The sequence below is a fragment of the Emydura macquarii genome, unplaced genomic scaffold (assembly GCF_026122565.2).
Source record: "Emydura macquarii macquarii isolate MOO-44397 ecotype Brisbane River unplaced genomic scaffold, CSIRO-AGI_Emac_v2 contig_2205, whole genome shotgun sequence".
In the NCBI taxonomy this organism is placed as follows: domain Eukaryota; kingdom Metazoa; phylum Chordata; order Testudines; family Chelidae; genus Emydura; species Emydura macquarii.
The window spans coordinates 16,780,694-16,851,903 of NW_027132342.1; the positions used below are offsets into that span (position 1 = coordinate 16,780,694).

The following is a 71,210-nucleotide window of genomic DNA, read 5'->3' on the forward strand; positions in this document are numbered from 1 at the left end:
GTAAAAGATACTGGCAAAAATGAAATAATGTCTGCTTTAAAAATAATATGTGAATTCTTCAACTAGGAGTTGGCACTGAGTGATTGAAGTGTGAATGGCTGAGCAATTGAGGTGGGTGTAGATAGGGAGAGTGATTGAACAGTTGGTCTGAGTAAGGGATATCGAAACAGACAAGAAGAAAGGAGCAAAGATAATAAATTTTATCATTCAAAAGGCCAAAGAGGAGTCCACCCTGATAACTTTGGAGCCAGTTCACTTCAAAGAACAGAATCTGATCAGGCTTGCAAGAATGTGGGTGATTAAGGATCACACCAAAAATGCAGTTGCAGCATGACAGTGCAAAATCCATAGACTTACATGGGGTCCTTTCCCTATAAAATGGGACAGAAAGATGAAGGCTGGAGGTTCGGGTCTACAACATCACCCCAGCCAGGAGTACCGATGTGCATCGGCAGAACCTTGCTCCTCATCCACATGCTATGGTCACCTGGCCAGTGACTATCATGAGCACCAAGAGGCTGGTAACTATAACATCTGTGAGACCCCTATGTATGTTTGTCTGTCTCCCTGTCTGTGTATGCCTGTCAGCATGTGTGAGTGTGAATGAAAGTACCAATTGAAACATGTCTCTCTGTAACTGTAGTATTGATACAATGTTGATACTGTTTTCCTAGTGTTTACATTATTGATACTATTTCACTAAGTAAAGAACAATATTGATGTTATTACAGTGTTGATACTTTTCTTTTCTTTGATACTATTTACTAAGTTTCTGTGTTCACAATAAACGTGACTTGTTGCCTTCTCCCCTGAAAAGATCCTGTGATGTTTGTTATTTGGGTAACATAAGCTCCAGGGGTAGGGCCTTGGGTTGAGTCTCAGCCCTTCTGTTGGGGTGGGGTGAAAACAGCAAGAGACATACTCTGTTTAGAAGGGAAGGCGCGGTGACAAGCAGGATTGGTGACAGAAGCCTGTTTTAACAGCTGGTTTTAGAATCAATCTAGAGGGGGAGATTAAGGGATTTCTTTCTGAAGTCCATCTGTAATTAACGGCCAATCAGTGTCTCCGAGTGGCAGCTCTTTTGGAGGAGCTGAATCTGACAGGGCAAAGCTGTCGAGTGTGCCAGCTCCGCCATGGCCTTTGTCTGAGGAGATGCAGATGAAGGAAATTGGGCTCAGGACCATTGGCACAAGGGGAAAGAAACCAGCAAAGCTGCCCCTTGTGCCAGGCAGACCCGCTGGCAGCGTGCAATGAAATGACCCCTGTAGGGGACCAGACAGCGTGTGGGCTGGCAGACAGAAGGGAGGGGGATTTGGGGGAGCTATGGAGATGGGAGGAAAAATTAAAGTGGGGGAGGAGGAATAGTTGATGATCAGTTTGTGATGCCCTGAAGCCTGAGGGATAGTAGCCTGAGGGGTTCTGTCCTCCCCCCGTATATAAATTGTGAAACACGGGGTGCAATTTCCCACATTTAGGATTCTGAAACTTTTCAAAACAAACATGTATGTATTGAAGCACGTCTACCCAATGCTTAGAAAGAATGTTTTACTACTGTAATGGGTCAGGGCCAAATCATGCTGCGAAATTGCCGGCAAACATTGCACACCTAAACCACAGGGACTGAAGTATCCTTGCATCTGGGTAACACTAACAAATATTCCCTCAGCTCTCCTCTTCCATCCCCACTACTTCACTTTCCTTGAGGAAATTCCACTCTCCCTCTCCTCATCCTCCTTAGAGGCAGTTCAGACAAATGCTGCCAAAACCTGCAGCCACAGAGAGCTCATGGGGTGGCTCCTTCTCATCAAGGCCAGGCTACAATACTAGTGTGATGTGCTTGTGCTGCGTGGTGAGGGGAATGGACTGCTATGCGCTAACTGAAAGAGCTCCAGCATGAGCCCCTGGGGAAGATGAATGTTTTCCCATTATTGCAGCCCTGGCTGGGGCCACAGAGCAGCCTGCCCCAGTTTGACAGGAAACCTCCATCTGCTTTTCCAGTAACACCCTCCACAAACAGCCCTCCTCCTCCAGTTCCAGACACATTTCCTATTCTCTCTGCCCCTCTGAGGTTGGATCCCTCTGCCAGCTGGCAGCACATAGGAGCTTGCTGTAGCACACAGGACTGCACAGTAAGTCTTGGGCCTTGCAGCTGGAGACCCAATTATGGGATTCCATAGAGGCTCCCCAGACTGGCTTGAATAGGCCCTGCCCCCACACACCTGCTCTCCCTCCCTCCCCATTCTCCTGAAATCCACTCACCATTTCCCCCAATTGCACTCTTCCTCCCCTTTTCCAGCTCTATCTGTTCTTTTGTCCTCATTTCCTCTCTTCACATCCTAAACTGTTCCCCACCAAAAATCCCCTCACCCTCTCCCATCAATTCTGTGCCCTTCCTCAATCTATTCAGTAGACACCCCCCGCCCTCCCACGCACATCCCTTCTTCTATAGTACTCAAGCCTCTCAAAATAAATTAGTTGTGGCCTCTCCTTACCTCTGACCTGTCTCCTCCTCCCCCTCACCACTGCTGGCTACAACCTCTGCTCCTTCTCACCCAAGTGGCTTCTCTTCAGAGTCTGTGCTGCCCCATTAAAGGTTATGTACCACAGCAACAAGGAAGCTGTGATTGCTGTCCCCTTCCTAAACTCACGGAGGTGTCTCTGCTTTCCACCCTCTCTGGGAGGCCATAGGGGGAGGGAAGGAAAAGTGGGAGAAGGAGCCCAGGGAGGAAAGCAGGTGGGCTGTCTTGTTGATGGCTCACATTAAGGAAAGGCGGTGGAGATGGAGGCCAGGAGAAGGGAACAGTTGAGTTCCAGGCACAGGTGTGAGGAGGGGCTGATGGTTGTAGGGGCAGCAGTGTGGTCCAAGTGCAGTGATAACAGGCAGCTGGGGAGGTACCTACTGTTCACCTCCTCTCCCTACCGATAGGCCTGCTTGTCTGGAACTGGTAACAGGAGTCAGAGCCTTTCTGCTCTAGATCACTAATTCCAGTACAGTCCTGTATCATGGGGCCTGGGTGGCTCAAGGGACCAGGGATCCTATTCAAAGCCCTTCTGTTTAGCCACTGGTTCCAATCCAGCCCACAGTCAGGGAACCTGGGGGATGAGATACGGAGCACATCACCACTGGATCACTCACTGCCGGCTGATGACAATGAAATCTATAAAAGGAGCATCTAGCGGTGAGAGAAGCTAGTATTTGAGCTGCCCTGGGGCAAGAAGGCTAGTTTTGCTTCCCCTGTCTGTGGCATGCTGACCAGAGACAATACAAGGAGGTATGCAGGTCACGTCTGCAGCTCAAGTCATGGCATCATGTAGCAAAGGCTGTATCAGAGGGGAAGGTTACAAGGGCTTTGGTGCCCCCTATGGGAAGGAGCTTACCAGTGTCTAAATATTACACAGAGCAGGGGCACTGCCAGAACCAGATAGAGGAGGACAAAGAATGAGAGAAGGGAGAAGTGGAAACTTCAGTACTTCTCTCCAAAGCCTCCAACCTATTTAGCTATACAAAACAGAGGCAGCTGGAGCTCCAGTTCTGAGCCAAGCTTAGACTCATATGCTGCCAAGACCTACAATCTGGCTGTAGAATATTTCACAGAACTACCAGCTTCAGCCATCTTCAGAATTAGACCGTTACTGAAGACACCAAGAAAAAGACACCCCAACATACCTCCTATCAGAGCACCGGTCTCCCTTTGCCTCCCCAGAGCTCCTATGAGTCCAGAACATGGTGGCCCAAGAGGGTCTAACTTCCTGCACTCCTGCTCAGTTCAGTACCTCCTTGGTTTTGAGTGAAAAACAGCAAAGGGGTGCAGGGGGGTGGGAAGTAAACAACCATCTAAAGTTTATTACATTGATATTTTCCAGCACATTGTAGTAGTGATGTAGTTTTGGGCTTGTGATATGGGGGGGGTCTAACTGTGCTTGAATTCTCCAGCCATTTGCTGTGGATGACTCATTCCTAGGCAGTTCACCTTTGATGGGGGGGGGGGGGGGGATGTTTCTTGTTACTGACCCCATGACCTCTCCAATCTCACGGTCTGGGGAAGTATCCTAACCTGTTTCCCAACAAAAATCCCCTCTCATCAATTCTGTGTCCCTCTTTACACTTTCATGGACAAAAGGGTGATGCTTCTTTACCAGTGAAGCCACTTTGCTTCTTTCCTGTCTTTAGAGCAAAAGCTGATAGTCATCATTTCTACATGCTTCTATACACTAGAAACCCATGCACTGAGCCTGGAACTTTGGTTGTTTGGACTGACTCAATCATGTATAATCCCTTCTATTGCACTTGTTGGATTAACATTGGTCATAAAACGCATTTTGCTTTTCCTGAGCCTGTGAAAGCTGCACCTTCAAATATCCTATTTCACCCATGGGAGATTAGGCTGTAGATGGGTATAATATGAAAATGGGTGAAGGTATATGTGGAAAAATCAGGCATCCCATCCCAGTATTGCCAATACTCAAAATCTAATATTTAGACCCAGCTCCTGGAGGCAAGCAATTACAGGAGAATCTCAGCTTTCATTTTAAGAAGTTTGTATCCATGATGATTACAGAGAAAAGCCTGAAAATATGAATTGACTGCAACCCAAATGCTTAGAAATCAGGCAAACAAAAAGAACTCACTTTTTAAAAAAGCAATTAGTTTTAAGCCAATCTCATGATTTTTTTTTGGGGGGGGGGGGAGAGGGGAGGGGCCCTGACATGATTTTTAACACTTGGAGGGGATAGCAGCACTGCAACCATCCGCAGCCTTAAAAAGAGATAAGCCAAAGGAGGTATAGACCCTGCTCTGATATAGTAGCAGGATCAATGGGAGCCATATATCCCAGTCATGTTGAAATGGGACAGTATTTAAATAAATTGATACGGCTGTGGGTTGTATGGAATAGTACATGCTTTACATATTCCCTATGCACTTTTTCCATCAGCACTGATTTTAAATTGGTATGATGGTATGTTAAAGTGATACTTCCAGTGTAGGTTCCACAGCTACTTGGATAGCTGAAGGAAGGCCAGCTTTAAAGCTTTGGTACCTCTGACCACCACAACTAACAAAAGCACCTTCCCAAATAGATTACCTGGTTTGGAAAGGAAGGGGAGGGGGAGTTTCTGCAAGATGAGAGGACAAACAGCAATGATGGTGGAATTGTGGGGTGGAACTTCCATCTATCAAGGAAGAGGTTAAATAAAGCAACTCAAGTTATTCAACTTTGGCCTCAGCTCTATGATGGTGTTAGGGGTAGGGAAAGAGCCGTCACAAATTAAACCCAGCTGTGCTTGGCCAGCACTTGAATGGGAAAACAATGGAACAGCACCAACTTTCAGCTAAGACTTAAATCCAAAGTCCTGAGTGCTTATAGCAAATAGGATGTGTCTACTCTCCAGGATTCTTCCAGCGGTGTGGAGCATAGATACACGTATAGGCCCCCAGCACAGATATAGACAATGAGGCATGGATTAAGCCAGTAAAGACATGCCTGAAGGGCATGGGTACATACTTTACACTTTCTCTACTGGGCAAACAGTGCCTCCCATCTACACTATTTTTACCAGCGTAGTGTCTCGCTGCCTTTTGCTGCTGGAGCCTTTCACCTCCCCAGGACGAGACTCCTGCAGCAGGGAAAGGCTCTAGCAAGGGGGCAGCAGTAAAGGAAAAGGCTCAGCTTTTCCCTGCTACCTCCCCTGTGCCAGAGCCTTTCCTTGCTGCAGTGAAAGGCTCTGACAGCAGGGAGCAGCTGAAGTCTTTCCATGCTGCAAGCGCCTTTCACTGACACACGTAACTACACACTGCAGCATGCTTTTCATTGTGCTCTGTAGCTACCTGTACACTACACACTGCCAAAAGTGGGGTGTAGTGTAGATGTAGTCTTACATAGTACTTTTAATTCCCAAAGTGTGTTTACTGGCCAGAGTCTGATTTGAACAGCTCCATCCTTCCTAAAATGAGCTCTGCTGTTTCAAATGGGGAGGGTATTCTTCTGGGTAGGATTGCTGGTGCAGGAAGGCTGCTATGTTTCCCCATGCGTTGACTTTTGTTCATAGCTGAATGCCACCTCTGTCTTTACAGACTAAAGTGGATTCAGGACCTTTGGCAATGTAAAGTTAATGTCCCAGGTGGCATAGTCTAATGAACCCTCAAGTTCTCTTCCCACCCAAACTTCACTCACTAAAAATCACATTTTCTGTTTTAAAATGTTCCTTACTGAGCCTTCCCTCACACACCACAAGAAACAAGTATAAAAGTCTATTTAGCCCTTGCACAAGGGAAGCAACCACTACTTAAATACCACCAAGGCACAGAGACCCCAGCCACCGGGACACAGGCCATGAATACACCAATTCAAATACCACTCTAGGTGATGGTGCAAGTTCACTTTGAAGAGGATTGGCTGAGCTGTGGGCTAGGGCACCAGGCAATGGCCATGTGTATGGGTGTTATTCTCTCTGGAGTCCCTCTTGTGCTTTGTTTTGTTTTTGTAACCATAGGGCTGATACCTACATCCTAAAATAGCAAGGAGGAAGCCTGGGACATGGATCAAACTCTGCCTCCACAACTGGGAAACTGAAGGAGACAATGACATTATGATCAGTACCACCGAAGCCACCTCCTGCAATGAAAGCTGACATCTCCCAGCATTACCTCGCTATTGAATGGTGCTCCAAAATCTAGGTGGCTGGAAAGCAGCCCTATGACATAAATCTTGCATCTAATTATCCAGGATTATTTGTCCAACCATGACCTATCCTCCTACACCTGGTTGTGCAAACTAATGCCTGAAAAGAAACAGACTAATGGCATGTGTATGCTACAAAATTATGTCTACCTAACTTATGTGGGCATACAGCTGCTGCAGTTATTACATCACTTGTGCGTGTGCACACCATGCTTATTGTATTGATGCAGAATGCAGTGCACTGTGGGTAGGTATTCCACTCTGCAACTCGCCCCCATTCAGCAAAGGGTTTTTTGGGAAGTTTTTGCACTGCCTCATAGGGCCAAAACAAGTCATGCATAGGGAGGACTGGGAGCATGGGGTCAACTTTTCATAATGCAGTGTTCTCCATCCTATAATTTCATCTGCCTCCCGTACTTACTTCATGCCTCTTCAAAATCTCTGCAAGCCTGTGCATTCTTCCTTGCTGGCTGCCATCTCTGACAGAAGCATGGAGCCTGCACAATTGTCATGGATGTTGTGAGCAAGAGGTGCTTGATCCTGCAGTATCTGCAGAGCTGCAACAGGAGCCACGAGGAACATGACGATTCCTTGGAGGTTAGAATTCTGTGGGACAAATAAAGAAACCAGTCAAGGTTGTTGGTAACATTCATGGAGCAGCTGTAGGCAGTGGGGTGCTGGTTCTTGGCCTGAGAAACAAGTACTGACTGATGGGAATTGCATTGTCAAGCAGGTTTGGGATGACAAGCAGCAGCTGTGGACCTTTCAGATGCGCAAGGGCCACATTCCTGGATCTGTGCCCCAAACTTGCCCCAGCCCTCCAGCATAGGGACTGGAACACCAAAATGAGAGCTCTGCTGACGGTTGAGAAGCAAACGGCCATCACTTTGTGGAAACTTGCAATGTCAGATTGCTACCCGTCAGTCAGGAAATCCACCGCAGAGGCAGTTGCCATGCAAGTGTGCAGGGCCATTAATTGCCTCCTGCTATGCAGAACTGTGACTCTGGACGACATGGAGGACATAGTGGAGGGTTTTGCAAAAATAGGCTTCCTGAACTGCAGTGAGGTGATGGTTGGCATGCATATCCCTATTTTAGTACCAGACCACCTTGTGACAGAGTACATCAACAGAGAGCTATTTTTCTATGGTAATGTAAGCACTGGTGGATCACGGAGGACGTTTTACTGACATCATTGTGGGCTGGTCAGGGAAGCTACATGCCACGCACATCTTTAAGAACACAGGCCTGTTCAGCAAGCTGCAGTCAGAGACTCTCTTTCCCAACTGGCAAATTACCATTGGGAATATTGAAATGCCAGCAGTGATCCTGGGAAACCCAGATTGCCCCTTGCTCCCATGGCTCAAGAAGCCCTACACCAGTCACCTCAACAGCACCAAGGAGCACTTCAGCTACAGACTCAGCAGATGCAGAACAGTTGAATGTGACTTTGGTCATTTGAAGGGTTGCTGGAGTTGTTCACTTACAAGATTGGACCCCAGTGGGGAAAAAAATCCCGAAAATTATAGCTGCCAGTTGTTTCCTGCATAATATCTGTGAAGCAAAGGGGGAAAGTTTCCACCAGGTTGGAGGTGGAGCAGCTGTCTGCTCAATCTGAACAGCCAAAGACAAGGCCTATAAGAGGAGTTCAAAGCTGATCTATATGGCTCAGGGACCATTTTAATAGTAGAGTAGTGGATGTTGCTGTAGTGTGCTCTACCTGGCCTTGCTCTTTTGCAGCCCGGTATGAATCCTGTAGTTAGTGTTGTATGTGTAGAAATAACACTGCAAGTGCACCTATTAATATCTGTGAATGATGTTATGGGTTCTGTGACAAAATGAAGTAACAAAAAACTGATGGGTGTCAGACATGCTTAGCACCAGCCAGCATATGCTGTAAAGCAATAAAGATGAATTATGTTCCAGAAAATAGAATTTTATTCTGTAACATGAACCAGGCAAATAAAAAAATGTATAACATTACAAAACTTGATAAATTAAGGGAACACAACTTATGAAAGGAAAAGAACAGTCACTTCCATTTCAGGTACACATACACCAACCGTGTCTGTCGCAGGTCAGTGTATGTGCAGCTGTGATTGTCTTTCATGTCAATAGTAGAGTCATAGGGATAGTGCATCAGCCCGACGCCATGAGGAACGTTGAGGCGGAGGTCCTGACATTGAGTTGTCTATGGGCTGCAGAGGGAGGCAAGCATGGAATTCTTGGACCTGTAGGTCCAACAGAGTCTGCAGCATCTTTTGTTTGCTGCCTGAGAAACCGCATTATGTCCAGCATCTCCGTTTTCTTGCTTGGACTCCTGGGCCTTTCTCCATGCTGTCTGCCAGGGTCATCCTTCAGGCCCTGGTCTCATTCTCTCATGCAGCACAGGCTTGCAGCATCTGCTGGAACATGTCATCCCAAGTCCTCTTCTTTCTCCTCCTTATCTAGCTCAGGCATTCTGTGAGTGGGGAGAGGGAGACTCTGAAGGCCACAATAGCAGCAGCTGTAGATACAAAACACAGAGGTACCATTATCGGCATATTCATGACAGAAATCTAAACTTAGGATATTGAACTCACCCCACTTGATCTGCAAAAGTTGTAAGTACTATCTCCTCACTTCTCCTTGGGATTGACATAACACAGTGCTAGTCATAGTACCAGCCATGTTACGGCACTCAGAGGCAGGGAGTGGGGGGTAGGTGGTTAGGGAAATGAAGGGGGATAACTCACAGGCATGAGTACATTTGTATAGAGCAATGGAACTGAACATTGGCACTGTTTTCCAAAGGTGGTGGTGATTTAAACTCTCTCACTCCTGAGGGTGGCAGAGGCAGAAACAGCGTTGCTGGCATCCCAATGCCGCCTGAGCTTGTATGAGGCTAGCCTATGCACTGCAATGGTGCCTGCTGAGATAGAATCGTAGGACTGGAAGGGACCTTGAGAGGTCATCTAGTCCACTCCCCTCCATCAAGGCAGGACCAAGAATTATCTAGACCATCACTGACAGATGTCTGATCACTGAGTGGCGTAGGAAAGTGTTTACCGTGGTGAAAGAAATAACGCTGCCGTCCCCATAAACCTTTGAGTGAGGATTGCAGAATACCTACAGGAAAGTTTCATTGAGATCCCTACGGAGGATTCACGAGGCATCCCAGAACATATAAACAAACTGTTCCACATGGACCCCTCTGCCTAACTGTAGAGGGGGATGACAAGCAGATACTAACTTCATCTCTCTCAACTGTTTCACCACCTCTTCTAGCACACGTAATAAAAAGAGTAAATCAGCAGATGTGTCCTGCTACTTTGGGAGTTCCATCTCTGTAATTTCAAAGCAAACTGCATACTTACCAGAGGTTCCTTCCCCTGCCTCAGTCAAGCATAGGGGAACCTGTCAGGACTGGCTGGACTGTGCTGAAGTCAAAAACATGTCCTGGCTCGCTGCGCAGATGGATCCCCTGGTCACGTGTCCCCCACACGTCTCCTCGCTGTTCATGGCAGGAACCTGCTACTCGATCTCCTCCAAAGTATCCATGGGACTCTTGTGGGTGAGCGTGGGGTCTCCACCAAGGAAGGCATACAGCTCTTTGTAAAAGCAGCAAATATGCAGCTCTACACCAGTTGGCCTCCCTTGCCTTCTGGTACGCCTGCCACAGCTCCTTGGCTTTCACATGGCACTGCTTCTGGTCCCTCTTGTAGCTCTTCACCTGCATGCCCTGAGCAATCTGCTCATAGATTTCCACATTTCTAAGGCTGGATCAGAGCTGTGCCTGCACTGCCTCCAACACCTCCTCCGTACTCCAGGCAAGAGCACATCTACAGCATGTAGCCAGCATGGTTGGCTGGGCAGCTGCATACAATGGAGACCTGTTGATGTGATCACCAAGCCAGGAAACCAGAAAAAGGAATTTCAAAAAGGTGCAGGGCTTTAAAGGGGTGGGGCAACTTCCTGTCCAACTGGCCCCTGGGAAGTGGAGTTCATAATGGTGACCAGAACAGTCACTGTGGGGCATTGTGGGACAGCTCCTGGAGGCCAGTAACAGTTGATGTAAGTAATGCAGTGTCTACACTGACATTGTATCAGCCTAACTACATTGATCTTAACACTACACTGCTCAAGGAAGCGGTGGTGTTAAATTGGTGTAGAGGAGCAATTAAATTGGCAGGAACGAAATTTAAGTGTAGACACGTGCACAGCTAGGTCGACATAAGTTACCTTGTGTCAACCTAACTATGTAGTGTAGACCAGGCCTTCATGGCCAGTTGTCATTGGTGCCCATTGGCTCTTCTGGTCCAAATTATAACAAGCACTGAAGATAAAGGGAGGGAAAATACTTGTCTTGCCCTACATTTAGGTGGGTTTTCAATATGCCTCATGAAGCGTTTTAAATAGAAGGCAGGAGTCGGACATTTCCATATAAGAGCCCCGGGATTGTTGTTTTGCTTTTAGTAGAAAAAAAGGGTGCCAGACTTCCAGCTCCTCTTCTATTTACAATAGATTTTGAAGTCCAGAGCTGCTTGTGAGCCAGTGTCAAGAACAAACAGCCATCAGGTTTGTCTAGGCCAGGGGTGGGGAACCTTTTTTATGTCAAGGGCCTGATGGTGGCCCTGGCGGCGGGGGAGAATTCAGCGGCGGGGCGGTTTCACGGTGGTGGCGGGGTTCTGTGTGGGGCGGGAGCAGTGCCCGCCGCCGAAAAGGGACAAACGGCGGCAGGGTTTTCGGCGGCAGGGTTTCGGCGGTGGGCACTCCCCCCCCGGAACCCCGCTGTGGAACTGCGCCGCCGCCGAATTCCCCCCTGCTGCCAGGTCCAGAAAAAAAGATTTTGCGGGCCTTATACGGCCTGCCGTGGGCCGGACGTTCCCCACCCCTGGTCTAGGCAGTTAGCAAGTCACTTGTTAGCAAGTAACAGTCACATTGGGATCCCAGGTGAAAGGATGGCTCGAAAAGAAAACATCTGTGTGTCTGTCTGTGTTTCCTGTCTCTCAGAGTAGCCGCCCAGTTCCTTGTGATTTCTTTTTCTTTTTGGGCCGAGGCATGTCTCTACCTTTATTCTTCATTTGTATTTGCTGCTGGTTTTTTTGTTTTGTTTTGAATATGGAAACTATCTAACTAAAGAGCCAAGTTAACAGCTCTGCTAGTCTGTCCCCAATTACTTAAAAACTAAAGGGCAAAAGACCTGTTAAGACATCTAGTCCATCCTCCAAGACTCCTCCTTAGACAGGACTGTTACCCATTGTTGCTAGTTGTAAGTAACTGAGGTGATGGTGCTAATGCTGCTTCCCTTCGCAGGTTAAAAAAAATCACCATTCACATTTGAAAGTCACATACACACAAGACAGGCAACAGACTTCGGAATGTAACAATTTATTGGGGTTAATATTTTTCTTTAACTCCCCATTTCTGGCATTGATACAATACTCAAGAGCAGCAGAAAGAACAAAATGTACAAGAATACAAGAGTAATTAGCACAAACCACCCCCAAACCCAGAGCAAACCATTTTTCCGCAGGGAACGCCAGTGGGAAGGGGGATCCTATCGCCCCGCCCCGCGTCCCATCCATCCACTCTAGACAGAGTTTAGCCAGCTGGGAACTGGATTAAAATAAACAAATGCAAATACTATATTTAAAAATGAAAATTACAAGACAAAATATATATAGCTATACAATTCATTCATGCATGATTCTTTAATTAAATGCATTTTTCCAAAATAAAAAAATTACAAGATATTTAGGTTTATTTTAAATTAAAAAAAAAGTCACCGCCTCCACTTTGTGAGTATGTCTACAGTTTGCTCTGGGTGTGTGATTCCCAGCTTGAGGGAGACGCACTTGTGCTAGTTCTCACTGAGCTAGCACAATAAAAATAGAGTGTAGCTATGGTGGCATGAGCTGCAGGACAGGCTAGTGGCCCCAAATACATGTCCATCTGAGACCTTAGGCATGTGCTCAGGGTGACTACGCTGTCCTGCAACTCACACTGCCATAGTTACAGTTTTTAGCGCAGTAGCTCAATAAAAACTAGTGCGAATCTCTCCTCAAGCTGGGAATCACACAACCAGTTTCAAGGGTAGATACACCCTGTATGTCAAGTGGGGGTGGGAGGGTACATGGGTTGCATCAGGACCATCACCATTACAAAAATTACATTGAAATCTCTCTCTGGGATAAAGAGTAAGGCCCTGATCCTGCAAAGCCTTATGCGCATGCTTAACTTGAAGCATCCAGGTACCTTCAGACCTCAGTGAAACTACTTGCCTACTTGAAGTTAAGCACTTGTATAAGTCTGCAGGATCTGGGTCTCAGCTTGGCACCTGGGGAGGTAGAGGGAAGAGGCAGTTAGGCAGGCCCTGTTTCCTCTCACCACTTTGTAATTTTCCACCCAAAATTAAAAAAAATAAAATAAAGAAAAAAGAGGAGAGAATCCTGTACTGTTAAGAGGGGAAGGGGATATAGCAAGTAGTTTAGCTCAAAAATTTAGATTTTAAAAAAATATAATGGTAGATTTATTTATTTATAAGAACTTCAGTGAAGTTTCCTCTCCCATAAGGAAACACACCTGCCCCTGCCGCATGGGAAGAGTCAGGGCTACTCCAGGGGAACCAGGAAGTGATACTGACCAAGCTACTTTCACTGACACAGCTGAAGTGCAAAGACAGCAATAATGGGGAAAATGTATTTGGATTTAAAAAGATATGTTTCCCATATGAGGCCCCAATTCAGCAAAGCACTTAGACACGTAACCACACGCTTAGAAGTTTTGTGCATGCTTTAAGTGCTTTGTTGAACAGATATGGATTTAAGCATGTGCTTCCAGCTTTGCTGAATCAGGGCATCATGAGGTTTTAGGGGATTTAACATCAGGGGGTTTAACACAGGGATTAATGTTTAAAACTACTTAACCTGCCACTGCCCCCAATAAAACAATCTCTCTTGAATCACCCACCACTGCCAATATTTAAGATTGCATTTGATTTCTCTTACTGACGCTCTCCTTTAGGATATCACCATCTCTTTCCCTCTGCCTTTTTCACACTATTTCCCCAGTTTCTGCTATATCTCAAAACCCTCTTCCCCATGCCAGTCTTACATTGCCCAGAGAGTGCAAAAGTGGGGAAGTCCACTCCCCAGACAGAACATGCTGTCTCTGCAGAAGACCCCAGACAGCCTCTCCCTTGATGGACGTGAGAGTGGAACATCCCTAAGGGATGGATACGTCCTGTAAGGATGGAAAGCATGTCTTGGATGCAGTTCTGCATCAAGGACAGCACTTTGGACGGCCCTGTAGGGTTTCAGCTTGTGCTAGGCAGTAGAAGGTGGGCAGGACAGAAGAACTGCTAGGGGTACAACCCTGGAAAAACTGGTATCTTCCTTTGTTCCTTGACTCAGATGTTTGGGTGGGAGGGAAAGAAGGGATCAGGAAGTCCCCCTTCTTGCAAACCAGTGTGGGCTATCTCAACCCTGAAGTGTATAGCATGTTTTAATTAACAGTCTACCCTGCTATGTGGGATGTACGTCAGCATTACTGCTTCACTGTGGAGGAGGCGGCGACTAGGAGCAGTAGGGACGCCCACCTCTGATGTTGGATAACTGATGTGGGGAGGTTAAGTAGAAAATGAAAACTAAGGGTGGGGAAGAGGAGACGAGAGATTCTGCTCCTCAGAAATGTACACATTGCACTTGAGGGGGACAGAGGGGAAACACTCCCTGGCTCAAAGCCAGAGTGACAAAATGAATTTATAAAATACCTGGGAAGAAATGAGTGGGTCCTGAAGCAATACTCCGCCCTTCTATAGCTCTGTACACGTTACTACGTTTAGCCTCCCAGCATCCTCTGCGGGGCATTGTCCCCATTGTAAAGACAGGGAAATGGAGGCACAGGGCAGTGAAGCAGCTTACACAAAGTTACAGGAAATCAAAAGAACCCAGGAATGCCTAGCTCCCAGCCCCAAGATCAACCCACTGAACTATGCTGCCTTTGATACAAGGATTGGGATGGGTTACATGAGGGATTCTTTTTTATATATATATATATATCTCTATATCTATATTTCATATAAAAAGTAAATAAGATCCCAGCTCTTGCGTGATTATTGGGCAATCCAAAAAGCAGCAAAGCAAGCAACACTGGAGCAAAGGGTACGTCAAGCCAAATAGTGCAAGATCTCAGAGTTAGCGGGGGGTGGGGGAAGAGAGAGACAAGCACTCCTCCAGGAGGGATACTGACCACTTGGCTAGACGCCCATTCTCTTTTGTTACGCCTCCCTGACCAAGCCCTGTCTATGTAACTGGAATCCCACCCCCGCTGGGGAAAAAGGACCACCCCCTTTTGGTTTCACTATCTTCTCCCCCCATGCCACAGCCACATAAAGAGCAGCACAATGACTCCCTACCAGCACTGTTGCTCCCCACCCCAACCTGTGCTTTAGGTTGGTTCTCCAGAGGGAATCCTCATGCTCCACCCCCAGTACTGTCAGGTCCATGAAGGAAGTCAGACTGACTGTGGGGAATATTGCAAAGCAGCTGAAACATCCATCAACCACAGAGGCGAGGAAAGGGATTTAACTCCGCAGGAAGACTCAGCTCAGACAGCACCCATTTGGTAAAGGAGGGAGAGTGCCTTCCCCTCCATCCCAGCTGGGGTGGGAGGAGAGGAGTGACGCAAGTACGGATGTGGAGACACTTCCCCACCCCTGAAAATACACAGCAAGTTAGTGGCTCACCCAAGATTAGGACCCAGGACTCCCCACCAGAGTCTACTGGACCAATGTACATCCTCCTATCTCTGCAAAGGTAGCTCCATGCCCATATGCTAGCTTCATTCAGTAAGACCAGAATGAATGGCTGGGCAAAGGTGGGAGATTATATACAGATGCTCAGGAGTGAAGCTGTAGGTCAGGACAGAGGAACACTGGCAGATCTCAGGGGTGAAGAGTGGAGAAAATGAGTTCCCAAGAACAGCCCAGAGAAGGGGAGCTTTGTTCTGCATACCCAGAATGCACAGAGGAGACCCTGACAAGGCGGACATCTTAGAGACCCATATCTAGTAACTTCTATTACATTCAGATGCCAATGTCCAGTTCCTCTTTCCTACAGTCTCTTTCACATAGCAGATGAATAATATGTTGCAAAGACACAAAGTGCGGCCTTGGCTGGGAAAGCTCGCTATGAAAGCTACCTCCACCACCTCGAGACATTCACACACGCCACAGAACAGAAGAAGCCAACCCTGCTCTAGTAAAAACCCACCAACGCCACTCTGGCTCTCACCCTGAGACACACTCAATGCACCCCAGCATCCCCCAGGAGAGGGTGCTCCCACTTGTCTGAAACTTCAGGTACCCATGGGGATTTCTGCCTTCCTATGAAGAGGTGGGACACTAGACTTGACTACGTCAGGTTCTGCTGTGGCAAATTCTGCATTTAAAATGCCATTTCCATTAAGCACTGAAGTCAGTGAGCTGATAATGAGACAAGGAAGGGAGCTTTGCTGGTTCTGAGTGGGTGTTTATTCTGCGCTTGGGGTGCTTCTCTGGCAAGAAAGGTGCAAGCCAAGCTGAGATCTCAGCTGCTCCATTCACATGCCATTTCCATTTTACCAGCCTGGCCAAAACCCCATCAGGTCAGGATTTACCATTCTGCAACAACTTTGGCGCCACCGTACCAGGGAAGGAGAGAAAAATACAGTCTTCATCTAATTTCTGGAGGGGGGTGGGGCAGGGGAACTGTCATGCTGTTGGATGGAATTCACTCCAACATTTGGGAAGAGAAGGATAAAAATATGGGTTTTCTCCAAAACAGGACTTGTCTCTTCGAATCAGAAATTGCTAGTTACCCCGAGGACACTCGCCTTCAGTTCAAAGTGAGCCAAATACCACCCAGACACATACTACAAAATACTCTCTTGTCTAAGGACCATCTAATACCGCTACAGTTTGTGCAATCACTGCATTTTATTATTCATTTTTAAAACTCTCTCTCCCCCAATAGAAATATCTTTTTTTTTTTTTACTTTTATTTTTTCTTTTCTTTTTTTTTGCAAAACTATTCATTTCACTTTTCCCACTTTCCATCATAAAATCTCCTCTAAAAACACAACAAGAGAATAAACATGGCACAGACACAGACTATTTCCCTGGTTTAGGGGGAATGCTTCTGAATACTCCCCACAACCTTATGCCCTCTCTGAAAGGCATGGATAGAACCTCCCTTCTATATTCCAGTAGGGAGGCGGGGGAGGAGGGAAAATCAGAAGTGGAAGGTGAGTGTAACTCACATTCATACTAGTGTGGGTTTTTGTCAGCCCCTAGTGGCTGGATCACATGAAGAGGTTTATGAGGCTGCTACCGCCTGATCTTTAAGCTCAGGCAATAGATTCATGCTTTTAGATTCAGAGGTTCAGTCCCTCAGGTGACCCACTCAGGTGGGTTGTGACACAAGCAGTCAAGCTACTTTCACTGACTGGATTGCACTTCTTTCCTACAGAGAGATGATCTATGATACGAGTTCCTTCAAAGCCCAGTGTCTCCCTCCCCTCTTTGTAATTGCAGGAAGATGGGTCACCAGCCACATGCAATCCTCTTGCTCAATGCTCCAGAGAAAGGCGAAAACCCCTCATCATGAAAAAAATCCAGGAACACCAAACAACATACACCAGAGGGGAAGAAAAAAAACCTCTGCCAAGTGAATGTTTCTTGGCTAAAACATGTCAAGAGTTTCCTATTAAAGTTCCCTTTTATCTCCAACTTACAACTTTTCAAATATTTCTGAACTTTATTACCACGAAACAAGAACGCCATCACATACACGCCAAGAGTAACCAAGCAACCTAAAAAAAGTGACTGTCCAGCATGCATCTACTCTGTAAAATAGTTCCTCTTATCTCACAGCCTCATAAAATAGTTCCTTTTTAAAATCTTCTCTTTTTAACACAAATCTCCTTGTTATTCCCCCAATATAGATCTCCCATCTCTCCCCAGCCTGCTTGTCTTTGAAGCTGCAGCCATTAGAATAAGCTACCAAGAAATAAGAGAACCCTGCATGCGCAAGGTGAAGAAAGGATGCAAAACAAAGCAAAGACGACAGGCAGGTATTAATTCACATACACACGTACATGTCCAACAAATTACAGGAAGCCTTGGATTGGTGAATGAATGGGGAAGTCTCCCCCACCCCAGTCAATGTAACTGATTTTGAAATATTCTGCTGGATTTTAGAAGTTTTGTTTAAAAAACCCACAAAAGATGGGAAGGTTTGTGGGGAGAAGCGGGGGAGGATTGTGGGTGTGTAGGAACACACTAACCACATCTGGGATCACCTCTCAGATTGGCTACACACAAACTGGAACTAAACTAGCTTGAATTCACACCTTTTCATTTCTATACAAGTCTCTGTGTAGACGCTTATTTTGCATTAGGTGAGTTTTAAGGCTGGTCTACACCTAAAAATTAGATCAAACTAGCGACATTGCTCAGGGCTGTGAAAAAGTTTGCACCCTGTGCAATGTAGTTAGGACAACACAACCTCCACTGTATATGAAGCTAGGTCAGTGGAAGAATCCTTCTGTCGACCCAGTCCTGCCCTTTGAAGGGGTGGTTTTACTGCAGTTAAAGAAAAACACCCTCCGTCACTGTAGCAAGTGTCTACACTACAGTGGCAAAGCAGCAACTGTACCGTTTGCAGTGTAGACATACCCTTCAAATCCAGAGTGCCTGCAGGCAAAACTACAAAAAGGTGTGAATTCCACCCAATTTAGTTATTTTATTGGCAGTGTGTGTGAAGATGAGTCCTTAGAGGTGACAGTTCCTCTCTCCTCCCCCCAGTACACACACAGGTAGGCATATAAAGACTTATGGATCCCACAATAGGCGACACCTCACATACATACAGACACACCTGTCCCATGGTAATGGAATCAAGGCAGACACTCACAGCAACACTAATTTAGACCAACTTTATCAGCGCCTGTTCTCCAAACCCCCGTGTTTCACAGATTCAGCAACAGAGGTGTGGGGAAGTGAAGGAGAGTATCTAGCCACAAAGCTCAGCACTGACAGAGTCAAACAAGCCATGAATGGCTAAGAAGAGCGCGTTTGCACCTTAGACATTAAGAGCATGTCTGAGGGAAGTGGAGGAAGCCACATTATTGACTGCTTCCAAATCACAGAGTCTGGAGGGTGATTCCAGACCCAATTTCATGCTGAACATGTAAAAAAACAAGGAGTTTGGGGGGGTAGGGTGAGGCAGGCACGCGCACATACACACACACACAAAATGTAAGACACAGTAATTCTTACAACAGGTTCTTAGCACCTTTGGTTGACAATTGTAGAGGCAATTTCAGATCCTGGAAATGGTTGAGGTGAACCCCTTCCAACCCACCCACCAGAAAGAGGTGAAACTGAGCAGGAAGGGTAGCAGATCTTCCTTTGCACACACAAGGCTTATGAGGTGATTCAGTGGAGCCAATTACCTTGTGAGGTAAGACCTACTGGGGCAATATCAGGACAAGCCACTGCTCCTCCTGAACTGACGGACGAACGTGTGGCTTTCCCACTTCCACTAGGAAAAGGCTTAGAAAAGGCATGGCATGCCTCAGGCCCAAGCCAAGTGCAAGAGACAAACACAAGGAGGAAGATCCAGGCTGGAAGTGACAGGCCCAACAAAGCTGAGCAGACTGGAAGATCTGGTAGGGAAGGAGCAGAAGGGCCCAGGTGGTCTTAAGGTGCCCATACAACTGCCAAGTTAGCACCGATAGTAAAAGCAAGAAGGAAGTGAGCCTGGGGCACATTATAGGGGTGCAACCCTCCTATTCTGGCTCTGTTGCAGTTGCGTTCTAGCTCTGATGCTTTACCTTCTGATCTCCCCTCCCTCTCCCAAAGATACAGCCAGGGCTACTGAAGCTGGATCTTAAAAGATGGCCATTCCATGCCAAAGAGAGAAGAGGATCAGAGCTGCCCTGGGGGGAGGTGGGTGAAGAACTGGAGAAGTAGAAGGGAGTGTGTGCATACTGCAAGGCAGATGGGGGAGTACAGCTGCTTTCAAATGCCTTATCCATCTCTACAGTAGCAAGAGCACCCCCATTCTTTCAGAAAAAATGGGGGGGAATCCTTCCGCACCAGCCCCAACACACCACTCCACACCAACTCCAGTTTGACATGTTTCTTGAAGACAAATGATCATGCCCCAGCCCAACCCCTAGCAGCTGTGACATCTGGGAACTTCAGACACCTCTGCCCTCCAACTCTCACCCCAGTCTCCGAGCAGAAAAAAAAAAGAACCAGGGAGGGGGAGAGCAGGAGAAAACTAACAACAGCCATTCACACCATGACTTCTTGCAGCAGAGCCTCCCCCCACCTCCGAAGCAGGGATCCAACTTCTCACTTGTTGCCTCCTCCACTCGCCGCCACCTTCTCGAAATCCTCGGCGTTGCAGAACTCCTTGATGGTGACGGTCAGGAGGTTACTGGTGACATCCGTGACCACCACGTTAGAGCAGGGGGACATCTCAGGACGCCAGTCGCCAGCCTCCTGCTCCGGGTCAGAAGAGGAGAGGGACGATGAGGGTGTCTGGCCCCCAGCACATCCCCCGGGAGGAGAGCGCTTGCTGGTGGCCGCTGATTCTGGTGGGATCGACAGGTCAAGGACCTCTGACTCACGCCAGTCAGGGATGGCGGGGCTCAAGGTCTCAGGGAGCAGCTTTGGGGGAGAATCGTCTGGGTCGGAGGAGGAGTGAGGGGTAGGGGAGGGGCACCCAGAGGAGCTGGAGCTGTGGGCATCGTAGGGGGTGGAGCCCATGATCAGCCCGCAGGAGGCACCTTGTGAGCCCCCTGCCTCCATCTTGCCCTCCAGAGATGTGGCTGGAGCAGTGGATGGCTTGTTGTACAGCGAGAAGGTGCCGAACTTCATGTGGCGGATCTGGGTGCGGAGGATGCTCTCGCTGAACTTCTTACTCTTGCCGATGACACGGTTTCGTGAGGGGATCTTCGGCCGGGCCAAGCCCCCTCCCCCATTCGCAGCCTTCCCGCCCTTGTCCATGACCTTGAGGTTGAGGATGATGCGGCTGCGTTTGGGCTCACGAGGCTTCACCTTGCGGTTGATGATGCGGACGGTCTCTGAGAAGGGTGAGACAGGCGGACGTATGCCAGCTCCCCCCCCAGCGTTCTGGGGGTCTGGGCGGGGCAGGGGGCGCCGGGACATGCGATGGCAGCGCCGGATGTCTTTCTTGAGCCGGTGCACTGCGGCGCTGGAGTGCAGCTTAGGTGACGAGGTGCTAGAGCCAGGCTTGACAGAGAAGTGTACGTCCCCGATGTGTAGGGCCTCCGCCTGGGCCCGAGCCTGCGGTGTGGGAGAAGAAGAGTGGAGTCAGACACGACCTGACAGATACCAGGCCTTGAAACTGGGGACAGCTCAGCTTGTGGTGAGAAGACCACTTTAGGAGCACCCTGTTAAGAGCCAGAAGGCTACACCTCATTTGTATACAAGTTAATATTTAAATGAAGAAATAAATGCACAGAACCCCAGTGCTTCAGTAATGCAGTGGTGACTAAGTGCTAGAAGTCCCCCTCTGTGCCTGTTACAGCCCCTTGCTTTGGAGCTGTGGCTCTTTAGTTCAAGCTGTAGCAGCTCCTGCTTTAGCTCTGGAGGCCCCCTGTTCATTCTCCAGTGCATCAGTGAAGCTGGCAGCCATCACACTTGCATCATCTATGACAGAGGAGAGAAATAACCTGCTGGTTTGTGTTCAGCTCCTCCTGGCATAGGTAGCATCCTCACTAAGCACTACAGCAGTGCAGTTGTGCTGCTGCAGTACTCTATGTGTAGACAAACCCCGAGCATTTCCTTAACATCCCCCTTCTTACATGTTCTCCTGAAAGAAAAGCACAGAGGAAAGGGCTCAGGGACCCTGGTGCCAGAGATTCTAAAGCCACACTTAGAGCTTGTCTATACATGCCACTGCAGCATGTCTAGTGAAGAGGCGCAATGCTGATGAGAGAGAACTCTCCCGTTCGCATAATAAAACCATCTCCGTGAGAGATGTCCACACCGGTGCTTATGTCGGTCTAACTTATGAGCCAACATGAGCTGTAGCGTAGATATAGCCTTGTTACTATACTCGGTCACCAGGAGAAGGGGCTAATTTCCTAATAAGCATCTGGTGGTTGTTGGTGGGGCTCAGCACCATGGTTGTTGGTGGGGCTCAGCACCAAGAAGTTTATTTGTGGTGAGTAGGCATCCCAAAATATGCTAGGCACTGTCTGAATGTAGGGAGCATGGATTGTGTCTATAAGATCACAATCTAGTAGACAAACAAGAGACAAAGAGAAGGGGAGAGGAATAAAGCAAGCAATTAAAGTCCCCCCGAGACTATTAGTTGGTTAATTTCTCGTAGGTATCATGGGAGAAATGGATCTTTAGGAAGGGGTGATGGAGAAGGTAGTGGTCCGATGGATGCTGTGAGTGGAAAGTCTCAGATTCAAGGTTTAAAAAAAAAAAAAAAAAAAAAAGATTGGACATCTGCATGGAGATCAAGAATATCCGGAGTTGTTGTAATTAATGACAATGCAAATTTTGGAAGGGATATTAAATCTCATGTTTTAGCCTAGTAGTTGTGTCAGGGGAAAATTATCCCACACGTGCCTGCTATGGGATTCTTACACCTTCCTTTTAAACATCTGGTGTAGGCCACTGTCACAGACAGGATACTGGGCTAGATGGACTTAGGGTCTATTGTAGCTTCCTATGGAATTCTTATGTTCCTATTCCATCCCTAGGTTCCTATGCAATTCTTATGTTCTTATTCCACCCCTAAAAGTCAGATTTGTCCTGCCCCTTCAGATGATTATTCATTTAACGTTACAGATTAAATAGTGAAAGTGTAGAAAAGGCACCTGCTTTTCTCAGACAGGAGAGAAAGCTGCTCTCTCTTCTCCTCCTCAATAAATGTATCAGGAGTCATATCTGCTAAGCGTTTGGGACAGAAGTTTTTAGTTCCTCTTGAGCCAGGACAACTCTAGGAGAGTGAGCTGGAATTTATTCTGGCTCATGCATCAGCAACAAGATTGCCTGCAGGCAGTTAACATTTTCATTTGTAAATTGAGCAAGTTTGATCTGGAGCTACAACAAACATAGAACTCCACAGTGTAATTTTATACTTGCTTTACAGAGCAAGCCACACTTTAAATGGTGCCACACAAGGATAAATTGCCATACCCCTCTGAAATGGAGTTCACCTCATCCAAAACAGAGTCACTCTATAATTCCCTTGCCTCCAAAACCCAGCCCAGGCCAGAAGTAACCAGACCTTTTGGCACCAGACCTACCATTGCCTTGCCAACTTAGAATCAAATGAGATTCTTGTACCATCTAGTGACCACAATGAGAACTTCAGTCTCCAGGAAACACATCCACTTTCTCACCTCATGACTCCCAAACACACAAAGCTCAAGACAGGTTCTGGTTAGCTAAGGTTTTAAGCACTGCACTATTATTTTCCCTGCCATCATGCAACCTGTTCTGGACCTACAGCTCTCATCACAGGATACCCAGAAACTTAGCAGCATTTTAAAAGTCATCAAAGCCAGGAACCAGGACTGGGCCTAGGCTATGAACCCACCCTAATTCCTTATATTTGATCCCAAAAGATTCCATTCCTGCGGAGTGCTCCCATGCTGCTCCTTCCAATTCCTAGTGATGACAACAGCGCAAGCTGCATGAAGCCTCAAACCTCTCAAGCAGCCCTGCTACAGAATGGAAGAAGTTGGGAATGGAGACATGAAAGCATCTAGCTCATCTCTGGCTAATACAGGGCTGTTCCCTAGAGTAAGCTCTCCAATGCTTTGTCCAGTCTAGCTGCGAGTGGCTTCAGTGATGGATGGGGTTTCTACTGCTTCATCTGGGAAACTATTCCACAGTCTAAAGGCTCATCTATGCTAGAGATTTTATACTTTGAGTTAAACAATTGTCAAATAACTCAAGGTGGTTAACGTGTTCATAAGGCCAGTGTGGACTCTCCCCAAATGTTCATTCCAGGCCACAAACATAATTGTTGTTTATCCTAGGCAAAGTTTAAAAATCTCCAGCACAGACAAATCCTAATAGGTTTCACTGTTTGGATGGTATCCTAATACGCATCCAGAGTTTCACTTGTCTCAGTCTCATCCATTATTCCATGCCCTATATGCCTTACAGCATGGATAATCGGACAGGGTTCCTGCCCCAAACAACCTACAATCTAGTATGCTTGAATAGCTCTTTGAACCCGAATAATTCCTCACTCTCTTTCCCACCATTTAAATACATACAGATGGTTACGTCTCTCTTCAGACATCTTTTAGCCAAACGATTCTGGTAATATTTTACTTTTAATCTTCTCTCACACATCAGTATCACAGCCCCTCAAGCATTTTTATTGCTCTTCTCTGAACTCCTTCCAGTTTAGGATTACCTAGTGGTGTGGGGTGGTGCCTGGAATGACGTTTTATTCCAAGTGAACTGAAGCCATACAATGAGGGATTATTAACTCTGATACCTGGCATGACTCCCTCTGCACAGCAAACTCATAAATCCCCCTTGGCTTTTTTGCCACCATATCACACGAATCATGTCTAATTTGCTTTTCACTGTCACACCATGGTGTCTCTCTCTCAAAGTATTTCTGCTCTCAAGGTTTCTTTTGTTCATTGAATATTTGGGTCCCCGATTATTTCCCATTCCAGAAGCATCTGTTTGCATTTTTCCTGGTTGAATCCATTTCTTATTTCCAGCCCTTATTTTATTTCTCTGCCCTCATGACCTCACATTTTAGTATCCTATGAATGGAATGAATGTGCTGTTTTTCTCCTCTGACAAATTAACGACGATTAGGCTAACATGGAACCTAACACTCCCTCCAACTCAATATGCTGCTGTTAATCATTGCTTAGTTTACATTCTTTGTGATGCTTTGCAATTCATGTTAGAGTACACATACCCAAGTCAGCTTGAATTCATTTTTCAAGTAAAGTTTCAAAGAAACAGTATCAAAATGCAAAAATCCAGATTTCCCAGCTACCATGTTCCTTCTAGCCACTAGTCCAGTAATTCTACTAAAAATGTGATCAAGTTTGTCAGATTTCATTTACAAAGATGATAGTTTTGCTGACCCATTCATTTTCTCCTCCCATTCCTAGCTGTGTTCCTGCTTCCCTCTATACCTGGAACTATCTTCCAATCCCAGTTTACAAAGTCGTCTTCCTATTCAAATCTCTTCAAGAAACTCCTCCTCCCTGCTGAAAGCTCAGTTCATCTATGGTGCTCATGAATTATAAGGGTTCATAGTTTAAGACAACCAAAAGTTGATCCCTTCTCTGAATTTCACCAGTGCATCTTCCCGCTCCAAGGAATTTAGTCTGAAGGAAGCAGAATGCTCTTTACCTTCATGACTTTAGTGTGGAAGATGTGCTCAATGCTGTACATAGAATACCCTGTTTATTGTTCATGTTTCAGTTTTCACGAAAATAAAATAGTCTGCAAACATCTAGAGATTTTGTTCTCATTTAACAGAGAATGAAGGTTTACTACTTAATAGCACAGTAATTGCTAGGATCACTTTTTCCTTCTTTTGGAGATCTGTATCACATTGACTCAGCCCCCTCATGAATTCTCATTCACTAGCACCCTCCCTAGTTCTGTTATTTTTTAATAATTATGGCTAGTGATCCAACAAATAATTTCATCAGTCCATTCTCTTCACACTCTAGCATACACATACTGAAAACAGGGTGACATGTACATATTCAAGTTCCCTAAAAATCTCACTTTATCTAATTTATGTCAATAACTCTACAAGTGGGAAATAATAAGGACCTTGGATGCAAGTTTTCGTTTTGATTCAAAATAAAACATTTCAGTAGCTCTGCTGTATTTAACCCTCGTTTATTAGTGCATCTGCTTTGTCTTGTACTCCCCCCCTGCAAAATAATATATTTATAAGGGCCCTTGTTTCCCCTTTCACCTCTTTGGCTAGCATTCTGGCTTGTTTTACTGCCTGTCTATTCTGCAACCTTTAGCTGACAAAGCAACAGCAAGCAGTGTTCCTAAGCAACCTACCATAAACTAATGTGTTTCCCCATTGGAAGGGATACAAATGTCATGAGAGAACAGATTTCAATTTAAAACTGCTGAAGGGGTTATTTATGAACAAGGAGATCAAAACCTGAGATTAAGGGAGAAAGTCATTCAACACTACCGTTGCGCCTTCCTCCACTTTAGTTTACAGCTAAATTTACATCTTGCAAGCAGCAAGAGGGAAATCCCCTATTGTGCTGGGCAAGTGCTGTCCATTACCTCACGCTCTCGATTACCTCTTCTTCCGCCATTAAACACCCTCCAATCTTTACCTTATTATGTACAGTGACTGAGAATAGAGATCTCTGAAAGCTGAGCATGGGGGTCAGGAACATGTCTTCCAATAGCACATGCACGATCTTAAGGAGTTGCGCGTGACCCCTGCCTTTCCCAAGCCAACAAAGCTGTGAGGAAAAAAGTACGCTAGGGAGGGCGAGGAAGAAAGACAAAGTTGTATGTAAAATGTATGTGTGGGAGAGTTAATGTGTTTCTAAAATCCTGCGTGAGCTTCCATTTTTCCCCAGTGAAGCTCATTATTTCCTATCTATATATTTCTAAAACCTTAAAGAACTTGCTACCGACAAGATCTATCACGGATGTCAGACTAATAATGGTTGGAAAGGACTGCCCTATGTCAGCCACTCCAAATTCCCCTCTCAAAGCAACAACTATGATTTCCATAAGTTCATCTCACCTTCCAGGCTACTGCATGACATGATCACCCCAGCAAGTAAATTCGTCCTCTGGGCTTGAGCTCTTCAACCATAGGAAAGTTTGACTCTAATATCCAGGAAATACAGAAAAACCTCCTACCCAAAACTCTGCAACTGAAGGCCACACTTTCAGTCTTGCCATCCACGATGCAAAAGCTTGTTAGTGACATCACAGCGGTCTGATAGGAAGGCCAAGCATTAGAAGCCTCACTTTAGGCACCAATGGCTAGATTTACAAAGGAATCAGGTGCCTGAAGATGAAGATAGGCACCTTGTGGGATTTTTAAAAGCGCTAAGAAGATTAGGCATGTAACTCAAACCAAAGAGTAATTCCTTTGTAAATCTGGCCCCAAGTCAATACTGAGGTAAGTAAAAAAAAATAAGCAAACAGAATTTCAAATCTGGCCACTTATTTAAATGCCGTAATATGGATTTAAAAGCCTAGCTTTAAACACCACGTTTGAAAATCTTGGTCAGAAACATTATATATGAAACCATTCATCCCAAGTGCACACTAGTCTTTTAAAACTAGTCGTGGTTTGGTCTCATATTTAATCTCCATGCCTTCCAATTCTAATTGGTTCAGTTTGCAAGTCAAAAAGAATATTGTTCTAAATGCCAACTCTGCGAACTCCCCCGGGGACCCAAGAGTCAAGTTTCTCCCTCTGCTTTGGAGGGTCTCATCGGCAAGAGATTCTGCAATTGAAAGAACTGACAACGTTGTTAATGTGCAAGACAGAACAGAACCCTGCTTCTCCTCCTGTAGCAGCATCAGTCCTGTAGGATTAAAAGGAGTCAAAACGTTGGCTGTGGCAGGCAGAAAGAAAGGACTTCAATACAAAAGACTGAAGGGCCACTTTTAACTGATTTTCTAACTGAAATCGCATTGCAAGTAATTAGCTCAAATAGAGTTTGGACATGTTCAGATAGTATTAACCAAGATAAGAGTTATTTCTTGTTGTCTGGTCTGGGGTGTTATTTTTAGGGCTGGATCAGAAGTCACAGAAACCAGCAACTCATGCTAGTCTCTGATACAACCTCATTTCTCACCAGACCAGCTCCCCAGAGGGAGATGCCAGCAGCAAGTTAAGTAGCACCGACTATGTTCCTGCCCTGCTCAGTGCTCCACACAGAGAGGCATCAACCTACCAGTGGTGATTTTTTTGTTCCACACTTCACCCTCCTCTCCAGCGTATCAAGCCAGCAGTTTTCAGTAACAGTCAAGTAGATTTCAAGAGTCGGGGAGGGAAAGAATTAAGGCAAGTCACAACACCAGTGAAGGAATATTGTTAGTTGTGGTGTTTTTAAGAAATTAACAGGAATGCCTATTTCTTGAAGTGTCAATGATTTGTGTCCCCTAAACCCAAAATATATATATTTTTAAATATAAAAACAAAACCCATTAACTAGAAATCTAGTCAATTGAAACAGTGAGCTAGAAGTAAGGTAGATTCAGAATCTGCACCTGTTCCTGAGATGCCCTGCCAGCTTCTTGTGACTTCACAATCACTTTTTGCTATATATAATATTACACATTTTTATTTTTAATGCAATATCTCCTTCCCATGTTTCTGTGTGAAAGAAGAAACCAACTGACCATTCAAGGAAACTGATTATAGAGTGCTTTTGAATACTCAATGCAAACAAACAAAAATTAGACTGTTTCTTTTCTATTCAGATTTCAAGTGTTACAAATAACAGTAGGATAAAAAAAATTCAAGCAGAAGTGTTGTTTTTAAATTATTGGTGTCTCCTCAAATTTTCCTCTGCATTATTGGAATCCCAAACATAAGATGATCTAAAGCGTAAGTGCTAGAGATAGAAATAGACCATAAAGTGAAACTGAACTAGTTTTTACTCTTTTTACACTGAGTGAACTGAACTAGTTTCACTGAGTGAAGAGTAAAAAGTAACACACTATTACTGAGAAAGCAAACTGATTTTATCATTTTCAGTTTTTAATTAAGGCAAGAGTAACAATGTAGGCAAGGTGTGGGGGGATGTTTCAATCACCCCCAGGGCTTCCTGAAGATTTCCACATAACTCCCCAGTTTTTACCTGGACATTCAGAAAACCCCAGGAAGATATCCCTCCCCCTCTCCCCCCATTTTAAAAACTATTTGTGTGGTCCTCCCATATACCATATCCTTCCAAAGCAGATAAAGGGGGATACCCTATCGCTTTTTGAGTGCTCACACTTAACACTTCACTTGTGTCTGTACAGAGATTTGAAGATGTGAAGCCTCTCAACAACCCTGTGAGGCCGGAAAGCAAAGTATTAACCCCATTTTACAGATGGGGAAAAGAGACCCAAAAACGTAAAATGACTTGCCCCAAGGCCACAAAATGAGTCAATGCCTGAGATAGGAGTATTAGATGTATTGTTAAAGCACCCGTCTCCATAGCATCTGGATATCAGATGGATCACTTGATTATTACCTCTTCTGTTCATTCCCTTTGAAGCACTTGGCATTGGCCACTGTCAGGAGACAGGATATTGGGCTAGATAGACCATTGGCCTGACTCAGTACAGCTGTTCTTATGTGGACCAGAACTGAGAAATTCCTGGCTCCCCATGCACATTTGTCTTAACTATACCGCCAATCAAGATGATATTCTGGCACCTCCATTCATTTATGATCTAGGATCGGGATGGTTAGGGGAGCAATAATGCAATACATTTGTCTACAAGTTTTCAGAGAGAGGAATATGGCAGATACCAACACTTACAGGAAAAATCTATCACTTCTGGTACAAAGTACCAGATTTTAAAAGAAGGGAAACTGGGGATCCCCTTTTTTTAAAAAAAGTCTTCCCTGTGAGACAAAGCATGTCTGTGCATAAAGAAAGATATGAAAACGCCACTGTCATTGCACATGAAGTGGAGTCTTTAGCTCTCCCATGAAGCGACAGAGCCATCCCATGAATTCCAGAACAAGTAGCGAACCCCATAGGATCACCAATATAGCATCTGGGGGCATCTAACATGCTGACATGTGAAGAGAAGTGGAGGCAGCAGCCTAATCATATCTTAAAATCAAAAAACAACAACAAATACAAAACCTTTTCGTAGCCACTAAGTATGCTGCTATGTTATCACATCCAGACCCAAGGAGAAAGGGGTGTGAATGAATACCACTGTGCTGGGGAAAGGGAACAGGGAGTGCAATCATCACACAGACAACCATGGGAGGGATGGGGGGGGGGGGGGAGAGATGATTGACAAGAAGAGAACATTCCCTCCCCCAATACACACACACACACACACACACACACACACACAGAGCTTTTACCGGTGTTCCTTCCGCACCCCAGGCAGCATCTCATGCACTTCTATTCCCCCCTTGTATTTAGTTGCATTAGTACTCCCAGGCTAAGGCAGGCCCAACTCATTTGAGAATTAATTACATCCAACAGCCCACAGGCAGTGGGATTTTGGATTAATCTAACTGGGCCTAAATTATTTAAATAAGAGTTACCTTCAGGAGGAAAGTTTTAGGCTTGGGTCCTCTCTTCTTCGGCCCATACAGCTCACGCTCTCGTTCCCTTTAAGGAGTCAAATTTTAGAACGTTAAACTTTTTCTTAAGAAAACTCCCTGGCCCCCCATACACACCATTTTTTGCAGGTTCGATATCAAGTAAACAAATGCACTGCAGCCTCCCCCACCCCTTGTAAACTCACTTCTGCTCAAAGGCTGCAATAAGTCGGGAGTCCAGGATGTTCTCTTCAGGTTCCCAAGTGCTGTACCTGCCAAGGCACACAAAAAACACGGGCAGACGCATAAAAAGGTTAACGTGGAGGGAAAAAAATGCAACCCCGGGGCACGGTTTCGTGCATGGAAAAGGGATGCAGAATTTTATCACAACGCAGACTTGGGGAAGGACCTTTTATACATATATGCACACGCGCGCGGGGGCGCACACATGCATCCACACACGCGCGCGCGCGCGCACGCGCACACACACACACACACACAGAGGGAGAAATACTAAAACAACTCACTTGATGGCCCAGCCTTTCCATTTCACCAGGTACTCGATGCGCCCCTGCGAAACACAGATGAGGAGGGGAAAGGAGGAGGGGGAAAGAGACAGAAAGAGGAAGGGGGGGGGGAGGATTAGCCAAATAGCCATGAGAACACACCCGGAGCAGCCCCGCGCGCGGGCGGCCGGAGCCGGGGCCAGGCTGGACAGCTGCTCACCTTTCGGATCCGCCGCTTGATGATGGATTCGGCCGCGAACACTCGCTCCCCCACTGCAGACAGCTCCATCTTGCTCAGCAGCAGCACCCACAGCCCATAATAATCCCGCCCGCTTCTCCCTCCTTCCCTCCTCCCCCTTCTCAAGCTGCCGCTACTATGCACCGGCTCGCGCACGCTGCCCTCACGCACGCTCGCAGTCGCTCTGCGGCCGCACGACACCACGTGACCTTCTCTCCTGTTCCCCCCCCCACACACACACATATCCCCCCGTGCACTGTTACCAGGGTCTCCCCGGCGGCAGTTGCTAGGGAAAGAGAAGGAGAGCGCAGGCGCGCGGGCTCTTAAGCCACCAGCGCGCGCGGGCTGCAGGGAGCGGCGCGGGTTTGGGCCGCGCTGTACTGTAAAACGCGGGGGAAGAAGGCTTGAGAGCGATGAAGTAGACATAGAACACCAGGGGGGAGAACTGCTAGATAACAGCCTCCCTCCCTCCGCTCCTGGCCGGGCAGGGCGCTGTGTTGTGAATTGGTTGCCAATATCTGAGGCTGCCTTCCCACCACGAGAGCTCGGCTGCCAGGGTCAAGTGGGTGCTAGGTCCTGTCTAACCTAGCGGAGCAGTTGCCTTAGAGGGACCTGGTGGCTGCAGCACGTTGGTCAGGAAAGGTCTAGACACAGCTCTAAATAACAGGACTAGCCCAAGTTATAAATAAGGAGTCCTAGAACCCAAACATGTTTGGGAAGGGATAGGGGGAAAAACCCTGATTCACGACATAAACCACCTGCAGAAGAATGGGGATTAGGAAAAAAGTTTTCATGAGATCAGGTTATCCTGTAACTCCCACTGCAGAGTTTCTTACCTTTCTCCTGAAGCAGCTGGTTCTGGCCACTGCCAGAGGAAGGATGCTGGACTATATGGACCATTGATGGTCTGATCTACCCTGGCACTCTCTGTGTGATGTCCCTTTCTCACAATTAAAGCCTATTTTCCTATTGCACTTCAGGTGCAACCTAATTATGTTCTCTTGACCTACCCAGGGTTCTAGTTTGATTCATGAAGCATAATTAGGTCACATCTCTTACATTCACAATTCTGTTTGAAATCAATGGGGAGGCGGAGGGGGGGGGGTGTTAGAATTGGAGCTTATCTACACACAGTGTACCACTTTAACTATAGCAGTATAGTTAAAGCAGTAACAGCCACTAAGATGGATGTTGTTATAAGTCTGAGTGTGCTTCTACTCTTATAGCTGATATAGGAAGGGGAGCAAGCTTTGCCACATAATGTACGGTAGAACCTCAGAATTACAAATACCTTGGGAATGGAGGTTGTCTGTAACTGAAATGTTCATAACTCTGAACAAAACATTATGGTGGTTCTTTCAAAAGTTTACATTGAACATTGACTTATTACGGCTTTGAAACTTTACTATGTAGAAGAAAAATGCTGCTTTCAACCATCTTAATTTAAATGAAACGAGCACAGAAAGTTTCCTGATCTTGTCATTTTTTTTTTTAAACTTTCCCTTTATTTTTTAGTAGTTTAACAGTACTTGTATTTGCTCCCCCCCTCCCCGCCACTAGTGCCTGTTTGCATACTTCCAGTTCCAAATGAGGTGTGTGACTGACTGGTCAGTTTATAACTCTGGTGTTCATAAATATTCTAGTGTATCTTTATACCAGTATAATTGATTCATGCTAAGGACTGTACCATATATCGTTTGGTTAAAAAAATTCACACAGTTATATTGGTTAAAAACGATAGACCAGGCCTTTTTCATCAAGTGCATCTCACCTTGCACATTCATTAGGACAGTAGGTGAGTGTGTTTCATCTCAATGTACAAAGAAGCAGGGATAGTCCTAGGTGCAAACAATGCAAATGATCTCTTGAGGTCCTGTATTTTTTGGAGGGCCCCTCCTGCACTCCAGGAGCTTCTGTTGATTAAACAGTTTCCACACCACGCCAGGCTTTCCTTCAGAAACAGCTAGAGAGGAGGAAGAAAAAAAATCAGTGTCTCCCTTTCTAGCCCAGCAATTTGGAATCCAACCAATCCTAAAGCAGTGCACACAGAACATTGGGCAGAGATGCCAGCCCCATGGATTTACTTGTGGATACCCAGCAGGTGCATTCTGTGTTGTACAGAATAACAGCAATGCTGGAAGGGATCTTGAGGTCATCAGTCCATTCCATCACCCCACCCCCTCATGCTGAAGCAGTATTAAGTATATCTAGACCATCCCAAACAAATGCTTGTCTAACTTATTCTTAAAAACCTCCATAGAAAGGGATTCTACAACCTCCCTTGGTAACTTGTTCCAGAGCTTAACTATCATTATAGTTAAAGTTTTTCCCTAATATCTAACCTAAATCTCTCTTGCTGCAAGTTAAGCCCATTACTTCTTGTCCTAGTGGACATGGAGAACAACTGATTGCTGGTCCGCTTTATAAACTACCTTTTACACAGTTGAAGACTTCTCTAGACTAAACAGGCCCCATTCTTTCAGCCTTTCCTCATAGGTCATGTTTTCAAAATCTCTTTGGTTGCTCTCCTCTGGCACTCTCTCCAATTTGTTCACTTCTTTCAAGTGTGGTGGCCAAAGCCAGACAATATTCCAGCTGAAGCCTCACCAGTGCCAAGTGGAACAATTACTTCCAGTGACTTACATACAGCACTCCTATTTATACACCCCAGAATAGTAGCCTTTCAAACATCACACTGTTGGCTCATTCACTTTGTGATCCACTATAACCTCCAGATCCTTTTCCACAATACAGCTGCCTAGCCAGTATTGTATTTTTCCACTTTGTATTTGTTCTTTTGATTTTTTCCTTTGCAAGTGTAGTGTTCTTTTCACTTCTCTTTACTGAATTTCATCTTGTTGATTTCAGACCAATTCTTTAATATATCAAGATCATTTTGAAATTTAATTCGGTCCTCCAAAGTGCTTGTAATCCCTCCAAGCTTGGCTGTCACCACAAATTCTAAGTGTACTCACTTCTACTCAGTCCTCCAAGTTGTTTATAAAAATACTGAATATTACCAAACCCTGTAGAGACTCCTACAGAATCCCTCTTGATATGACGACCCAGTTTGACAGCAAAACCATTGATAACTGCTCTGAATAGTCTTTCAAGCAGTTGTGCACCTACCCTTATAATTTAATTTAGCCCATATTTTACTATTTTGCTTATGAGAATATCATAAGGGACTGCATCAAAAGCCTGACTAAAAATCAAGGTATCATATCTATCACTTCTCCTTTATCCACTAGGGTGGCTACCCTGTCAAAGAAAGAAATTAGATTAGTTTGGCATGATTTGTTCTTGACAAATCTATGCTGGCTATTACTTATCCCTGTGTTTTCCTCTATGTGCTTACAAACTTTCCAGGTATTGAAGGTAAGCTGACTGGTCTATAATTCCCCAGATCCTCTTTCTTCCCCTTATGGTGGTGGTGACGACAGCAGGCAAGTGGTTAAATAAATCAGTCCAACCCTGCACTGTCACTATTTGGCAACAATGCCATTTTAGCTGGGACTCTGCTGCTATTTATGTAAGTTTTCGAAAATATCCAGGCAAATGTAGGGTGGCTTTGCCTTTTATTCTGATCCATGAAGGAGCTTTACACTTTTGTGTTAAAGGTTCTTTTCTTTACGGCTCCAACTCACTTTCCACGTTTAAAATGAATAAAAAGCCTAACCTGCTTGAGACGGTCCAATAAGGAAGGTGTTGTCAGAAAGTGCCCTTATTAAACATGATCCCTCGGCCCTGTTCATCATGCACATGTGATTTCCATCTCTCCTAAGCCAACAACTACTACACATTCATCCCAAAGAGAGAGGTCAGCAGAGATAGAAAGAATGGAGTTGCAGAATTAAGGGGGAAATGACAACACAGAAACAGGCCATTAGTTAAATGTCAGTTCTCATATTTAATATTTTAATAACTGTTTGCAACATTTACCACATAAATCATCTAAATAAATAGATGCTGTACAGTATCTTGTCCATATCAGTACAAAAATAAAACCACACTTTGCGTCAAATTGTAACTAAACCTGTCCTCCCGTTTGTATTACAATCTCCATTTACAACAAGCACTCATTCAGAAAAGGCATTATACTTCGGGGTTTTGTTTGTAATTGATTCATTCCCTCAGCCCCTCCCTCCCCCCTTGCCCAAATACATTCAATTAGTCTGTACAAAAGCTAGAAGCTCATTCTGTGCAAAGGAAGCTTTCTTGTGCAAAGACTCAGGTGCTCTATCATGCCAAGAATAAAAATAATCTTCCCCAACCCCATCCCTGGTGGAAAACAAGCATATAGGCAGTGAAGTCACATAGCAGTCTTAGAAGGACCCAAACCAAGCAGTGCAGGAGCATGGGAGAAGCCAGTGCTGCACAGCCAGCAAGGAGATTGGGGTTCCTCCAAACACAGGGCCTGCTACTAAGTAAATCTCCCTACATAGCCAGCTAAAATGTTCAACTTAGCTTTTTGTTTTTTTAAAGCCTCAGCTTTGTAATTTTGTTAACGCAAGTTCCTTTGCTCCTGTTCTGTTGGACGTGAAGCAAGACGATAACCCAGAGGAGGTGTCCAGCAGCCACCGAAACCAGCTGTTGGGTTGCTCCTACCCCAAAGAGTTTTGCACGCCTCCCTTTCCCAATAAGCTATTAAAGTGCAATTTGTCAGAAAAAGAGAACTAAAAAGATGCATCCAAAACTAGGGATGGAAGAAACCTACTGGATCACTTCTCAGCCATCTCTGAACCCTGGGACTACCTTTTTTGTTAAAAAACCCTTAACATGAGAACAGAACCTCATTATTCCCCTATGTACAGCAAGTAGTAAGGGAAATGGGTTCTGAAGATGGATGTGGACTTTTAAAGTCTTCTCCCCTCTTTTATTGTACCCTTCTTCATTTAGCATGCCTAGAGTCGCAAACTCACCCTACACCATGGAAGGGATACAAAGGGCTGGATGGCAGCTGTGGAAAGGAGATAAGGAATAGCCTGTGGCCTGAAATGGATACATCTTTCCCTTTTCAAATGCCACTTTTCAAAAGAGGCAGTAAGAGTACTCGGCGTGCCTAGTGCTTTGCATCTTCAAAGTGCTTCAAACATACTTCAGCCTTGACTTAAGAAAAGCCAAAAAAGCAGACTAACATTTTTACAGATTTGAGACCATTTTTGGTCCTACCACTACATTTCTGGTTAACCCATTTCCCCACCCCCTCCAAAACTCTAATCGCCCTCAATCCTCCACCAGTGTTGGCACTAAAATGACACAGAACAGATAGATTTTAAAAGGCCAGGTTTCTGACCATCACTCAGTGCCGCTCCCCCAATGTGTCAATCTGGCACCTCCAGCACCCACACAGTTGTGGGATGGGAAAGTGCATTTTTCTAAAAAAAGACAGGCAGGGTAACAAGTAGCCCACAATTAATGGAAGCAGCAAACCCACTCTTTGAACATGTGCTTTCTACCTATCCATTTGGCAAGTACAGTAGTTCTGTCTCCCATTCAAAAGCCAGCCACTACCAGCTTCCATTACTGGGTGCAGTCGCTCTGTGCTACTTCTGATCGTCCAGGGAGCCACTATCACCACCAAAGCCATTGCACTTTCAGAAATCCAGGATGCGGCGGAAGTGGCCAACTCCCTAGGAAACAGTCCTTATCCTAAGGAAGAGTCTGAATTAGATGTTAGCATTTGTTCAGAACCTCATCTTCCTTTATGTCGGCCCCTCCCCCCCACCTACCCTCCCCATGACTGTTCAGATGAGTTGGCAACCTACCCTGCTTTACAAATACTCATCTCTATGGCAAGTCCCAGAGCCACTTCCCCCTACCCAAGAGTTTAGGTTTCACTGGAGTGGTTAAGCATCCGGGACAGTCAGTCATTCTCCTTCTGCATGAGGGCTGCAGCCCTGGCTTATGGGCATTTGAGCTCAGAGAGGCAGAGGAGAACATAGACCCTCTGACATACAAGAGAATTGGTTTTAGATCACTGTGCTCTGGGAGATATTGGCATGCGAACACGTACAGTGCAGCAATCTGTTCCCATCACCTGCATTTTCCTTTCTAAAAACTGCTGGGATCTAAACTGTCATCCACCTGCTTGGCATGTTGCTTACATCCCTCCCCCACAAAGATAAGTCTCTGCTTTCCCTCACCACAAAAGACATAGCTACTTAACACAGAAGCAAACAACTCTCTCCACACATGCTCACTTACTCAGGACCCATTCAAAACACACAGAGGAGTGCCACTTAATCCTTCTAAAATGCTGATGGCAGGGCAGTGAAGACCTACAGGAGAGAAGGAAGTGAAGAGATAGGAAAAGTCTGCATTTGAATACACTGGCTACACTGAAGACAGAGACACTCCATTTCCTAGACATTCCCTCTCCCCTTGCACATCCTTGCCCAACACTCATCTTCATCTAATGTTCTCATCTTTTCACGCCAACCAAAAAGTGAACAAATCTGTGGCAAAACCAATAGCTGTGACAGGCCAGTGTGGAGTGCACAGAAGGAACTGGCCAGCCGAACGAAGCCATTAATTACTGTCGGAACTGGGTCTTGCAAAGGATGGGAGCACAACGTAGACTCCAACAACAAAATCACTTTAGCATCTGATTTTATTAATGGAAAGCATCGGCATGATGACTCTGGGAGGATCTTGCAAGTCAACGATACTTCCTGCACTGCAATATATTCTCTCCCTGAAGTAACAGGCATTCTACCCAATGGTCTGTCCTGAACAGTCCACCGAGGGCATTACTGACAATGAGGATATGGTACACACATCCACACAACTCTGGAGACCAAGGAATGCCAAACTCTACAAGTTCAGAGCTCCATTCACTGGGCAGCCCCCACACTTTACCAGAAAGCTACACTGCCCTCCTTCCTAGGCTGCAGGAAGGCTACATGGAATAGGAAGGAACAGAAGGAAATGTCACAATTTTTAGAAAGGTGGTTTTGCTTCTTCCCTGCTTCAAAAGCATGAAATTAAAATTCAGCAAAGGGGCCCCCCGCCCTAACTATCAAACCTGGGCTGTTGCTCACAGCCATTAACCCTGTTTCCTCATCCCAATCTCTGTTGTGGTTGCATCAAGTACCTTCTATGAGCAGCCTGCCTATTTTTCAGCTTACATGAGGCCACTCTCTCTATTCCAGTTAAACCGTCACACACAGGACTACGGGTGGGGCTGGGGTAGAGCAGGAAGCAGTACTAGGGCCAGGGGCCCCATGAGGTCAAAACCAAAGTTCACACATTCAGTCAAACACACCAGAAAAATCTTTCTGCACAGTTTCACAACACTAACTACAAAACAAAAAACACCCTGTTCTGATATGTTAATTACATGTTCGTTTCTGTCTGAGGCTCTGACTTAGTCAGGGTCACTTCACTGGCAGGCTTGGGTTTATTTTGGCAAAAGGAATTACATCCTGTCTGCCCTGGAAAACAACTCAGACTTGACAAGTCCAATGGCCCAAGTGACTACAGGAGAATAAGGGGTGTGCTGGAGACACAGGACTACGAAGGATACATCTACACAGTAAAAAAAAGACCTGAGGCAGCAAGTATCAGAGCCTGGATCAACTGACTTGGGCTCATGCTACAGGGCTAACCACAGCTGTGTAGACATTCCCGCTCGGCTAGCATGTGAACGTCTACACTGTTTTTAGCCCGGTAGCATGAGCCCAAGTCAATTGACCTGTGATCTGAGACTCGGTTCCGGGGGGTTGTTTTTTGCAGTGCAGACACACCTTAAGATGCCACTAATCATTTGTAGTTGGTGCTCTGATGAATCAATTAAAAATACAGAGGTGTGGGGATGCAATGTATTAGGGGAAAAAATATACCTGGATTATAAACAATTTGGGTTGAAGACTGTCTTCAATAAATGATTGTACAGTGCCTAGCACAATGGAGTACCAATCTAACTACAGCTCCTAAGTGTGGCCATAATGCAAACAAATAAAACACCACTATGAACTGAGGCATAAAACAAGCGTTGCCTGCCCTAAGTACTGCTGGCAAGTTCTTACAGTGCAGTTCTGTTCTGAAAACTGACTATGTAAGAACAGCCCCTTCTTACTAAAGAGACCTGCTTTGTGTGTGATTCAGTTCTTTCTGCCGGCTGAGGTCAGTCTGCATTGCTTCAGCCTTACAGTCAACAGTACTATAGGAGAATCAGCTGGATTCTGTTCTGGCTCATATTTCAAACAGAATCATTAAACTAAGCTCCAAATGGACTCAATATTGGCAACAAACATAATAGTTAGTGAAGTTCCAATCACAGACTCTTGGATTTTTGTGACACAAGAAACAAGGCCCCCATTTGACTTTCAGATTCCAGGCTGAGTTTGCAGGTAAGAAACTTTGCACTTGTAAACTGAGCGCATTTGATTTGAAAATCATTGACATTCCACCACCTTAGAACCCACGCCACCATTTCTCCAGTCACTCTTCAGAAGAGAACCACACTTTAAAGAGACTAAAACAATAAAACCATTCTGTTACAAACATTGATTTTTATAATATGCAAACCTTGCTAAAGATGTGTCAGAATCGATAAGATAGATGCTTAGTTTCCTACCACAAACTTCCTCTTCCCCTCCTTGTTTTCCCCACACCCCCTCCCCCGAAAACCAACTCTCACATCAGCAAGGCTCTGCATCTGAACCGGAAATGGATTACCTCCCCAGTGACTTGGGCATAAGGTAGTACAGCTACCAAGAGATCTCCTTAATCATTTTTATGATCAGGAGAGAATATTAGCCATCAGGAGCGGCAGAAGCAAACAGCTACAAAAGGGTTAAAAAATGAAGCAGTGGGTGAATCCCATTTGCAAGGGCTCCAGAGCTTCCACTTACAGACACGTTTACAAAAAGGTTTTTTTCCAAAGAAAAATGAATGTCAAGACAGAATTCTTTGGTCTGGAATATCTCAATGGGTGCATAGAAGGTGACACCAAGGACAGAGAAAAGCAGAACAGAAGTCTGGTGAGAGAAGAAGCCTTTTTCTTGCCCTTTATAAGATTTCTGCTGCTTCCCAGATTTTGGCCAGGGCTGGAAACATCCACAACCAAGAGCTTTTCTTGCAGTATTTCTGGACTAAACTGGGAAAAGTGTGTAGGAGGCCATACCCACATTAAAAAAGAAAAAAGAAAGAAAAAAAAAAAAAAAAGAGTTAAAAACCAAACTCTTCTAGACCCTACAAAGATATGGAATGATGAGTTGGGGGCCTAAGTTTATCAAACTCAGGTGCATATAGATTTAGAAGATTAATTATATACACCTGAATCAAAGTCACCCTGATTTTCAGACATGTTGAGCACCTCCAACCCATAGAGAAGTCAGTAGGAAATACAGGTGCTCATTACCTCTCCCCCACAAATCACTCAGGTTCCCCCCTTCTCAAAATTCCCCACTAATAAAAACTTAAGAGCTGGGGCATTCTCCTGCATCTCCCACTGTATGTTTATTTTGGGGGACAAAAATATCTGCATGGAGACACCCAAAAAATACAGGGCCTGTCAATCAGTCCTGCAAGGGCCATGACCTGGTGGAAGGCAGTACAATCCAGACAATGGAGGGTGAATCTTAGTATCCTCTGAGCAGCTACGGCCTGTTAGAGGTAAAATGTGCATTTAGAGAAAGCTTGGAGGCAGTTCAAAGCCTTTGTAAAAAGCAGGTGTTTGGAGGACCAGAAGCATCAGTACTACAGAACTCCTAAATTCTGCAGGCCTAAAACTAAGCTCTCCAGGGGAAGAGCTGCAGAGAAACAGCACTTAGGATCTCCACTGACACTTAGCTTCTGCTCTGTAGGAAAGTAGCTTCAGATAGCATAAAACCAGCAAACAAAAGTGATTTTTTGTGAGGAAAGGGGTGAATATTAAAGGAGGGAAATAAATGAAGAAAGAGTCAAGGCTGCACTGTAGCACATTGCCCCACAATTTGCCGCTAGGCTCTAGCTTACCTTTCTTGCCTTCTATAGGAAGAAAGATTGTAAAGTTATTTAAATAAGTTTAAATTAAAGAAGGAAGAGCAAGTGAGCATGCACGAACAGATGCTAAACTATCAACTTTGAAGATGCAGCAATTCTTAGAAACCCCAAAATGTCACAGGTAGAATCCAGCACAAATCTCCATGCGCTCCCAAGTGCAAGATTAGGCCGAGTACATAGAACTGCCGATGGCTTTCCTTGGCAAAGCTTTTTGAGGGTTTAAAAGAGAAGCTCCCTTGATAAAGAGAAAAAATAAGAATGTGGTCACAGATACCATGGGGACCAAAGTTAAAGAGGGAAAATATAAATAGGACCCTCAATCCAAAAGTTCTTATCACTTTACAGGATAAATTAAAAGTTAAAGAATTTTAGAAGTCCTCCCAGCCCTTATGCGATTTACTTTTGGCCTATAAATTTTAATCAGAGAGCAAAGAAAAAACTAACTAGAAGTGGAAATTGATCCACTAAAGTTCAGTTTCACTGCCTGGTTCTCATGCACTAGGTCTATGCTTTTATCTGTGCCTGGCAATGCTGGAAATCCAATGTTTCAATCCCTCTGTGAACCCTTCTTCCCAAGAAGACACACCACCAGTTTCAAACTGACTCATGAAAGCCGTTTCGGAACAATATTTATATCCATACTGGGTTTGGTAAATCTTTTAGTACAGGGGTTCTCAACTTGGGAGAACATAATCCCCCAGTGGGAAGAGACGGGGAGAAGAGTGTTACAAACATCTTTCCCTTACCATATTTCTAGATCTGGTCAGAGAGAAGAGTTTTGGGAAGGTCTCTGGACAGACACGAATGAGTACCACTTTGTTAATATATACAGATACTCCCTAAAGGGTGATTAAATCACTTGACAGTGCTGCCTTTATTAAAGGCTCAAAAATCCAAAGTGAGCATGTGTAGCCAATATACTGTAACTAGGAGGTTACAAAAGTAATCGTACTCTCTTATGTGTTACAGGACCAATGGATCACACAGAAGAACACATCCCTTCATGCTTCATGGAATCACACTGTAACCATCAGCTGCCTACAATATTTGCAATGGAGTGTCCTACTTTCCCAGGCAAGCAGATTATCTGCAATACCTCCACCAGCACCACAGCGTTAGGCCACAGGTAAAACATCAGGAAGGGAGGAAGCTTATAACAGACTAATTACCTAAAGTGATCAGGTCCATTACATCTCACTGCAGTAGCTGGGCGGGAGGAGGAAGATAGGGAAGGTAATGTCCAGAGGAAGCATCTTTATCCAAGGGACATCAACTGCAAAACAGGGAAGCAAGCAGTAGGTCCAACCCCTTCTCCATCTCAGTGTCCTCTCTCACCCTAAATGCAGCTGCCAGAACTAACAGAGCAAAGGGAATACACAGAGGAAACTTTTCTCAAGATGCCCCACCAGAGGAGTCTTTGCCAAGGAAAGGGGTATCAGTTTTTCAGATGGACAAAGCAATGACAGACAAGTGTATATATATATTGTAACAAACAAAAAAACACAGGCACCCCCTACATTGCCTTTTGTTTTTGCGTATCAGAAAGGGAAAAAGAAAAATCAATGAGACTTCGGGGGGGAGAGAGGGGGAATCCTCTGTAAACATTTTTATAAGAAACATTTTGGAATTTTTTTTTTTTTTTTTTTAAAAAGAGTGAAATAATCACCCCACCCCAAAAAAATCTGATTAGGACAATTAAAAATGGAGATTCAGAACTGCACACTTCGGTCTCGGAAGAAACCCTCGGCCACTTGTGCTTCTCTGAAGGTCACGGTAATGGAGTTCGCCGTGATGTCGGTCACTGTCACTTCGCTGGGGGGCAGGGTGGGGATCCAGGGGAGGCTGCCATCAACTGCATCCACACCTACTGCAGAGGAGGAGGTGGATAAGAGCACATTAGAAAAAGAACGAGGTGTTAGCAGAAGAGGAGCATCCTTGCTGGCTAGAGGTGGGTGACATCAACCTGTGCCACGTTTGCACATGCTCCAAGGCACTGTAGGTGTCTAAGTGCCCGCCCGTCCCTGCCCTTCTCCCCCCCCCCAAGAAAGTAAGGGGCAGGGGGAAGAGGTGAGAGAATAATAATGGGACAGTGAAGGGTGAGGGAAAGATGGGGGAGCACCAAAAGAATGACAGACAGACACACAATCATCTGTGCAGGCTGATATCACAACAGCACCCAGTGGCATCACCATGCTTACAGGGTCCATCAGCATTTTTATTATATATTCCCCACCCTCTTTCCAAACGGGAGCCAAAATATTCCACTTTAGAGGGAATATCTGGCACCTGGATCTCAGCCCACTAGGTCTCCTGGCTAGTGTACGTGTTCACTGCAGTGTAAACTCATCCCCCACCCCATCAAAAAAACCCAAACAAAAAAAAAAAACCCCCACCCTAAACAAACAAAAGCCATAACACTCAGAACTCTTTTTTTAAGCTTGGCCCAGACATCCTATGTTCCCTGGGGCCTAAGGGAGCCCTGACAAATTGAGAATTTTCCTCCATTGTTCCTCCAATCCAGCCAAGGGAAGGGCTGGATGTGACTCTCTCCAAAGCCCACCAATGCCACTCCTTTGGGGTCCAAAGGGATACAAGATTCTCCCTCTTCACTCCCTCCCCAGGGAGGGGCGGAGGCTAAAAACATCTGCTCTCCCCTGGAATACCTAACCTTTGCCACTCAAAGTGAGGGACCCAAATACTCCCCCACTTCCACTTCCCCCCACTGTAAAAAACTCAAGAACAGACTGAACAAACCCCACACCCAGAGAGCCACAAAAATATACAGAGAGGGGAGGGAAACATCCCCTCTCTATTACTTTACCTGTACTGCACCCTGTTGTCCCACCTGGGTATGGAATGTGGACCCCTTAACTGGGCATTTCCTGGCTTCTGTCTCAGATATCTGAGGTGTGTCTACTCTCACCTCGGAAAGAGTCCATTCACCCAGACACTAACCGGAATTCCGAATGTGCACACGTCGAGGGGAGAATAGAAAAATAGTTTTACATTTCTCTAGCACCTTTCAGCCTTCAGATCCCAAATTGCTTTACAGACTGCACAGCGAGGGATCACATCACCCACCATCAATATACAGCAAGACAACCGTTCTGCATTAGTGACGCTACAGGACAGTTGTGGAGGGGAAGTTGAGTACTTTCTCCAATTAAAACCAGAAGGGAAAATGTAGCTCGCCAGAACCTAATTAGCCCCAGGGTCCCGCCTAATTCTAACTTGGGTAACACTTTGCTCCTACCAGGAGTGCCACGATTTTCTTAGCAACCACAAATGACATGAACTTTGGTTTTACATCTCATCAGGAAGGCCATATCGTCAGAAGCTCAAACTTTGCAAGGGTAGTAGTTTGCTACTGACTCCGAGGGATGTGCGTCCCCTCCTCAGATGCCAGGAGCACTCCCTGCAGCTCCCGGGATTTGCCTGGATGTCTGCTATCCATTTACCAATCCTACTTCGCTTGTGACTTTTGATGAAGTTCCAATTACCTTTGCACCTCACTCTCAAATCTGGTGATTTAGCACAATATTAGTGTAAAGGGAGGGAGTACAGGGGTCCCAATTTGCACACATGCCTTAAAGTGGCATTGCTGTTGCATGATGGGTATGCAAATGTATCCATTTATCGGGGTGGGAGGGAAGGAATATATGCTGGAATATGACAAGACACGTAGTTTCTCACTGCAGACAGCCGTGTCGTATTTCTGGGAAAGCAGTGGCGAGGGGAGGCAGCCCAGGCAGCAGTAGCTTTGACATGCACTCTGATACTCTGATGATGGCCACCAACATAAGAACACATAGGTGTCAACACCACAGAAGCAGACTGATAGATTAACGGAGTTATTCATCCAGACAACTTGCAGAGGCATTTGGGGACAACCTTGCCATCTACAGCCTTTGCATACACCGTAAAGAGCTGACCCAAACCACATTCCCAGGACGCAGAGCACGTGTGTGTGTGTCTGGTAAACAAGATCAGAGATCGTCATGCTCATGCCCCTGAATTAGCAGGCAAATGGGGTCCTTGGCCTTACCTTCTTTGCTAGCATGCTGTGTAGCATCCCAGTCATTGGGAGTCTGCCTAGCCTCTAATGCCACTGACTCCTTCAAGAAAAACTCGCGCCGGTGGTTACGGCTCTCCAGGCTTGACACGCGCGGAAACTTCTTCCGCGACAGCCGAAGATATTTCTGGTTCTTTCGCTGCTTCCGGAGTGGGAATGGTAATACCCCTCCCCCACTCTTCTCTGATAGCTCTGCCTGTCCTGGCTTGGTCCCCACCAGGTTGTTTCCTCCTCCTCCTCCAAACCTCCGTGATAGAGAGAAACAGAGCTTCTCCTTTCCCTTGTGGGCACTCCTCAGGTCCATACTGTACAGCCTCTGTGAATGGGAGTGGAGCAGGAGGGTCAGTCATCCCAGAGTAACAGAACAAAAGCACCTGTGTGTTTCAGGTCACTTGCCGGGACGGAACCAGGCTAAGAGGGGCGGGGGATGAGAGTCTACAGGTTTATAAATGCTCAGGGAGGAGAGAGTTGTACAGCGATGTCACTGAGCAGAAGGAAAGTTTGAGATGAATGCATCAAGTCAACCATCCCAACCGCAAAAGTTGTTACTGTACAGAATAGTCTCCTGAGACAGCTTGGTCAGGCACTGGGCACTGGTCTGGGAGTCAGAAGATCTGGTTCTAATCTTGTGTCTGCCACTGATCTTCTCAGTGACCTTGGAGAAGTCACTTCACCCCTCTGTGCCTCCATTTCCCCTCCCATCTTTTGTCTGTCTTGTAAGGTCTCCAGAGAAAGAGCGGCCTCTCACTATGGGATTGTTCAGTGCCCATGGGACACAACTGGGCCATGAGCTTATTTGGAGCCTCTTGGCCATAATAAAAATAAATACAGGATGGAAGCGTCATTGCTTGGGATGTTTAAAATTGGGGAAATACCCTAGAGAATACCATGGAGAGGTCTGCAAAAAGGGTAGGCTAGTCAATCCAATAAGTCTTTCCTATCTCTAGTTTCTAGGATCACCTCCATGGCACAGCAGTGAGCAGAGAAATTATGGTTACTTGTGCAGGGTTGCTAGAACTTTGTCTCCATTTGACTAACAGCCCTGGCACTCTCCAGGGCCAGGGCCCAGTTTGAATCCAGCAAGCACACAAACAAGTAGCATCTCTTTTTAGGGCAGAAATCTAATTATTTAGGTACTTACTTGGCCCACTGCTTCCCCTGCCATGCTGGGCACCTACCTACAACCACAACTTCTGCCCTTTGGAACCCACTTGCTCTAATCTGATTCCTCCATTGACACAACAACCCTCTACAGACCAGCTCCACTTGGGCCAGAGCGTGGGTAAAGCTTTGCTGTAAATAAAGATTAAGATGGAAGCACAAGCTTCACTGGACAACCGTCCACAAAACAGAATATCTGAGTGCTGCACAAATCTCCTCCACTCCTCATATAGGGATAATCTCCAGCAGGAGGATGCTTTTAGAGCCCAAAGCAGCCAAGGGGGCTTGTGCACGTTAGAACAAAAGGGGTTTAACAATGTGATAGCTAACACATTGTAAAGTCCTAGCATACACAGGGCACACTGTAGTTTTAACACACGCTAGCTGGCGAAGCTCAGGTGACTAGCCAGTCTCTTCCAGAGCTGCAACGTGCACACTGTGTGCTAGCATAAGCCCCACTAACAGTCTGCCTACCCAGGTTGGGAATGTAGGCATACCTTCAATGGGAACACCTTGGGTTCATCTCAGTCAGCTAAGTGAGTTAAAACTGCAGCTAGCCCTGTCTACACTAGGATTTTAAAACATGTTAGCCATCATGTTTAAAACCACCACCTTTCTTCCTACTACAAAGTCAGATGACCTACTATTGCAAACAGAAAGTCAGCTCCACCCTGGAAGACCTATAGATGCAGCAAAAGAGGGGCTAAAGACAGGAGAGGACACACCAGAAAGACTGAAAGGGTACCTGTAATAGGAGACGCTTCGGTTTAGGGCCTCTCTTCCTGTACCCTGATGCACGGTCTCTTTCTTCCCTGCGAAGGAGAAATATGAGATACAAGATGACAAATCACAAAACCAAGCAACACAGCACAAGGCCCAACTAGGCTTTCACCCTCTGTACCTAGCTAGTTCCCATAATTCCTTCACCAAACCCTACTGGCCAGCATCATGAGTGAGGAGAAAATCCCAGAGCTGCTTCTCATGGGAGTGAAAACTTTGTTAGAACAGAAGCTTCACGGCTCAGCTGATCTAGGTTGGGATATGGTACCTTTCACCTCTATGTCACCTGTTTAAATTCAGCCAAGGGAAGCAGTGACTTGAAGTTGTTCACAACAGCTCTCATCTGGTCAGTGAGAACAAGTGTCCATATCACAAAACCACCATGACTGGCATGGACTTCTTTCTTACCAGTCTCAGCAGAGTCCCAGAGCTGAATGGGCCATGGAGAATGAACTAGACATTCCCAGAGGTAGTCACCCTTGATGGCGACAGAGGTGTATTGGCAGGACAGTGAAGATGCTTGTGCTGTTGCTACCCACTTATTCTGTGCCTACAGGACTTTTTTATTTTAAGTTTGCCAAGTTTGCCTCCAAAAACAGTTGAGGGGGGAGGGGAGAAGAGTGAATGAGCCCTCTTACTTCTCTTCATAAGCCACTACCAGGCGAGGGTCCAAGATGTGATCTTCTGGCTCCCACGTGCTGTATCTGAAGAAATAAAAATGAAAAGTATATTTTGAAAAAAGACTTCAATAAAACATCTTTGCAAGGGCTGCTATGGGCATTGCTGAAGCCCTGGAACATGTCTCCCATGCAGAGATCACTCTTAGGTGGGAGCTCAGGGACCAACCAGACCACTTTTAGAGCTTTGGGGACTTCCCATCACCTATTTTCACCTGTACATACACCCCTCCAAAAAACAATCCAAACCCTATGTCATCCCCTCTTTGTAAAAGAGCAGGGAGGGCTTTCCTCCACAGGCCCCCTCAAAGTCAGCAGGAGCATCATCAACTGCTCTCACCACTGAAGGCTGAGCAAATCTGCTCCGCAGTGCTCCTCCAAACTCAGGGAGCAAATCCAGCTCTGCTGCGCGGCAGAGCACTAACCACTAAGATAATGGGCCTGGCCTGGCGAGATTTTCAAGAGAAAAGGATGCTCAAGATTAACTGAGTCCTAAGCATAAATATGGTGCTTCACCTGTGTTAATGTACCTCAGATTATTGAAGCTGAAAGGATTCATTAAAATAGCTGAATGGATTTTTCAGCATGGATGCTGTTTGTTTTAAAAACAAACAAAAAACAAACAAAAAACAAACAAAAAAAAAAGAGAGAAGAGGTAGGGCATGGAAGAGCTAAATGTCACATAGGACATGTTTGACTGGGGATGGAGGTGGTGTATGTCTGGAATGCCTATCCAAACAGGGAGAAGAACGTAGCTCTAGAACCAAATGTTCCCGAGTGATTTATTTTCTAGACTTAAAAGGTCTGTGATCCATGTGGTGGGACTCTCACTCATAAATTTCTAGGAGGGGTAGAGAGAAGTGGTACCAAAGAGTGCATGCAGGACCATGGTGTTTGTACAAACAGCTCTGCAGCAGAGCAGCAAGTCAAATTATTACAGAATGGTCTGTTTTTTGGATGAGCAGATGTAGGTTGTGTGTGGGGTTTTGGAATATTCACTGAGGTGGAAAAGAGGTACACAAAACATAGGGGAAATTCCTCCTGAAGATGGTTCTAGAAACTGTCAACAAGGGAGAAGGACAGGTATGAAACCCAGGAATTCTAAGACGTACTTTATTCCAGAAGGTTATGGACAAAGCACAGGGTTAAGTACAGACAGCCTTCCCCATCACTGTCAACTGACCCTTCCCTCCTTTCTTACTCCACCCTAACAAACTCTCCCCCATCTTTTCATCCAAGCATCCTGCAGCAGTCTCTGTATCTGCAAGCTGCCAAAGTCAAGATGTTATATGAGCAGAGGAAGGTTTCTTTCCTTCCCACCCAGAGATTTTGGCATTTGTTTTTACAGAAGGGGGAGGGGGAGAAATCAGGTAAAGGGTTCCTCTTCTGGGGGCAGAGGAGGAGGGGGATTTGTTACCAAAAAAAATTATGGGTGTTTCCTCTGCAGTTCACCTCCCCCCGCTCACTGCAGTGGCAAAACACTGCATATAAAAAAAACATGGTGCAATTTGCGCCACACACACACACACACACACACACACACACACACACACACACACACACACACAGTCCAGGCTGCAGCAGCAGAACTGCAGAGAGAGCACACACACTGAAAAACACAGATCACATGATCTTCTTTCCCCCCTCCCCCTCCTCTTACCTCAAACAAGTTGTAAACAAGCTTGTGGCTGACTCAGATCCCTAACCCTTCAAGTCCCTGCCTGCAGCAGTGCAACCCAGAGATTTGAGAGGTCTGGCAATAAGGGAAATTGTAGAGGGGTATGTGGAATGCACAGGAAAGAAGCAAATGTACCACTTGCCCTGACCTTTACCCCTTTCCATCAAAACCACAATGGGAATAATGGAATAACTGGTAATGAGATCAGGGAGGGCAAAAAAACCTCACAAAAAGGGAAAGAGAAAACCAAGATGGGGAGGGGGAGAAGGGATGTGCTGGAAGGCAAGGATGTAAACACCTAGGTATGCGGCAAACCTCTGGATGTACAGAGCATTCAGAGATCAAGGCAGAGTAAAGGAAGAGAGTTAACAACTGAAGCATTTAGGTTTTAAGCAATCCTAGCTCTGGATAGACAAGTTTAAAAAAGGAGATACCAGTCAACAGGGTTTGATATTTTTATGTTTTGAGGTGTCATGGCAGCAAAACAAGGAAGCCTCTCACCCCTGAGCCAGGAGGTTTTGTGGGTTCGAATGCCCATGCTAGGATTTTGTTTCACTGGGGACCTCAAGGGCTGAGGGAGAGGAAAAAAGAAGGCAAAAGGGGTAACTGCTGCCCTGTCCTTTAGAAGAGATCAAGCTTCAGTCCACCCATTCCCATTGGCTAACAACCAGGTGGAAGTTAAACAGGTACCACTGCACCCGTGGAAAGTAACATGGGATAAACACCAATGTTCTGTGCTTCTAGCAGTACAGACATGCTCCCAACCTGTAGTCCTGAAAGCCTGAATACACAAAGCTCAAGTTAGCCCTAAAATCAGCAGACCCACAGAAAACGGCATAGATGCTGAGTACCAATAGCCATATAGTGCAGTTCAAGTGCACAGGGTTAAACTGATCACAGAATTTATAGTCAGAAAGAAAATCTTTTCCTTCGCACACCAACCAGAGAGATAGGCATTATATGCATGGGGGGGAGGGGAGAAACAGGGCATTCTGGGACATTTTAACTTCTTCTGGAGCACTGAATCTAGATAGTCCATTATATTAGGATGGCATGTCCTACCCAGTCATTTTCCTGCAATCATAGGGATGGGTTCCTATTAGTGGACCTCTGTCCTTACCAACTTTTCTAACATGACTGCATGTGCAAGTGCAGTATATTTCTCTTTGAATATTGGTACATATACAAAAGCATGAAGGCAGATGTCCATATTGACCGAGAGGGAACTAGTCCTATTAGGCAGGCAGTTCATATAGTAACAATTTTACATAATCCCCTTCATCTCACGACATTTTACATATTGCTCCCTGCCTAAAAAGTCACTCCCAATTGAAATGCAGCCACTTCTGGGGAAGACTAAAGTAGATGTAAACACTGCACAGCAATACAACAAAAAAAGCATTTAGGACAAAAATAGAAATAAGCCACAACCAATGGAAAATAGTGGGAATCTCAAAAGGCACCACAGATTCCCTGAACTTGAACTGTGATCAGTAATCGGAGTCAGTGCCCCTTCTCTCATGACGGGGGATCTTTAATGATAAGTGGTAATGCTCACAGTTTGTGTCTTATCCAAAAGGAAGCACTTCCAGAAGCAACCCCACCCCCTAGTAATGTATTGGGGTCTTCTCAGTACTGAACTGGAAAGATGAACACCTCCAACTGAATGCAACACTTAAAACCCCAGCACCTGGGTTTCCCTTGGAGTTCTCCTATCTAAGATGGATGGATTGGAAGGCTAGAAAGCCAGCAAGAGGCCAGTTTCAGAGGGAAGAGGATAACCAAAAGAAAAGAGATAGACAATTGAGCAATACAGGACCATGCTTCAGCCTCACCTGTCATTTATTTAGTCAGGAATATAGGTACATAGGGTTTGTTTGGGGCTGTCTGTCTTTTTTGGAGCAAGGCACAAGAGGATATATGTTAATAGTACGAGGAAAAGAAATACAGCCAGAGTCATTACTGACAAGCAGGAAAAAAAAAACCCCTGATAAATACTTACTTTGGGGGCCATCCTTTCCACTTCACCAGGTATTCTACTTTACCCTAGAGAGAGAGAGAGAAAAGAGATAAGCCCTGCAACCCAAAAAGGGTATTACAGGAAGAGGCGAAACTGTGTCAAGAGAATGCCCTTTGGTCTGCACCGGCAACAGTGTGCACTGAAGAGCTTTTCCCCATCACTATATTTTAAAAAAAGTTAAGCCTTCTCTTCATTAAACTGAATAATCCATAGGTTTCCCAAACAAACGCGTGTTTAGTCCTAGTGCTCTCAAATGACCCTACTATCAACCAGGGAGCACAGCTCTGCAGGTGCTTCGAAAGTGACTAATGTACTAGAAGGCGGAGCCCCAGCAACCCTCCAACAAGCAGCCAGAATATGCAGTGTACAACTCCAGAACTCACGAGCAACCCTACAACAAGTCAGCATGCGTAAACATGATGGGAAGACGACTCATGCCAGTAATGGAACAAGTGTCTGAGGGGGTAGTTATAAGAAGCCAGAAGAAATACAAGATTTTAGAAGCTATGAAATGCCTCTTTGGCATGTCCCCTTACAGATGCTACATGCTTTACCCAAACACTGTCCCATCCATCCAAGCCACTCAACCTTTTGACCTGAACAAACAGCAATTCAAAGCTGAGTTGAAAGGTATCCACTTACTTGTTCACTATGTAGGGGTGAGAAAGAAGAAATGGAAGAGTTTGGATATCAGTTCAAGTACAACTGATATAATATTTGAGTAATAAATAACACCACCACTTTGCCCATATAAAGCTTTTCCTGAAGTGTGGTGTGTACACACATACCTATGGGGGCAGGACATGGAAAATGTATAAATTAAGATGCATTTAACACCACACGATGAGTTGCAGGGGGGAAGGAGAGCATGCGATTGGTTTCATTTTTTTGAAGGAGGTTCAGTTTTCAAATGTTTGAAAACTACTGCATTATAAGGTGCCTTCTATTGAAGGATCTCAAGACACTTCACAGATATTTAAGGGTTAATCCTCACAGTATCCCATGAGGTAGTTAATGCCCTTTACATCCTCATTTACAGCTGTGAAAACTGAATCACTAAATTCAAACCCATCATTTTCAGGAGTGTCTACTGATTTTGGATGCCCAACTTGACACACCCCAGCATGAATTTCATAAGTGCTGAGCACCGATAATTCCAGTATAAGTCAATGGGAGCTCAGCATCCTGGAAAAAAAGTCACAGGCCCCCAGCATTTCAGAGCATTCAAAAACAGTATATAAAATTAGTGTCCATTTAAAAAAAAAAAAGGGGGGGGGGGGCCTGAGTAACTGGCCCAAGGTTACCAAAAGAGTCAATGTCAGAAGCAGGAACCCAGCTCCTTCAACTCCCGCTTCTACTATTTAAGCACAAAGCCATGCTTTCTTATACAAGGATCCCTCCCACACCAAAATTTCAAAACACATTTTGCATTCATTGTACTATGCTTTTTTCAATCACCTCATCATCTGCAGAAGTGCCCATTCAAAACCACAAGTACAACTCAGCACCCAAGAATGAAGACATGGTGCAAAAATGACTTGCCTAAGGTAGCAGAGGTGCGAGGTTAAACATGCAGGCATCTCTCCTTTCCATCAGTGCCTCTCTCCCCACACCCACATTTTTCAAAAAAAACCCAAAAAACAAAAAACCCTTACTACAAATTAAGATCCGGAATGAATTGAAGATACAAGCCACACTAAAGAGACTTGTATCCATAGGCATGAAGAACAGAGGATGAGAGAGGGGAGGTCAGGAAATCTGGCAAGAGGGCCTGTTCTTCAGGCCATTACTCATTTAACGGGAGGTGGTAAAAGGAAAAGATGACCTAGTTGTGGAAAGGGGGAAGAAGAGCAGGCAGGGAGCCTTTTCCCCCTATAAGCCTTGCATCTAGCTCTTTTTTCTCTCCATCCCTGCATGGAACAGCATGCAGAGATGCATATATGGAAAAAATGGTACCTGTCCTATCTCTGGGATGTTGGAGGAATAGCTGATGGTGACCCATACCATACAGCTCTACTTGTAACATGGTGACAGAAAAGCATACCGATGCCCTGCAGCACGGGGGCTTGACAACGATCCCCCTCATGCCCCCTCCCTGCAGCATGGTGCTAGTGCCTAACACCACGCCTCCCTCCCCCTCGCATGCAGCATAGGTAGGGGTACATACTGATGTCCCGATGCCTGCAGCACGGGGTGGGAGGTAGAGGCCAGTGTCTGCCACACCCCCTATAGCATAGGAGGTGTACTAGGGTGCAGGATAGAGGAGCGGGGTCTACTGCGGTGCACGTATGGGAGAGCTGAAGTAGGCTCTGGAGGAGGCCCCCTCCAGGCACCCCTGACTACAGTGCAGCCCGGGAGGGCGCCGGGATGGGGAGGGGAAAAGATGATGGTGCCTCCCCCCCAGTCCTCACCTTCCTTATGCGCTTCTTCCTGATACTCTCCACCGCAAACACCTGCTCCCCGATAGCAGACAGCTCCATGCAGGGAGAAGGAGGAGGAGGTGGCTGCTCCCCGTACCGTTACGGGGGAGACCGGCTGCAAGAAGGTGGTGGTTGCGGTGGTAGCTGCAGGCGGGTCCCTCCCTGTCTTACTCACGCTCACACACCCCCTCGCGCTCAATCACGCCGCCGCCAACGTTCCATTTTAGAATCTGCGCAACATTTTCCCGGGCGCGCGCGAACGAACAAACTCCCCTCCACCCCCTTCCGCCAGCGCGCGCGCGCGCCTGTCCGAATGCCTCCCGCCAAGGGAAGTTGTGCGTGAGCGTGAGATAGATCCTCGGCCTTCGCTCGCTGTACCCGATAGGTCTTTATTTGGCGCTAACTAGCTGCCTGAGGCGGAAGGGAGGTTGCCTAGATCAGTTTTCTCTGGGGATCCCGGAGCTCCTCCAAGCCGTGGATGTGAGGGGCGTCGGCTCCCTTGCACCCACAGATTCCTCCTAGCTGTGCAGTACCCCCTTCTAGAGGATGAACTGACTCCCATAGTCACCCCAAGGGGCCTGGCCCTGCATGTACAGTCCCTGTCAGTAACAGCCTGAGGGGCAGGGGGCCAGTGCATGTTTCCTCTTATAATTGGAAGATGATGGGGAGGGAGAGGGATCAGGCAGATGGGGAGGAGGTGACCTCACCCCTGTTTTCCCTTCCAGCAGTTTTCATTCCCCCTGAAATCCCAAGAGCAGCATTGCTGAGCTCTAGTCTGTGTGGTTTCAGATATTCAGACAGACCTTAAATGAAGAAATGGAGTGCAGTCAGTAGACAGTGCACTGGACTGGGGGAGCCAGGAGACCTGGGCTCTGTTCCCAGCTCTACCACTGATGAGCATGTGGAAGTAATGCTTTCTACCATCTCCATTGGGCTAGGGGACTCATTCCATCCTAGAGCACCATGACCTGACCTCAGGTGTTCACATTTTTGTCACCTCTCAACTGGACTACAATAATGTGATATATCTGGGCATGAAGCCTTCAGCCCCTAGGAAACTCCAACTAGTATAGAACAGCGCAGTGCATCACCTCAGAAACACAGGCAACGGTGAGCACATCACACCTGTCCACTGCTCTTTACCCTAGCTTCTCAGAGAATAACAAGTTCAAGGTCTCAGACCTTATCTTGAAGGTGCTCCATAGCCTGTGCCCAGGATATCTAAAAGACTGTCTAAAGCTTCAGGATGAAAACTATGGTTGACAAATTTGCTTCTCTGGCAGAATGGAATCTCTTCAACAAGGGTAAAGTTTGTCTGTGCAAGAGACAGAGCTTTCTCAGGGGTTAGGTATATATATATATATATATATATATATGTTGCTGGACACACTTCTCCCCCAAGGAAAGGAAGAGAGAACAACCACCACATGACATATGTTAGTAATGTGTGTAATCTTGGACAAGTCACTTCACCTCTTTGTGGTGCTATTTATATGGCGTGAGGATATAAACACAGAGAGCCATGCTTTAAGCAGCAAATGGAGAATTCCCTAACCAGGAAGATCCCTTCTGCTACACATTCTGGTCCTAACTAATAACGCTGGAGGACTGGAAACTCTATAACACTCCATTTTTCCCTTTCTTTATAATAAAAGATTAAAACTTAAATTATAAACCAATGTGTTTACACACAGCAGTTCAAAATAAACTTCAGTTCCTTAAAATTTTACACTTCTGTGTTCCCCCTATTAATTGCATTTAAATAGCCTGGAGCAATATTCTAAAGATTAGGTTTTGGAGGGGGTTTGATTAGATGTGTTTTCACTTCTGTTGAGTTTGTGCATGGAGTTCCCTTTGTAGGGGGCTCACTTCCTGACAGAGTACCAGCTGGTCCCAGATCCTCTCTTCATTGGGTTGGGAAATACTGAAGATGAACCAAATTGCTCTGGAGAAATCCTTTTGGAATTTCCACTAGGTGGGATCTGGGAGTTTGATGAGTTCAGAACAGTTCCAGATGACTGGGAGCTTTTGAGTCAAACTTTGTTCTCTGGTTTCAGTTCAGGTTGTGCCTTTGTTCTGTCCTGAACTTGATGTTTTGTTGCTGCTGAATTTTTATGTTGGCATCCTATTTTCAAAATTCTTGCAGGTTGGTCCACTTAGGTTTAAGTTGTATTGGTGCCACAGATAAAGGCATCCTTAGTCATTTTCCCATGAGAAGTTCTGCTGGAGATAGTCTAGATGCAAGTAGTGTTGACCGATATGCCAGTAATGCTTTATAGGTTTTGCAGAACTTTTTATAGTCTGTTCTCTACACCTCCCCGTTGCTCTGGGGGTAATGTGAACTACTAGTATGTTCAAAATCAAAGTCCTGTGAAATGCTGGAAATGCAGAGTAAATTGATGCTCATTATCAGATATGAGGACTTCAGGAACTCCATGACTTGCAGTATAGCCACGTCAAATATATCTGGAGAAGTAATTGACTACAATAATGCATATGTGTCCTTTCCAGAAAAACAAATCTGTGTCTACCCATTGCCAAGGTCTGTCAGATAGCTTTGTAGAAAGTAATGGTTCTAGCAGTTGTTTTTGTTTTTCTTGTTACATATATTGCAGTCCTCTGCTAAGGTCTGAATTTGCCTACTCAGACTGGGCCACTATACAGATTGCTGTGCTTGTGCCCTGCTTGGTATCCCTCCTGAATTGTGGAGAGTATCTCTTTCTGAAGTACCATAGGAATAAAAATGAACTGTCCTTTGAGAAGCAGGCCCTTGGCCATGTGAAGGTCATTTCAGTCGTGCCAGTATGGTAATAGATTTGTTGGAATTTGACTCCTTTGACCCCACTCTCTTTGGCAATGTTGAGTCATTTTCTGGCAAATCTAATCCTCTAGTTGTTCATCTCTAATTTGCTGAAGTCAGCTGACAGACACTGGAATTGCTGCCAGAACAAGGTCAATGTAGACTTTTTTGACATCTTTCTCTAAAGCCTCTTCTGTTGATGGCTGCTCAACTGGGACTCTAGACAGAATGTCTGCTGCTGTGAGTACTTTCCCTGGTATGTGTTCAATGTTGCAAGAAAACTACATTAATCATAGTCAAAATCTATGAATCCTAGGTGAAAGGCCATCGAGTGATTTTGAACCCAATAGTACAGTTAAGGGCTCGTGATATGTTTCTGTGTTAATTCAAGTGAAACAGATATGCACTGACCTGTTCATAGCCCACATGACTGCTAGAGCTTCCTTTTCCATTTGGGCCTACCACTGCTTGATTTCTGTGACGCTTCTTGATATGAATGCAACAGGTCTCTGGGTCACCCTCTGTCTGCTTTTATGTCAGCACTGCTCCTACACCATATGAAGATGCACTGCTGCTACTATTGTTGGATAGTTTATTGAATATTTTGCCAAAATAGGTGGAGATGTCTGTAGTTCTTTTATTTTATTACATGTGTTTTGTCGGGGTTATTCCAGATCCACATGTTGTGACCATTAAGGAGATTTTTTAAGGTTTTTGTTAGATGAGCTAAATCTGGTAAGAATTTCCCAAAATGATTAATCATGCCCAGGAATCTTCTTATAGCAGAAACATCTTTGGGTTCAGGTAATACCTTCAGTTTGTCTGAATTCTGCTGAATTCTCTGTTGATGTGTCCTACAAATTTTATCTGCTGCTTTCCATTTTCACATTTCTCATTCAGAGTAAGGCCAGCTTGTTGGAAGCATTTCAAAACTGCATGTAGTTGGTCATCATGTTCATTTTTTATCTCTGCCACATACCAACACATCATCTGCATGGCAAAGGATGCCAGGGAAACCTGACATGATCTGAGAGATTTTCTTTTGGAAATGTTCTAGTGCTGAAGATATGCCAAAAGGAAGATGACTGAAACAGTACCTTTCAAATGGGGTGATGAATCTATTAATTCTTATGCAAGGGGGATTTGCCAGAAGCCTGCTGTAGTATCTAACTTTGAGAAGACTTTGACTTCTGATAACTGAGCTAATGTCTGGTCAACTGCGGGAAGCATGTATCTTTCTCTGCACTTGCTTTTATTAAGTTGTGTGAGGTCCATACAAATCTGGATTTTGCTATTGGGCTTTGGTACTACAGTCATCCCTGTACTCATAGAATCATAGAGTTGGAAGGGACCTCAGGAGATCATCTAGTCCAACCCCCTACTCAACACAGGACTAACCTCAGCTAAATAATCCCAGCGAGGTTTTTATCAAGCCACAGCTTAAAAACCTCTAAAGATGGAGATTCCACCACCTCCCTAGGTGACCCATTCCAGTGCTTCGCCACCCTTCTAGTGAAAAACTTTTTCCTAATGTCCAACCTAGACCTCCCCCACTGCAACTTGAGACCATTGCTCCTTGTTCTGTCATCTGCCACCACTGAGAACAGCCTAGCTCCATCCTCCCTGGAACCCCCTTTCAGGTAGTTAAAGGCTGCTATCAAATCCCTCCTCATTCTTCTCTTCTGCAGACTAAACAAGTCTAGTTCCCTCAACCTCTCCTCATAAGTCTTGTGCTCCAGCCCCCTAATCATTTTTGTTGCCCTCCGCTGGACTCTCTCCAACTTCTCCACATCCTTTTTGTAGTGGGGGACCCAAAACTGGACACAATACTCCAAATGCGGCCTCACCAATACCGAAAATGGGAATAATCACTTCCCGCGATCTGCTGGCAATGCTCCTACTAATGCAGCCCAATATGCCATTAGCCTTCTTGACAACCAGGGCACACTGCTGACTCATATCCAGTTTCTTATCCACCGATACCCCCAGGTCCTTTTCTGCAGAACTGCTGCCTAGCTTGTCGGTCCCCAGTCTGTAGCTGTGCATGGGATTCTTCCGTCCTAAGTGCAGGACTCTGCATTTGTTCTTGTTGAACCTCATCAGATTTCTTTTGGCCCAATCCTCCAGTTTGTTTAGGTCACTCTGTATCCTATCTCTACCTTCCAGGGTATCTACCACTCACCCTAGCTTAGTGTCATCTGCAAACTTGCTGAGGGTGCAATCTATCCCATCCTCCAGATCATTAATGAAGATGTTGAACAAAACTGGCCCCAGGACTGACCCCTGGGGCACTCCGCTTGTGACCGGCTGCCAGCTAGATATGGAGCCATTGATCACTACTCGTTGAGCCCTATGCTCTAGCCAGTTCTCTATCCATTTTATAGTCCATTCATCCAACCCATACTTCTTTAACTTGCTGATAAGCATACTGTGAGAGACTGTATCAAAAACTTTGCTAAAGTCAAGGTATATCCCGTCCACCGCTTTCTGCACATCCACAGAGCCCGTGGATCTCCAGTCAATGGGTTCTTCTATCTGGGAAATAAACCTTATGTGTTCCATTCTCTTTAATTTTTCTTTAAATTTCCCTAACAAGAGTTTAGGGATGCAACTTGGGGCTGTGAGAGCAAAGGGAGTTGCTGATGGCACTAGTTTTATTTTGTACTTCCCTAACAGGTTTCCTAGACTTGTGAAGATGTGTGGATACATCTCCTGTATAGTTTGCTTTCTGCCATTAATACATTCCTGTTTCTCTGCTAGGTGTAGTCTTTATATTGCTAGCAACACTAGTAGGGGAGTTGTCTGTCCTTGTATTATATATATTTGTTGAAGAACTTTCTGTCCTTTCTCCAGTTTCCCAAGGAACTGGCCAAAGTGATCCAAAGTAGTGTTACTAGTCTCACGTAGAATCTTATTTTGTCTTTGCAGAGCTCCATCCCTGGATCGATTATAATTCAGGATATGATTTGGTCATGGAGGTCATGGATTCCGTGATATTTCCCAGACCTTCATGACTTCTGGGGCAGGGCTGGAGCAGCTGTCAGCCCCGGGGGCCTCTGTTGAACAGCTGATTGGCTGGCCAGGCCCAGGGCTGCCAAACAACTGACTGGTGGCCAGACCAGGGCCCCCCGAGCAGCAAGCCCGCTGGAGTAGCGGGCTGGAGTAGCTGCAAGCCTTGTCAGCTGTTTCCTTCCCTCCCCCAGGGTATTTTTAGTAAAATTCAGGGACAGGTCATGGTTTTCATGAATTTTTGTTTATTGCCTGCAACCGGCCTGTGACAAAATCTTAACCTTAATTATAATCTTCCTTTGGAATTGCATTGACTGCTGCCTCAGTATCAATTTTAAATTTAAGGTTTCAGCTGTTTAGATTCATGCTTGCATATGAAGGTGTATGTGCTATTGAGGATATAGACCTTAAAAGTATGGACTCAGTCATCTGATAACACTCCCTCTTCAATTGTTTCCACTACTCTTGATGACCTGCATGCTATTGCAAAATGTCTCATTTTATGGCATTTCCTACTATTGCCATCTGTGGCTTGGTGTCTTGCCACATCTTCCACGTCTTTTCCAAGCTTCCCTCCTATTAAGGTTCTTTGGTCTCCCACTCTCTAGTTGTGCCCTGTTCTTATGTTGTAAATTTGGTCTGACTGTCCTTTCACATTTGTGTCTTTTCTCTTTATTGTGTCAATATTGTCTGACACAGTCTCTCTGTGCTTCCAGCATGGCAGTCACTTTGCTGTTTCTTTATGGCTTTTTGTATTCTTATTTTTGCTATAGCTTTTTGCTAGTGTGAGAGCTGGGTCTAACCGAAGCTTTGCTCATAAATTGGTGTATCTTATACCAACAACTAGCCTGTCTCTTATTAGATCTTATTTTAACATTGCGCATTTGCAATGTTCAACAAGCCTGTGAACTGCAATAATAAAAGTCTCAGCTGTTTGCCCTTGTTCTTAGCAGTTCCTGTTTAATTGGCCTTTCATACATAGTATTCTGTCTAGCTGTGAAATGAGGATCAACAGTCTTTCATTCTGAAGTATTCTTTCTTTTCCTCATCAATGAGAGGTAGGGCATATAGGATATCATCAGCATCCATGGCAAATATTAGAGCATTTACTTGGTATTCTTGTGCTTTCTCTATTAAACCAGAAGCCATCCAGAATTTCTTAAATCTACAGATCCAACAAAGCCAGCTACTTGTGTTTCCAAAATCAAACTTTTCTAACAGAGCCATTTGTGCTATGGGCTCCATACTATGCTGAAACAGGGCTCTGCTGCCTTCCTGCTGCAGCTTTTACAGGTCTCCTCCCTGATTTTTCACCTTCCCCATTCACTCACCACTCTTGCATATGACAGCAGGGAAGGGGGCAAGGACAGGGGGGATGACTGTTTCTTTTGCTCCTTTAGAGAAAGGGATTCACAAGCTTCTGACACCATGGAGTGTGAGGACATGAACATAGGAAGCCACGCTTTAAGCAGCAACTACAGAACTCCCTAACCAAGAAAATCCCACATTTATGAAGATTCCTGCTGCAACATATCCTGATCCTCTCTGGTAATTGTGGGGGACCAGAAACTCTATAATCACTCCACAGTTTCCTCATCTGTAAAATGGGGATAATGATACTTATCTCCTCTAAAATATTTCAAGAATTATGGATGAAAATCATTATATAATACCTAGGTATTAAGGCCCTGCCTGTTCCAGATGGATGTCAAAGGTCAGATTTTCAGGAGATAGAGATCCACTTGTGCAACATGAATGAAGATGGGAGCACAATTACCACACAAAAGTTGGATATTTAGATGTCTGCATCCATTTACACAGTTGCAGTACAGAAATGTATTTGCATTTTTATTTGCAAGCCTGTGCATTAAAAATCTGCTTTTTAAGTCTCCTGAGGCATTTTTCATAAGATTACATACTTATCCTACCATCTTTAGTCACTTTTACTCCCGCTGTTGTGCAGTACACTACTTGATTGCTGCCTAGCTGTGAATGCACTTCTACGGTGCTGCATGTATACAGGTTTTTTAGAGGACTTTGGTATGAATTCTGCTATATAAATTGAAATGTGAGAGAAAAGGAAGTCTATGTGAGGAGCAGATTAATATACAGGTTGGGGTCATTTGTAGATACATTTGAACTCCTCAGAAGAAGGGGGAGAAGTTTCATGTAACAATCTGTTTTAAATATGTTGCATTTGATCTTTTTCATTTGACCTTGCCAATTAATTTTTATATTTACTGCAGCTACTAGCTCATTCAAAAACTTTGCATGAACAGTATAGTGTCTAGAAGTTGTGCTCTTTTTGCTAAGTATTAAGTAGACACTTACTTACTTCTAACTGTCAAGATTAAGAAATCATTTAGAAGTCATTCTAACTGTCAAGTTAAAAGTCATTTTAAAAAAGTTTCTTATTACCATCTAACAGTGTTTCTTAACCTGGGGTTTTAGAGGGGTCGCAAGTGCAGAGCTGGTATTGGGAGTGCAAGAAAGGCAATTGCCTGGAGCCACAGGGGCGCCATGAAACTAAGTTACATGCCTCAGCCCCGTGGGGGTGGGACTCAGGCTTCAGAGGTACAGTAGTTTGGAAAGGTTAAGAACCACTTCTAACAGCTTGGGTTATTAAAATTAGAGCAAAAGTTCTTTCATCACCAATATTTGATTATTTTAAACTACATTGTGAAATACAATTTCACATTTGTTTTGAGTCTGTTTCAGTTTCTCATGGATTTGCACAAACTGCAATATTTTGGGGGTTCAGATTCTACAGGGAATGTTTTAAAGGGCAATAACAACTTAAATTTGGCATAAAGTTTAAGTTTGAGGTAAATAAGCTTTCAGAAAACCAAAGATCAAAAAATGTGGAAACATTTCTCTGAACTGCAACAACTCAATCCCATTTTTAAATATTTTCTTTTGTAGTGCTTGAAACCAAAACATTGCAGCACTAAGATCCTGAGAATAAGAATAAGAACATTGAGGTTGTCCAATCTAAGACAGAAGCAGAAAAATAAGCAGTGTGTAAATAGCGAGAACCAAATTTAATTTTTAAAATGTCAATGTTTAGTAATCTAAGACATTAATATAAAAGACTTACAGTATGATTTTTAGTAGATGATGACCCTTGAATTTTGAACACACACTGATTTCATTGACATTTAAGAAATACTTTGTGACACTTTTAATGTTAAGTTTTCTAACTTTTTTTTTTTAAACAATCTGCATTTGGGGCCTGAACAACCTGACAGTGTTGCTATAAATTAGGGTAATCCAATAGAAATTGTCTCATTTGACCCCATTAGTATAATTTATTTATCCACAATTACAAAACCCCCACATGAATAGTTGCCTACAATTTTAAGTTTAATGAATGTCACTTATTATATCTCTGGTGTTATAGGTATTGAAATGGCACCTGTATCTCTCACCTGGAATGACTGCAAAATAATTCTTGGCACCAGATGACATCAGTATGCCACAAAGGTCCAGTGTGATTCCAGACAGCACAAAATGTGTAAGTTGACTGTTTTCTGTGTGATGCTTGTGATGATGAAGAACCCTTGCTCACACAAGTAACCTTTATTCACATGAATAGTTCCGTTGATTTCAGTTAGACCAGTGTTTCTCAACCTTTTAAGTAGCAAGTACCCCCAACTTCTGAAAATTTTAATAAGTATCCCAACACTCAATTTTCCACTCTGAGAAATACAATCTTTTCCCCCTTTACCACTGGACGACTGTATTTCTCATAAAGCAGGAGAGTTCTGAGTTCTGCAGTGCTGTATGGCTGTGGCAGATCACAAACCCCCCTGCTGTTTCTCCTCTCCTTCCTCTAATATAGGAGCAAAGGTCAACACCAGCCAATCACTATGGCCTGATGGTGGGGTCACTGGTGTTCTCACACAGGCGGGAACTTATGAGATATGAGCAGGCGCTAGCAGCCCAGAGTGGATAGCGACGCTCCTCATGGCCATCCCTAGGGGGGTGCGGGATTGGGGCAAATCACACTGTGTGAGCCCCTCTTAACATTTTTATACTAGTAAAATCTGGGGCTGTCATAGTTGTCAGTTTCACTGCTCCCCTAAAGCAGTGAAATTGACAAGTAAGCCTGAGAGTAGAGCCCAACTCCAGGACTGGGCAAGCTGCTGGGCTCTCTGCCTGGCTTTCTGGGAACCGGGCTTTGAACCGGGCAGGGGAGCAGCCACCTGGACAAGTTACAGGCGGCTGCCGCCTAGCTGCCAGTGCAGGAGGTGGGCAACTGCCATCCAATCCGAGCTGGGGCGGAGGAGGCTTCCACGCAGGCTGGAACTTGAGGATATGGGAAGGTGGCAGGCAGCTGCTGCTCATCTTCAAGCCAGGGCGTGGGAGGCTGTCTCTCAGTTCAGAGCTGGGGCACAGGTGGCAGCCACCCAGCTGCAAGCCCAGCTCGCAGGGTGCAGAAGGCTGCTGCTGGGCTCCCACCTGGGAGCTGGGACTGGCTGGGACTGGCTGGGACGAGGGAGGCTGCCACCTGGCTTCCCAAAAAGATGGCAGCTGCCATCTGGTGCCCCAAGAAGCCGGTGGCTGCAGCTAGGAGGTAGGACCAGGAGGGAAGCCAGTGCCTGCCTCCCGCCTCCCCCAGAAGCCGGTGGCTGCTGCTTGCCTCCCTTCACTGGGTTTTTTGCTGCGTGCCCACTGCCTGTGTCTCACGTACCTACCACAGGTTGAAAAACTATGAGTTAGACCACTGGTTTTCAACTTGTGGTCTGCAGAACCCTGGGGATCCACAGACTATGTCAAAGGTGTCCATGAAAGACGACTATGAAAATAAAGTTTCAGATTCCAAAAAAGGCATTTTGTTTTTCTGATCAATCAAAAGTATGTAACTACCCCCACCTACAGGTCAAAATCTGGAAATGTCGTTGCCATACAAGCCCACAGTTTAGCGGCCTTTCTGACACTGCATCAAATGCCCTGTCAAGCACATGCAACATTTATAGCTGAATTCTGTTCAGTCAGTTTTCAGTCTAATACTTCTATGGCAAGGGTCTGCAAACCACAGGTTGAATTTCCAAAGGGGTCTGCACCTTCACTGGAAATTTTTTAGAGGTCCACAAATGGAAAAAGGTTGAAAACCACCGAGTTAGTCATTAGTTATGCAAGTAGTCTATTTCCAAGGGTAAGGATTGCTGATAGGTTTCATAATCCTGATATAAGCCATTTAATAGATGGCATTTATGGTACATCTTTTTGAACTCTAGACATAAACCATCTAAAGAATTTTTTTGTTAAAAAAGTTCACTCAATTTTGTCTTATACCTCAAAGAAAATAATTTACATTAGGTTCACATTTAATGTCACTGGAGTTGCTATTCACAGTAGTGTGGTAATGGTTTGAAGTAGGATTTCACTTTTTCTACCTCTGGTCATCTATCCAGAGGAAAATTAAAGAGGAAGGGGCAGGAAAATAATGGTGTTAACAACTTGAATACCAGATTATTGCTAGTAAGATTAATTTAATAGTGGCTAAGGATAATTAAGACAGATAACCAAATTGTTCAGATCCTGCAGTTTATTTTGGCAGTGCTTGAAAAGCAATTTTATGATAAAATACTATTTCATAGCATATCTAGGCAAGGTAGATTAGAGAACCTTTTTTGAAAACATGCCTATTAAGACTTTAAGTGTGCCATAATAGCACATGCTGGTACAAATATGCAAGGGGTTTTAGGGTATTAAATGCAAAAACAATTCAAAGCAAATATAATCATAGAACCATAGAAATGTAGGGCTGGAAAGTGTCCTTGAGAAGTCATGAAGTCCAGCCCTCTGTGCTGTGGCAGGACCAAGTAAATGTATATATTATTCCTGACAGATGTTTGTCCAACCTTTTTTAAAAAGAAATTCTAATGATGGGGACTCCACAGCCTCCCTTGGAAGCCTATTCCAGAGCTTAACTACCCATATAGTTGGAAAGTTTATCTTAATATCTAACCTAAATCTTCCTTGCCACAGATTAAGTCCATTACTTCTTGCTCTACCTTCAGTGGACATGGAGAATGATTGATCACCATCTTCTTTATAACAGCCCTTAATATATTTGAGGACTGTTATTAGGGACTGCCCTCCAATGCCTGGTTTTTGTAACCCTTCTTTATAGGTCAGATTTTCTAAACTTTTTATCATCTTTTTTTGCTCTCTTCTGTACTTTTTCCAATTTATCCACATCCTCCCTACAGTGTGACACCCGGAATTGGGTTGAGACCTCACCAGTACTGAATAGGCGGGACAAATACCTCCTGCATCTTACATACAACTTATTGTTCATTCATATTCAATTTATGATCCACTATAACCCCCAAATCCTTTTCAGCAGTACTACCCTCTAGTCCATTATTCCCTTGTAGTTGTGCATTTGATTTTTCCTTCCTAAATGTAGTACTTTGCACTTCTATTCATAGAATCATAGATGATTAAGGTCGGAGGGGACCTCAGGCGGTCATCTAATCCAACCCCCCACTCAAAGCAGAACTAACCCCAACTTAAATCATCCTAGCCAGGCTTTGTCAAGCTGGGCCTTAAAAACCTCTAAGGATGGAGATTCTGCCACCTCCCTAGGGAACCCATTCTAGTGCTTCACCACCTGCCTAGTGAAGAAGTTTTTCCTAATATCTAACCGAGACTGCCCCCACTGCTACTTGAGACCATTGCTCCTTGTTCTGTCATCTCCCATCACTGATAACAGTCTAGCTCCATCCTCTTTGGAACCCCCTTTCAGGTAGTAGAGAATTCGGTTTCATCTTGTTGAATTCAGACCAATTCTTCAATTTGTCAAGGTTGTTTTGAACTCTAATCCTGTCCTCCAAAGTACTTGCAACCCCTCCCAGCTTGGTGTCATCCATCAATTTTATAATTTTATAAGCAATTGTGCCTTTAATATTGTCTCCTTAAGAAATTGCCAGCTCTCCTGAATTCCTTTATCCCTTTGATTTTTCTTCCATAACACTTTACGTTATCTACCACTTCTCTGAATTTGTTGAAGTCTTCCTTTTTGAAGTGCATTGTCCTTATTCTGCTGCTCTCACTCCTTCCTTTCCTTAGAATCATTATCTCATACAAATTCATAAACCCAGATCCAGAATCTCTTAATCAAAATTCCAGTTAACTTCAGTGAGAGTTTTGCTTGAATAAGAGAAGAATAAGGTCTGCAGGCAGGATTTAGCTCATAGTGATTACTGTTTTAAATTGCTACTATTCTTTGATGAAGTGATTCAACTTGCAGTTGATGCAGACACTGAATTAATACCTAACATCTATTAGTGGTCAGTTGCAGTCTACAAAACCTAATTCTCCAAGTTTTGGAGAAGAAATCTGCAGCAATGATCAGCATAGGTAGCCTCAGCAGAAGTGAGTAGTCTCCCTGAAGGAATGCTATTTGGCAGAGCTCCAAGTAGTGACCTTGCAACAGAAGCAAGATTTGGTAACCTGAGAGCACTGTGCTACCACTGTTCCATAAAGTTGAAAGAGCTGGCAACCATTAAGAGCTGTATTCATGAAGCCATTTACAATATCAGCAACTTTACTGAACTTACATAGACCAGCGCTATATTCTTATCAGTAGGTGGCACTATTTATGTATATCTGCCTATACAGGTGTATTTTGTATGGAACTCCCGTAACAGCAACTCAGGCGAGATATATGTCCTCATAAGAGCTGGAGGCCCCACACAGTCAAACGGTTCATTGACATCAGAGCCAGTTGCCTACTGAACACCACAAATCAGATTAATACCACTTTGGCCTAGGAAGCCATGCTCCTAGACAGATTAGCTAGCATTACCTACTGGAATAAGGATATATAGGTCTTGTGGCACTCCATGGAGCGTGACCCCAAAGCTCTGCCATATCTCATGCTAATACAATCCCTTGTAGAGGGCTCAGCTGAGCAAATCACAACTTGGAGTTTCAGGAACTAGTTCCCAGCCAGGACTCAGAGGCGCAACATCTTTAAAAAAAAAAAAAAAAGAAAAAAAAAAAGGAAGAGGCCAACAGGGGCTGCACTGACTAGAAGCCAAGGCAGGAAGCTTTGGGGAATCAGAGAAACTACCCTGTATGGTATGGGCTTTTTGTTTTGTATTTTTCATTTTACTGCTTGTAAAAGCACATGGAAAGAGCGCAATAGGAGGTGCCTGCCAAACTGGTGTCAATTTAGAATAACCCAGAACCCTTGCAAGAAAAGCCTACCCAGAGAGTGATTTTGTGTTCAAATGGCCTTCAGTGAATTCTCTCCTATCATTCTGGCATTATATCTACAGTGGGGTTTCACACCAGTAGAGCGTCAGCTAGCCACAGCTATGGCCGAAAAGAATGCGATACTTGACAGTTGTTTTGTCCAATACTACCTACCTCACTCAAAACCAACAAGCAAAACAACCATAAAAGTACCGTAGCCCAAGTTGGGAATGGATTGAGGTCACATCCAGAAGAAAAACATCCAGTCCGAATGTAAGTGTTCTCCTCCCAGTGCTTAATTTGTAATGAAAGAGGTGCTGGGGCTCAAGCACTTAGGTGCCAGCTCTCACGCAATTTCTTTTACTTTCATAACTGATGCGGAGGTGCCAGGGCTATGAACTGCCAAGCCTAGAGGTGCCGGGGCTCAGCCGTGGCATGGCCTGACACAAATTAAGCACTGGGTGTTCCCTTTCCTCACGGAGATCCGGTCAGTATTTCCTGGATGGTCAAACATTCTGTGTTGGCTGTACATCTCCTAGTTTAGGGAAGGCCGCTTGTTGATTCTGATCCCCAGGCCCATCTCCTTCTGGGGATGTGTGCACACTGCAGAAAGCACAAGAGAGAAGCAGTTTTAGCCAGCACTAATTTATCTTGTTAAGTCTTGAAATGGCTGGAATATATAAATGTACATTCCCAGTTCCTTCATTGCAAAGATGTCAGTGACGTGATGTTCAGATATTTTGTGCAGTAAATATTCAAAGAAGTGTATTATGAGGATTGGAAGGCTTAAGGGGATTGTTACTGGGCTATAGCATCTTTCACATATAGGTTGGTGGTTCAAAGTCTGCCCAGGTCTGGAGTGACCGAAAGTTATCATTGGATTGCTGTTAAGTGTTGTGGCTGAGATAAATTTGGTGGTCTCAGTCCAGCTTCCACCTTCCAGTATATATATGCTTGTATCATAAGAAACACCTCAGTTGACCTGTTTATTGAGCATCTCTGAAGTCCAAGGAAGTGCAGGTGAACTACCCTCTCCCCCCTACAGTGGTCTCTCCAGTTTGAGGAAACATATCTTGCCCATGTTGTCCCTATTCTGTCGATAAACTGAGGATTTTGATTGCTGGATCTGTCAAGCAGCAAATTCCACAAGCACCAAATTTGCATCAACATGGGAAGTTTGTTCATTTTCTGTTAGATGTTTCATTGTATACAAATGCTGCATTCCATCTGGTAATTACCTATTGGATTCATTGGTAGGTCTTGTTCTTTCTTGATGGATGTTATGAATATTATCTTACTACTACTATTGCAACTGCACTACTCCGCTCCAGCTAATCAAGTGGGAACAAACCTAATTTCCATTCCTGCACAGCTCAGCTGATGAGGAGGAGCTACTGAGATCCAACAGGATGGTAAATAGTAGAGTATGGGTAGCTGCCCAATGAGTACAGCTCAAGCTGTGCCTAGGACAAAAATGAGTACTCCAGTGCTCCCATATGGTGACAGGTTTCCTTACCGTTCCTTGGGAAACAGTGAAATCTGGTGGTTAGAGCAGAGGAAGGAACTGTTCTATTCCCAGCTGCACCACTGACTGACTGTGTGACCTTGGGCAAGTGAAATAACCTCTTTGTTCTGTATCCTTAAACAAGGATAATATTATCTTCCTGGCTAACAGGCATGTTGTGAAGGTTATTTGAGTAATGTTTGTAAAGCATCTCGAGATGTGCGGATGAAAGGCACTAGAGAAGAAGTATGAAGTGCTGCTATACAGTTAAGTAGCTGAAAGTGCATGCTGTTGCCTGGAGGTAATTTGTCATGTGTGTAAAGAAGCTGAAAATGGCTGAGAATTTAAAAATTGGATAAACCATGACTCCCAGTGATGATTGAACCTGGTGATATTCTAAACAAAAAGAGCTCTCAGCTGTGCTTGTAACTGTTTCCATTGCATCACACTGACTCAGCAAACATTGTAGGCCTCAGAGTTACTGTTTATGCTGGTTGCGTTGTTGCATGAGTGGTTGTGTTGATTTGTGTCTGGGGGTGCATGCTGGGAGATTTGTGTTGATTTGCAAGAGTGGCAGTTAGGTGCCCCGGTGGGGCAGTTGGGCCTAATCCATCATCTGTGCAGTCTCCCTCACACAGCTATGACCTCTCAGAAAACAGAATATTCGTTAGGAACTGATCGTGTAACTATGATTCAACCGGTTGTCCTATTTGAATTGTGAGTCGCTAAAATAAGGAAAAGGCAAGTGGCACAGTGATTATACATGGTTTAATTGGTTTTATGTTCTTTTTAATCTGTATTTACATGTATTTTGACAGTTTAACATTTTGAATTTAGCCTATGGCTAAGTTGCTATTAATAAATTGACATGACAATGGTTGAGACATACTTTGACTCAGGCAGGACTCAGACTTGGAGTGGGAAGAACAGGTTGGAACAGCTTTCCATGACTTTTCCCAGTTGAGGTCTGCATTGGTGCCACATGGGCTTCCGTGATGGTTCTGAAACTGTCAACAAAGAAAAGGAGCATAGAACTAGTCTATGAGCCAGCACTTGAAGACAGCCCAGACAGCCAGCACCTCAACCTAACCCTGTCTCTGATTGGTCCAGAAACTTGAGTGCAGGGGCTGGACAGGCAGAGCTGTGGGGTGAAGGGGACATAGGGCCAGATTCACCATTGCTTTGCACCTTGTATAGTCATTTATACCAGTGCAAAGGGGATGTAAAACGCTACATTCTGATTTGGTTTACATTCACTTTGTGCTTTGTTCAAGTCTGAATGGTGATTGCTCAATAGGTGGCGCTATGCTCCTGTAATTTCAGGGACCATGCACTCTCTTCAGGCTCCTCTTCATCTGTACCTGGGTTTGTAATCTCTGTAACTCCCCTTTCCCGCTCCAATCCCTCCTTTGTTGAGCGGGTGAATGTAGTGCTGTTGAAAGGTGCTGTCTTGACATCCTTGGAGACCACGGGCTGGTCTACATTTATAGCGCTTCAGTAGCACAGTTTTGTAGTGCTTTAGTGATGATGCTACCTACGCCAATGGGAAAGCTTCTCCAGTCGGTATAGGTACGCCACCTCCCCAAGAGGTGGTAGCTGTGTCGACAGGAGAAGCCCTTTCATCCACACAGCACTGTCTACACCAGGAGTCAGGTCGGTTTATCTGCACTGGTTTATCTGGGAGCCTGGGGGACAACCCAGCTGGGCGCAGGGAGCCGGGAGCCCGGCTGGGGCAGCCCGGCTCTGGCTGGAGCCCCCACCCGCCCCAGGATGACAGCTTGAGCTGTGACCAGCTCTCTTGTAAATTGAAATTGACAAGAATGACAGCCAACAGCCCATGCCCACAGTCTCCACATGGACACTATGTCACCCTAGCTACACCGACATAAGCCCTATCCTCTTGTGGAGGTGGAGTTATGATGTCAGTGTAGTAGGGTATTTACATTGGCAGGAGGAAGGCTGTAGTGTGTACACTGACATAATGAGATCGACATAAGCTGCCTTACATCAGCCTAACTCGGTAATGTAGATCAGGGCTCAGTTTCTGCAATGGCTCTTTAGGGGCTCTTAAGTCTGCAAGGAATCTCCAGAGCACAGTACACTCCTCCCAAGCCCCCTCATCCCTGGGCCCACTATAGGGAGGGAACTAAAAGGGGGGGGGTGTAGG

The 71,210-nt window shown here is 45.1% G+C and overlaps 2 protein-coding genes across 12 annotated transcripts; both read right to left on the reverse strand.

The window, feature by feature from the left end:
- Positions 1-9,110: 9,110 nt before the first annotated feature.
- CBX6 (chromobox 6) lies at positions 9,111-30,807 on the reverse strand. 4 transcript variants are annotated; one of them, XM_067559498.1, is made up of 6 exons: positions 30,704-30,807; positions 30,505-30,548; positions 30,184-30,249; positions 29,981-30,047; positions 20,042-21,021; positions 9,111-9,186 (listed from the first exon to the last, which is right to left on the reverse strand). In XM_067559498.1, the coding sequence occupies exons 1-5, from the start codon at positions 30,770-30,772 to the stop codon at positions 20,065-20,067; spliced, it is 1,203 nt and encodes a 400-aa protein (XP_067415599.1). In that variant the 5' UTR covers positions 30,773-30,807; the 3' UTR covers positions 9,111-9,186; positions 20,042-20,064. The 4 variants fall into 4 exon arrangements, 3 of the variants coding, with proteins under 3 accessions (XP_067415599.1, XP_067415600.1, XP_067415598.1); XR_010921967.1 differs by lacking the exon at positions 9,111-9,186 and adding an exon at positions 12,035-12,999 and having other exon boundaries at positions 20,011-21,021; XM_067559499.1 differs by lacking the exon at positions 9,111-9,186 and adding an exon at positions 12,035-12,999 and having other exon boundaries at positions 20,042-20,967.
- A 1,479-nt stretch (positions 30,808-32,286) lies between these two features.
- CBX7 (chromobox 7) lies at positions 32,287-53,924 on the reverse strand. 8 transcript variants are annotated; one of them, XM_067559504.1, is made up of 8 exons: positions 53,511-53,924; positions 51,082-51,125; positions 47,363-47,428; positions 46,690-46,756; positions 44,757-45,099; positions 42,435-42,575; positions 41,881-41,984; positions 32,287-32,684 (listed from the first exon to the last, which is right to left on the reverse strand). In XM_067559504.1, exons 1-7 carry the CDS (start codon positions 53,577-53,579, stop codon positions 41,899-41,901), a joined length of 816 nt encoding a protein of 271 aa, XP_067415605.1. In that variant the 5' UTR covers positions 53,580-53,924; the 3' UTR covers positions 32,287-32,684; positions 41,881-41,898. The 8 variants fall into 8 exon arrangements, 6 of the variants coding, with proteins under 6 accessions (XP_067415605.1, XP_067415602.1, XP_067415608.1 ...); XM_067559501.1 differs by having other exon boundaries at positions 42,435-42,578; positions 53,511-53,921; XM_067559503.1 differs by lacking the exon at positions 32,287-32,684 and adding an exon at positions 34,619-39,824 and having other exon boundaries at positions 42,435-42,578; positions 53,511-53,921.
- Positions 53,925-71,210: the final 17,286 nt, after the last annotated feature.

Bases quoted from the DNA above. Each gene is read 5' to 3' on its own strand.
- CBX7 (XM_067559501.1), bottom strand. From the start codon at position 53,579: ATGGAGCTGTCTGCTATCGGGGAGCAGGTGTTTGCGGTGGAGAGTATC. The intron at 46,757-47,362 runs GTAAGAGGGCTC...TCTCCTTCGCAG, and splicing joins GTAGTGGCTTATGAAGAGAA to GGAAGAAAGAGACCGTGCAT. The intron at 45,100-46,689 runs GTACCCTTTCAG...TCCCATTCACAG, and splicing joins CGAAGCGTCTCCTATTACAG to AGGCTGTACAGTATGGACCT.
- CBX6 (XM_067559498.1), bottom strand. From the start codon at position 30,772: ATGGAGCTGTCTGCAGTGGGGGAGCGAGTGTTCGCGGCCGAATCCATC. The intron at 30,549-30,703 runs GTGAGCAGCTGT...TGTGTTTCGCAG, and splicing joins TCAAGCGGCGGATCCGAAAG to GGGCGCATCGAGTACCTGGT. The intron at 21,022-29,980 runs GTAACTCTTATT...CCCACACCGCAG, and splicing joins CTAAAACTTTCCTCCTGAAG to GCTCGGGCCCAGGCGGAGGC.